The sequence below is a fragment of the Monodelphis domestica genome, chromosome 3 (genome assembly GCF_027887165.1).
Source record: "Monodelphis domestica isolate mMonDom1 chromosome 3, mMonDom1.pri, whole genome shotgun sequence".
NCBI classification, from domain to species: Eukaryota; Metazoa; Chordata; class Mammalia; order Didelphimorphia; family Didelphidae; genus Monodelphis; species Monodelphis domestica.
Window position 1 is genome coordinate 442,382,141 of NC_077229.1, and position 55,959 is coordinate 442,438,099.

General features: G+C 35.3%; 1 protein-coding gene across 4 annotated transcripts; it reads right to left on the bottom strand.

Annotated features, from left to right (window-relative positions):
- Positions 1–303: 303 nt before the first annotated feature.
- On the bottom strand, positions 304–55,676 carry NADK2 (NAD kinase 2, mitochondrial). Of its 4 annotated transcripts, XM_056824550.1 has the most exons (14): positions 55,170–55,304; positions 52,111–52,252; positions 40,574–40,662; positions 39,300–39,388; positions 37,652–37,733; positions 31,104–31,187; positions 29,455–29,591; positions 21,777–21,855; positions 20,184–20,249; positions 18,577–18,672; positions 6,954–7,009; positions 6,818–6,871; positions 2,406–2,529; positions 304–1,763 (listed from the first exon to the last, which is right to left on the bottom strand). In XM_056824550.1, exons 2-14 carry the CDS (start codon positions 52,162–52,164, stop codon positions 1,625–1,627), a joined length of 1,149 nt encoding a protein of 382 aa, XP_056680528.1. In that variant the 5' UTR covers positions 52,165–52,252; positions 55,170–55,304; the 3' UTR covers positions 304–1,624. The 4 variants fall into 4 exon arrangements, with proteins under 4 accessions (XP_056680528.1, XP_007487511.1, XP_007487512.1 ...); XM_007487449.3 differs by lacking the exon at positions 52,111–52,252 and having other exon boundaries at positions 55,170–55,676; XM_007487450.3 differs by lacking the exons at positions 20,184–20,249; positions 52,111–52,252 and having other exon boundaries at positions 18,577–18,720; positions 55,170–55,676.
- Positions 55,677–55,959: the final 283 nt, after the last annotated feature.

Here is a 55,959-nt window from a genome sequence, read left to right on the forward strand (position 1 = left end):
TCTCCAAGAAGCCATCTTAAATTCATAAAGGAGACTTTAAAATGTCATGGAAAGCTTTACAGTACAAAATATTATGTTAATCATTTATTAAAAAAAATTAAATGGAACAAACTAGGTCTTAAAAATCAATCTTAAACAAGTCAGGTCTAGCTCTAAAATAATGTTTTTCTTAGATGGACACTGATCATCTAATTCTGTTTTTATTATTCTGATTCTGTTTCTCCCTCTTAATGATTTAAAGTAATTTGTAACTTGGTGAGTTAAAAGAAACATTAAAAATTCAGTATACAGCACAGCAAAACATTTTAGTTTACTTACATTTTTAATTACTGTTCATGTCATTCACAATTTATTTTACTTCTAGTCTACCAAAAAATGTTTTCATTGAAACTTTTCATGTGAATACAGTGTTTGAGCAGTAGTGGGAGAAAATTATAAGACAATTCGGTAATGAACTGAAAACTATGTTTATTTACAAATTTTCATCTAATTCGTGTGAGGAAAGGGGAAGTGAAGTCATAACATGCACTCATCAATGCTGCTATGCACAATAAATTAGATGAAAACTCAAGAAAATAATAAAACCAACCAAAGCATTCAAAAGAGAATACAAATGTTTCACTGATTTTCATGTTGACTTTCTTTCAGATACTATACCCAAGAGTACATTCAAACAGTAAATGTTTTTCTTCTTAAGGTTAAAGTAAACTCAGATTATGTAGATATAATTCCATTTTATTATTACATCATCATCATGGAATTTTAGAATTGGAAGGAACCTTATAGATTACCTACTCCAATGTTAACATATTTAAAAGGCTTTGATTCATTTTCAAGATAATTCTTGAGCATTTAGAAAGTTTGTAATAAATAGCAGCATGATTTTCTCCAGATAAATGCATTTCAACCACAAGTGAACAGCACAACCTGAATCAAAATATAAATGAAAAAGTTCTTGTAAAGTTTTTAAAAGATGGGAGGAAATATGGGGCAGAAAAGGAAAAAGGTTTAAATTTCACATTGGCCTTAAATCATTGAAGATGGAAAAATAAGGCATATTATCATCATGTTCTGAAATTATAAAATTCTGAAAAATATATATAAAAACATTTACCTGTTTCAAATAGGTAAATGTCAGGGTTTATAAAAATTATCTATAATCATCATCAGAACAATAAATCTTAACATTCAAGTTGCTTTTCTGTATAAAAGAAATATTCATGAGTGATAAATGCATTTGGTTTGAACAATCCCTGGATGCTACTGGAGGGAGTGGGGGATTGGGGAAGAGGGGAAGGGACTCTATTACAGTTCAATCATATCCTCTATATTTCATCTTTTATTTGAACCTACCTCTTTAAATGTAAAGGCATTACCACTTTAAAAAACATCTGTAGGTTATATAGCTGGCACCAATTCTAAGATTTCCATGTAGTTTATATCAGTTTTCTTGGGAAATAAATAGTTTTCTCAACCACAAAGTTTCTCTCAAAATCTCCCAACTTTCAGGGCTGGCTTTGTACACAAACTGTTAAAGGAACAGCCTTCAACAATTTTGTTTTAATGCAGTGTTATGACAATGCAGTCTGTTTCTGCAATTAAAGTATTTTTCGTGGGGTGTTGATCACTGCTCTAGCAGCACAGTTCGAAGTTCATCATCTCTATTGATCATTATTGAAGCTATTGCTCCATCATTAAACTCAAAAGAAGTTCCTCCATCTACAACCATACAGGCATCCCAACAACGAGAACGAACACAAACCCTGCAAATTAAAGAAACAAATGATTGTTACCATTAGGAATAATTTTCCACAAAGCAATAAGTAAATTAAAAACTAGCATTTTAGCAGTTTAGCCATCTTTTTGTCAAGTAGTTGGATGTTTTTTCAACAATAAATATGGCTTCCTCCTTTCAATCTAAGCAAATTAAAGCAGAAACCATAGATTCATAAGCCATTAATTTCTCATTTGAACTCTAAAATAAATTTATAATAAACATCCAATTATTTTAGCAGTCTTTTTCACTGAAAGAAAAGTTGGAAGCATTGAACCCAACTATTTTAATATATCTTAAGTAGAATCAAATTTCTTTATAATAACAAATGAGAAGATATTAGCCTCTATTTGAAATTTTCTCAATACATTGAGCTGTTTTTACCTTCCATTACCATGTTGGATTAACAAAATAAAGCAAAACCCACCCAAGTGGAAGATCACAACTCCAAAATAATACAGCAATTGCAAAGCTCCTGAGACTTCTACTAGTTTTGAAGAGAATCTCTTTAAATCAGTCTCATTACACATTTGTTCAACAGGTTGTTTTTCCACTGTGTTAAATACAGGTGAGTGAATTTAATGAAAAGCCATTCACAGCAGTCCTTAAAAGGGAACTTTATAAAACTTACTTTGATGAAAAACAACGCTGACGACTACTTGAGAATATTCTATTTGTTATAGGTTCTCGAATGCTGAAAAGCATCTTTGGCTCTTCCGGACTATACAATAAAGATTCATTATACTCATTTGTAACTGAAAATAAGAGAAATAAAAGTAAGCATAACAAGTTTCAATGACATGTACAAAAACATGGTGGCTCTTTTTGTAATAGCTAAAAATTGGAAACTAAGGGAATGGTCTCATATGGGGGAATAAACATTGTGCTATATGATTATAATGATATTTTATTGTACCATAAGAAATGATGAAATGAGCAGTGTCAGAGAAAACTTAAGAAGGCTTCTATGAACTGATACAGAGAAAAGTGAGAAAAATGTACCCAATAACAAATATAAAGCAGTGGTTCTCAAAATGTAAGCCAGGCATCCTATAAGGCAGCCCATGAGGTCAAGTTTATTTTTATAACAATAGTACTTTCTAATATGGTAAATATTGATATAACCCACATAAACAAATGCTCTAGGGAGATGTTCAGTAATTTTTTTTTCCCTAAGGAGACAAACTTTTAATTACCCTGGATGAATGTTACATTTCAAGGGCGTATTCCCTAAGGAGGTCAGTGGGAAGTCTGTGACTGCTTGCTGGGGGCAGCACCCTGCCCCCAAAATATCTACCTTTGCTTATTTTCTCAGTTGCCATCTTTCTGGTCTCTAAAATAACCTCCATAAGCACCCTGTTTATGGCTGAAGACAGGCACACTGTTTTCCATCAAGCTACCAAGCTTTTCTGTTAGCTGCAGGACCAAATTCTCCTGGGATGTGGGCTCTATGGAGTATAGCATCACTGTTTGTGCTGCCTGGTCCAGAAAATCCAAAAGCCTCTCACTGATGGGCATTTTGCTCATGATGGAGTGAACGGGGGGCATATCCATCTGAAACAAATCAGACAGCATCTCCACGCTGAGCCATAGACACTGCTGTAGGAGAAAAGCTATGTATTGACTCTTCCTGTATCTTTCTAAACCATCACAATATAGACTGTTAGCTTCAGGAAACAAATCGTGGCCTTTCGCTTTAATGAGAAAGTTGTGGCAAGTCTTCCATTCATCTATCTTAATAGCTTTGGAAATTGCCACTACATGTTCCCTCATTGACTCAGATGGGCTAAGCAATAGCTGGGTGGAGCTATTTGTTGGTCATGTGCCTTCAGGCATCACTTTCATGGATTCCTTTATATGAAAAGCATGGCAGATACCAAAAAAATACATTCAAGTAGCTTCAGGTTGTTATGCAATTGGAAGGATACTTGGCAACAACATTCCACTTTTTTCCTGCTCTTAGTTCCTGCAGGTTCCTGAGCAGTAGAGCTTTCCCCAGTAGTTCCTTAGCATAACCACAATTCAGAGATGTATGGATATCCTTTGTTAGGCTCTGATGGAAGGCACATATGCCCAACTGCACCATGACATGGTTATAAAGGATCTGCACAGGAGGGTCTGCATACTGAATTTTGCCCTGCAGGAGACTTGTGAGCATAAGGTGCCAAGCCTAGTAGTAGTGAGAATAAAGGGCATGGTGGTAGGCAGATGTAGAAGATAGAGCATGTCCAAGTTCAGTCTCATCTTGGCCATAGATGTATTGGCACAGCTGAATCCTGCCCCTCATTTTCAACCTGATCTTGCTCTGATTTTGAAGACCCTTCACAGAGCAAACTGCTAGTGATAGGCCTTACCACCAGACTTGTAGTAGGTATGGAGCACACAAAATAAGGTAGATAAAGGTAGATAAATACTGAAGAAGCTCAATGATGCACCATATATACTTGGGAATGAGGATTTGCATTCTGTATGTTCTTGGTAAGCTCTTCATTTATCCTTTCCACTAGTTAGGATACAATTATGACTACAAATTGCTCAAAATTAGATAGGTCCTCCTTCTCTTCCAGGATGTTCTCTCCAAAAAAGATGCAGGAATCTGCAAGCAAAATGTCCATCAATTCACTGATGTAGCCTAATAAGTACTTGTGTCACATCTCTGGCTTCATGTATATAACCAGGTTGGTTTTGGAGTTGTATTGATCTCAACAATCACTTCTTTCTGCTCAGATCTGAACCAGCAGGAGCAGCAGCTCAATTTGGGTAACACAACCAGTTCCTTTCTTGCCAAGAGCTTGCAGGATCTCATTCAGCTTCCTGACCACAATTGCATGGGTAATCTGTATTCCTCTGGAAAATCTTTAGGCTTGACAAGTGATACCTCAACTTGAACTTCAATCCCTGAAGTCATTCTTACCTTGGTGCTCAGAAATGTGCTCTCTCATCCTCTCACTTCTTTTCGGCAGCCTTTTTGCAGGTGGTGCTCTTTTCTAAGGAATCTGGAAGCCAACAAGGTATATTTCTCATCATTCTCCTGAGTCAGAATCTAAGGAAGTGGAATCTGAAGCCCAGTATCCATCAGCCAAATCCTCAGAACCCTCATATTTATTCTCCATCTCCCTAAAGAACTTGTGACTTTCCCTGAATGGTGCCTTAGAGTTCTTCAGGAAACTTGTGGCAATGAAACCATCTTCATCCTCCTCTGAAGAGAAAGAATCTTCTGAAAAAAAATTTTTTTGTTCAGCATCCTCCTCTGCAGACTTTTCAGGGTTCTAGGTATAGTTGATGATCTGAACTTTGTAATACTGATTTTATTTATGATCTTCAGAGCCTTTGCATTTTTTAATCCTTACCTTCCATCTTAGAATCAATATGAAGTATTGGTTCCAAGGCAGAAGAGTGGTAAGGGCTAGGCAATGGGGGTTAAATGATTTTCCCAAGGTCACAGAGGAAGTGTCTGAGGCCACATTTGAAACCAGGACCTCTTGTCTCCAGGCCTGGTACTCTAACCATTAAACCACCTAGTTGCATGCCCATAGCTCATTGAGGCAGTCCTCCATATCAACCAGGATATGGATGTAGAATTAGGGGACACCCTCTTTGTCCACAATGCTCTTGGCCTATCCAAATGCCCTTCCCAAGAGCTTAAATTCCTCCAGACATTTAGTGACATCCCAAATTTTCATGGCATTCCAGATAGTCTGGATAAGGTTGGTCAGTAACTCCAAACTTTTATCTTTGGCAAAAGACAAAAGAGACTTTCAACAGCCTGCTTAGTGTTCTCATCTTCAGTCAGCAGCAATGGCTATTTGCTATAGTTACCTCTTACAGGCTTGGGAGCTGATGCTCCTTCTTGGATAGGACTAGGACTTGATATCTTAAGTTGGTGGTTAAAAATTGTGACATGACATGACAGTAGGCTGAATCAGGCACCATAGCAACCCAATAATTTCTGAACCAAAAAGTTTGAGTACTACTATATAAAACAACTTTGAAAGATTGTAGGATCCCGATCAATCCAATGATAAGTCACAAGTCCAAAAGAATAAAGGTCGAAACATGACATTTCCTGAAGAATTATGATGCACTTAAAATACAGAATAAGACATATTTTTAGGCACAGGCAATATATGAATTTGTTCTTCTGAAATATGCAGTTAATGTATTAAAGGCTTTATTTTTTGTTTTGTTTTTAATGTGCACAATAGAGAAGGGAAGGTATACTGGGAATGACAAAAGAATAATTTTTTTAAAACTAAGTTTTAATATTCATGTTTCCCACTGCTTCACTTTAAGCATATGACAATAACATAAGGTTAATAGAGGCAATTATGTGGTTCAGTAGATAGAACGTCAAGCCTAGAGACAAGAGGTCCTGGGTTCAAATTTGATCTCAGACATTTCCTAGCTGCATGACCCTGGGCAAGTCACTTAACCCCTATTGCCTTATCACTCTTATATCTTGGAACTGATATGAAGTATCAATCCTAAGACATAAGATAAGAGTTTTTAATATATGCATATGCATATATGGTTAACTCAATGCAAGGTTATAAATGATGGAACATATCATGATCTTAGAAGATTTAAAGTTACAAATAAGCCAAAAATCAATGGAAAACATGACAAGTGTGTATCTAGGCTATAGCAAGTTATGCTTAAGAAGTGTTGTAAAAACTATTTTTGAAGCTGTACATGAATGAAAAAGGAGTTGGGCTGTTCATAGATAGGAAAACAGAAACATAAAACTGATAGTCTGAGTTGTACTACAAGAAAAAGAGAAAGCCCTCTCTGAGGACTTGAGTATTGAATTACTGAGTAAATTTTTCACAGAGGACTTCTAAAGAACTGGACAAAAATGGCAAAGATAAAAGGGAGAGAGAACTGAAATGTCCATTAATGAAGAGTACAAACATTGGTGGATCCATGACTTCACTCAAGTAACATGTTAAAGTGTTGGCATTCTTAACTACTAAATAAAGTATTATTTAGAATTAACATCAAGCCAAACTAATGAATTAACAGTTGCCATTATTTTTCACTAACCTTTTTCAACTAATTCCTTTTTCAGTGGAAGATCCAAGTTTGCTTGGCGTTTAGCTGTTAGAGGAAAAGCACTGGAATTTAATAAAATTCTTTTTAAAAATACAACTAGCATAAAGTAGTCGATTATGGTACTTACCAATCTTTAAAACATCTTCTACAGCTTGGGTTGCAACCCTGTTTATATTATATGACCTAGAAATAAAATAATACAATTTTTTTGTTGCTTTTAAGACTAAGTTCATGAGTTTTTTTTAAACACATTTAAAGTTTTGTATCCCTAATTTATACTCTAATAATAAGCAATACAAGAAGGGGCATACTATGTATATATAATCCAGATTGAAATGCTAAATTGTACATAAATTTGATAATTAACTCAATATAAGACTATGCTAAATAAAAACAAATAATGAAGTTTAAGGTAAAATTTCCTCAAATATAAACTGTACTTTATCACCAACATCTTAACAGATTCAGAATCCAGAATCTTTCCTGAGATTGTGCTCACAAACCAAATTTGAGAAATAAAATAATGTGTTGATATCAATAGAAGTCCAACAACTAAAGGCTAAACAATATTTTTCTTTAAACAACTATGGTAAAAGGAAAAAGGATACTTTTAAATGATCCCTCAAAGCTAAATAGCAAAAAAATCTATACAAGGTATAATAGAACATTTTATAATGAATAAAAAATTATTTAACACATGGATATATTTTGTGAAACCATATTTAACCCAATATAAAATTCATTACACAAATTCAAAGAAAGAAATTCTATATTACACTATAGTATATATCTACATTGCTTAGAGTACTCTAGTCATTTAGCATCTCCTAATACTAAACCTTAAATCTATTCTTAAGATCAGTAATCTATGAACTTTAAAAAAAGATTTTATTTCAAGTTAATTGGTTTCCTCTGTAATCCTACATCATTTATTTCTTGCATTTAAATATATTATTCTAAAAAGAGATGCGAAGATTTCATGAGACTCCTTAAACAATTTTTAAAAAGCAGACTATAAGGTTCTCATGTTCTAGCCCTTCCATCAAAACCTTGTAAAAACTGTCAGGGAGTTGGGATAGTTGAGAACTTTAAATAATATGTGATTAAAGTATGTGATAGGGAATTTCACAGTTGGATGAGACCTCAGTGGTTGTATAATCCGAACTTATTCAACTCAAACCCCAAAGAAATTCTGACTACAATTACTTGAGAAGTGGTCAGATTCTGAGGCTGCTCGGCTTTAAAACCTCAAAGGAACAGGAACCCGCCATCTCCCAATGTGGCCCATTCTACTTACAGCTTTAAATGTTATGAAATAATTTTGCCTCTTCTACCTATTATTCCTAAACAGAAGTTTTAGCAATGCTCTTCCAGATGAAGGCCACTGAAATATTTGCTGATAGTTACCATGATTTCTTCAGGTCTTCATTCCCAATTTCCTCAATCAATTCACACCAGGAACTCAAAGCTCTTCACCTTAGTAAGAGATCACCACTGAATGATCTCCAACTTATCAATGTCCACCCAGAACTGAACATAATACTTTATATGTGGTCTGATAGGACAGAACACAGAGAGACTAGCATTCCATTATTCCTGAAAGTTGTTGCTTTCAATGCAGTCCAAGATCACATAAGCTTTTTCAGCTACCATATCATACTGCTGACTCACATACTAACCTTTTTAGTCCACCAAAAATCCCCAGATTTTCTATTCAAATCCAGTCTCAGATATGCCCTAGTTGTGCTATCCTGGGCAAGACATTTAACGCCCCCATTGCCCAGCCCTTATCACCTCTACCTTGGAACCCACACACAGTATTAGTTGTAAGATGGATGGCAAAGGTATCTAAAACAAAAAACAAAAACTTCTTATACTTGAGAACCTCTTTTTTTTTTTTTGGGGGGGGGGGTGTTAGGCCCAAATATAAGATCTTGCATTTATCCCTACTGAAATTCATTTCATTAGATACAAATCAATGTACTTTGCCTAAGGATATTTACATTTTTTAATGCCATAAAACTTTATTTAAAATTTTTTAAATCCTTTTTAATTTAGGGCCTTACAAAAACAGATGACAAATAGAATTTGGCCCATGGATAATTTATTGATCCCTTCTCTAAGTCTGTTAACAGATCCTGATAATGTTACCTAGTGTGTTAGTTATTTTTCCCAATTTTGAGTTGCCTGAAAATGTGATAAATGTTACTTTCATCTAGATCAGAACTAAAAGAAATATTAAACATACCAAGTACAGATTCCTGGAGCACAACACTGAAGACCTTCTGACCAGTTGACATATAGTATTAACAACTAGTCTAGAGTCTAATAACCCTTCAACCACTTCCCAATTTATATATTCATGCTGCCTATATTGTATCTCTCCATATTTTCCACAAGAATTTTATGAGAAAATTTGACAAAATCTAAGAAAACAAAATACATAACATTAATCTGATCTTCCAGTTTAGAAATACTATCAACAAAGGAAACGAGATAATTCTTATATGATCTATTTTTAAAATTTATCTTTGAACTGGTATTTTTTATTTTTATATCACCTGTATTTTCCAATACATTCCTTTCCCCTCTACTTCCGAAAGACTTATTCAGCAAAACTAGCCAACACATCAACTAAAGATTACCATTATATACAGTGTTCCCTCATGTCTAAGAAGAAGGGAGATATAGTCTCATAAATCTTTCTGGAAGCTAATCTTGGTCATTACTACTAGAAAATTCCATTTCAGTTTATTATCAGTTTTCTTTCCATTTCACCCAGCTGTCAGTTACATCTATTGTTTTCCTGGTTCTGCTTGATTCACTTTGCATCACTTCATAAGTCTTCCCACACGTTTCTTTATCCTTCCTATTAAACAGTTTTTCAGTGCTATCATATTCCTTTGCAATCCTGCACAATTTATTTGACCATGGCTTAACTTGGAAAAATTGAATATATATATACTTTGTTACTAGTACAAAAAGTACCATGACCTTTGGTCTTCCTATCTTACCCAGAGAAGTCCATTATATTTGATTGTACCATAGTATATCAGTCTCTGTGTACAATGTTCTCCTGGTTCTACTCCTTTCATTCTGCATCAATTCCTGAAGGTCATTCCAGTTCACATGGAATTCCAGCAGTTCATTATTCCTTTGAGCACAATAGTATTCCATCACCAACATATACCACAATTTGTTTAGCCATTCTCCAATTGAAGGGCATCCCCTCATTTTCCAATTTTTGCCACCACAAAGAGTGCAGCTATGAATATTCTTGTACAAGTCTTTTTCCTCATTATCTCTTTGGGGTATAAACCCGGCAGTGCTATGGCTGGATCAAAGAGCAGTCTTTTAGCACACTTTGGGCATAGTTCCAAAACGTGTCCAGAATGGTTGGATCAATTCACAACTACACCAGCAATGTGTTCATGTCCTAATTTTGCCACATCCCTTCCAACATTTATTACTTTCCTTTGATGTCATGTTAGTCACTCTGCGAGGTGGTATCTCAGAGTTGTTTTGACTTGCATTTCACTGATTATAAGAGATTTAGAATAATTTTTCATGTGCTTATTAATAGTTTTGATTTCTTTATCTGAAAATTAACTATTCATATCCCTTACCCATTTATCAACTAGGAAATGGCTTGATTTTTTGTACAACTGATTTATCTCCTTATAAATTTGAATAATTAGACCTTTGTCAGAGGTTTTTGTTAAAAAGTTTTTCCCAATTTGTTGCTTCCCTTCTAATTCCACTCACAGAATCAGCACATAAACTTTGTTTGACCTGTTGTTTCTGACATGAGTCACCTCACTCCTTCTTAGGGAAGCCTGGTGAAAGGTTCAACATGATAGTGCAAAACTTAGCATAGATGCCCAATTGGCTGTAAGCCTACTATAGCTCAGAATCCCTGAACTCCAAGGACCCACTAACCTTGGCCTTCCCAAGAGAAGAGCATGAATCCCCATGCTTAGCAGCATAAACTATTCTTTTTTTTTTAATTTTTTAAAACATTATTTTATTTGGTCATTTTCATACATTGTTCATTGGAAACAGATCATTTTCTTTTCCTCCCCCCAACCCCCCGCCACCCCTTCCCTAGCCGACGCGCGATTCGTCTGGGTATCACATGTGTCCTTGCTCTGAACCCATTTCCTTGTTGGTATTTGCATTAGGGCGCTCATTTAGCGTCTCTCCTCAATCATGTCCCCTCAACCTCTGTAGTCAAGCAGTTGCTTTTCCTCGGTGTTTTTACTCCCTCAGTTTGTCCTCTGCTTAAGGATAGTTTGTTTTGTTTTTTTTTTCTCGTAGATTGCTGCAAGTTGTTCAGAGACATTGTAAAGCCATTACTGGAGAAGTCCATTAAGTTCTCTTGTACCACAATGTGTCAGTCTCTGTGTACAATGTTCTCCTGGTTCTGCTCCTCTCACTTTGCATCACTTCCTGGAGGTTGTTCCAGTCTCCATGGAATTCCTCCACTTTATTATTCCTTTGAGCACAATAGTATTCCATCACCAACATATACCACAATTTGTTCAGCCATTCTCCAATTGAAGGGCATCCCCTCATTTTCCAATTTTTGGCCACCACAAAGAGCGCAGCTATAGCATAAACTATTCTTGATGATGCTGGCCTAGTTCTGCAATCACTATTTTTTTTTCCAACCATCTCTTTACTGACCTCTTAAAGAAACTCTATCTTCCTTTAAGACTCAGATTTGGGTCCTACACACCTCTTTTCTCTGTGAAATCTTCCTATACCAGAAACTCATTTTTAAAGTCCTCTCACTACTCCAATTGGCTTTATTTACTTATTTGTCCATATGTTATATTCTCCCAGAATATAAATTCTGTGAGAGTAAATACAGCTTTATTTTTATCTTTCCAACATGTAAGCAAAGTATCTTGTGCATTATAGTTGATTAATGGCTATTTGTTATATTAAACCTAAAACCATTTGCAACATTTTACAGTTTTATTGCATTATTTTACTACTCTCTGCCTAAATCTAAAACAGCTATGCCTAAAATAAAACTTAACCGAGAAGAAAGATAACTTCAGATTCTCATTGTTGATGATAAAAATGTGCGTTATTTCACCATGCTTAATTTAATTTAATAGAAACGAATATTAAAGCAATATTTATGATATACATTATTAATTTGTCATCTTCTACCATTGGGTTTATAAAATGTTATCTTCTATTCATCAACTCATAAGTCAGTCCTTATTTCCTGTAAAATTCTTACTTCTTTATTTCTTATGATGAAATTGTATTTCATTATATTCATGTACCACAATTTATTAAACTACTCTCCAATTATCAGATATCTTTGTAAGTCCCTCTGTAAATATTCTGGAATCTTTCTGACTAACTTTCTTCTGCTATTATGCTACTACTTTATTTAAGAGATATTTCTGAAGAACGTGCATAAATCAAATTTATGTTAATAAAATATCTTAATATGCTATACAAAAGCAAGGCATCCCCCATTGCAAATCATTTTTAAAAATTAAAAAAACTATTTCTCCCCTCATCCAATTTATCCTTGATTCCAGAATTTGATAACCTCCAACTATGTGCCAGGCACTTTGCTAAGGGTAATAGAAGAGTTTATATTATCCACACACACTCTTTCTCTCTCATACACACACATTATACAGTAAAAATGAAGCACTTTAAGGCAGAAGAATACTAGTAGCTATGGAGAATCAGAAACAAATTTTATGTTGAAGTGGAACATGAGTTGTGCTTTGAAGAAAGAGAGGGATTTTAATGAAGCAGAGGTGGAAAGGAATTTAATTCCAAACACCACCTATGCAAAGCTACAGAGGCAGGAGATGGAATGTTGTGTACAAAAACAGACAATTAGCAGGTAAGTTTGCTTCAAACAGAGAGGAAGAACAGAAAAGGAAGATAAATTGATCATGGAAAGGCAAGTGGGAGCCAGATTGGGAAAGATTTATATTTTATCCTAGAGTAGTGATGGCAAACCTTTTAGAGATGGGAGTGCCAGGACCCATCCCCATCCCCCTCTCCAAGACCCCACACAGTGGGAGAGAGAAAGTGCTCTCATTGGGCTGCTGGGCAAAGAGGCGGAGAATGTGAAAAAATGTCATCCAATACAATGGAGAGGGGAAAGGGAGCAGCTCCATCCAAGGCCCTCTGCCTTTTTAGTAAGAAACTCGGAGACCAGGGAGGAAGGAGGGGCAGCCACATGCCCACAGAAAGCACTCTCTGCATGCTAACTTTAGCACATATACCATAGGTTCGCCATCACTATTCTAGAGGATTGAATTGAAGGAGTGAAAATTTGAATAGATAACATGACTTGGTCAGATATATTTTCGTAATAAAATGTTGGCAATTATGTGGAAAATGGATTGGAAGGGAAAGATGGTAAATTAAGGTAATCAATTAGGAAGCTACTGTAATAGTTCAAAAGAGGCCTAAATTAGGATAGATACAATGGAAAAGAAATAGGCTCAAGATGCTGTAGAGGAGCTAAACAAGTCTTGGTTAACAAACATTAACTGAGAGAGACAGTTAAGAAATGACTCCAAGATTGTTAACAGAAGAAACTGATGGTGGCATCATCAAAATAAATGATAAGTTTGAAAAAAGGGATTTGGAGACATAAAGAATGGGTTCCAATTTGGATATGGTAAGTTTGAGATGGCAACATAACATGCAGATGGACAAGTCCAACAGACAGCTGGTAATCTGGCACTGAATTTCTTAACAGATATGGGTAAGATATATAGATCTGGGAGATAACAGGAGTTATAGGGGCCAATGAGTATATAGAAAGTCTATGAAGTACCTTATAGAATGCCCACACAGTGCATGGGACAAGCATTCAGCAAGGACAATGAGGAGTAATGAAGAAAATCAAAAGGGTAATGTCAGAGAAACTAAAGAAAAAGACTGTCCCCGAGAAGGATGTGGCTGACAGTATCAAAAGATGCAAGATCAATAAAAAAGTAGACTGAGAAAAAGACAGACCACTTTGTAATTAAGAGATCACCAGTAACCTTAGAGAGAGTAGTTTCACCATATTAGAAGGATCAAGAAATGAAGAATGGGATATCAGGAGATGGAGTCCAATGAATACAGAGACATTTTTAAGACTGTATAGTAAGAACCCTCTTCCTCCTTAGAACTACCACAGCACTTACTGTCTATATTTCTCACTTGGCAATTCTATACTTTGTGATATCTTTTGTATTATGTAGTAAATTGTTATTTATTTGATCTTATTCAGCTTTTCACAAATTTATATTTCATAATACCAATCTAAATATAAGAATCTTGAAAGCAGAAAGAAATAGACATTTTCCCCCTTATCCAAAATAGGCTCTCACCTCCCCAGAAGTAAATTTAAATTGTCCAAGCACAAAATAGACTATATCACCTCCTCTGGTATATAAACTCTGCTCTCCGATCCTTTGGTTCATAGAAGTAAGCCATGCTATATCTTTCTGTGGAGGGCCAGGACTCCACATCACTCTCCACTACAACATGCAAAACCTTCCCCTGAATTTGCCTATTCCCTTTTTCTGTTGTCTTCTCCACCGATACCTTTCCCTCCTTAGGATATAAAGTCTTTAAAAACAGATTGTCTTCTTTGCTTGCATTTGTGGCTCTAGAACTTAGTGTAGTGCCCAGCACATTGTAAGTGCTTCATAAAGAAGATAACTAGATATCTTAAAAATTTTTTGAATGACTACTATTGCTCAAATCAAAATTGCCCAAGACAAATAACAGAGAAAGATGCTGTATAGTATGTTCGGGGAAGACATTTTGCCTCCAATTCTTTCTGTCTTTAGCAGCTATTAGGGATAATTAATGATAATTCCAACACCATATGGGAAAGAGGGGGGAAGGAAAATAAGCCCGATCTAAGATAGCTGCTTGGTCTTTTCTGTGCTTCATATTACTGCTTTAATACTGTTTTTGCCTTTAATTTCTTTCACTGAAACCAACTCACTATTCCTTTTGAAGAAGCAATAAGGTTGTCTCTTTTGATTCCATGCTTTTAGAGCCAGATCCTTTCTGAGGAGAATTAATGGAACATCAGCATTAGAGGAAACACTCTCATTGCCCTAGGTCTTTTTCACAGAACTGTGAGTCTCAGAAAAGTAGCACAGGCTTAAAAGACAAGAGAGAATCTAGTTAAATCATCAGAGAGACTTGGTGGAAGACTGTACTAAGTTAACCTCAAAGGTCTTTTCCAATCCTAAGAGTCCATGAGTCTATGAATGTTATCACATATTTATAAATTAATTTCATATAATTGATTTTCACACTGAAATCTGGTAACTGTTGTAGTCAAAATTCTTTCGCAATGAGGATTGAGAAATAGTATACAAAGAAAGCAAAAACAAAAAGATCAAAAAAAGCATACATTCCCAATTAATTTATCTTCACAAGTTATTATTGATGATCAACAAGATCTAGGATAAAAAATATTCAAAGAAATACTAACCTGGAATTTAAAATTCAATATATTTTGCTATAAGTTTAAAATGTTAAAAGTAGAAATTACTCAACTCATATTCATCAAAAATCTATTAAACAATAGAGGGCTTAACTGTACCAACACCAATGCTGATTGTGCTAAGCTATATCAATTGAGATAATGAAAGTTTTTTTCTCAGAAATCAAAGAGCCAAGAACGAACATGCCAGTGAGTATACCTGCTAATGGTTCAAACAGACTTTTTTATTAGGAACAAATGTGCCATCTCTGTTTGCAGCTGCCATGGGGGCTTATCAGCCCTCCTGAAATCTGAAATATATGGCAACACAGATGTTACCAGAGTTTATACCTACTGAGAAATGGTCTAAGAACCACAAAGACCCAAGCCCTTAAGTTGTGATCATCCCTAAATACAGTTGTCACCATCATGCGTTTATTAGTCACAATGCTTGGAAAAGTTTGACAAGAATAGAACATTAAAAGGTAGATGAAAGTCCAGATTTCATCAGTTACCCCAGCATTAGGTAAGCAGTGTCAATTAAAAGACTCACAGACCAAGAGTTAGAAGCAACCTTGAGGGTCATCTGGCACAGACTAATAACAGAAATAATTTAAAAAGCTCTAATTAGCAGCAGTCTGTCAAATAGTTCACATAGAGCTTAAAGTCTATTAATGAAATCTTTTGTATCAACTCAAAATGAGTGGTCAATGTTATAATAAAATCCTGATATACTGTATTAAGGTGACCCTAATTTATTACAGTATGGACAAAAATTTCAAGAAGCCCAGTTTGTTCATTTATCCATGGTCCTTGAACCATAACCATTCAACCAACTCTATTTATCATCTCTCAACAAGTACTTTTTAAGCTGCTACTATAGGACAGGCACTGAATAAAAATGCTGGAGATACAAATACAAGGAATAAAACAATATCAATAGATATTAACTGGTAAGACAAGTACATATATAAGTATATACAGAAAAAATATAAAGAGAACAAATATAAAGCTAAATACTAGGAAGTGTGGATGAGAAAATTACAGACTGCATTGCAAGGACTTGGTTTGCAAAAAAAAAAAAAAGCAGATAGAAAGAGTATGGAATTCTGCTGTCAACAGGAGATGGGTCTAGAATCTCTAGCCAAGAAAAGCAAATCAGCAGTTGGAGACAGGGTTCTTTCTCTTTTTGAATAAGAAGAGAGAGGAGCATCTTGCTGAGGTGTCGTAGTCCCTCATTTATCTGAAGAAAATCAGATTAGCCATCAAATCTTCATTAGTGGATAGAGACTTTACCCTTTGGGGAACAGAAGAGACTATCCACCTAGAAGACTTATTTTCTATTTGTAATTTCTCTAGATCAGGAAAATCCAACAGTCTGACTCTACATCTCTCCAGGGACCTAGGTCCCCAAACCTGAGCCATCAACCCCTGAGGGGAAATGTAGGATTAACAGAAGCTATGGATACCTATTTTTCCTTCTACCCTAAATCCCACATTCCTGTAAACTCCAAAGAATAAACAGACCTTATTACTTTGAAGGGACTGAATATCTTGTTCATCTAATGTGCTTTCAAGGGAATCAGGATAATCTCTAAAGGGAAGAAACCAGAGACTGAATGGGGATTTCCTCCTTACCTCTCAGTTCTGGACCTTGGTCAAAACCTCTCCCCTTCCCTAAGAGAGGAAGTAGTGCTTTCTTTTATCTGTCCACTCTTTCTCTTAGACCTTTCTAACTTTGGTTCCTGACCCCTCTAGTATAGTTTTGGCACCCCAGTAATTTGGGATGGATTAGAAGTAAAAGAGAACCAGGAAATCCTTTTAGAAAGTAGTACTTGAACTGAGTTGTAAAGGGAGAGTGGTATTCTATGAGAAAATGCATTCCAAACATCTGCATGGTCAAATAAAGGCAGAGACAGGAGATATTGCATTTTGTGTAAGGAGGAGGGGGACAGTTGAGTTAGATTACAAAGTGCAGGAGAAGTAATGTACATCCATGATGGAAATATGGGTGGAGGTCAGATGAAGAAGAGTTTTCAAAGCTAAACCAAGAAATTTATATTTTATATTAGAAGCACTAGGGTTCCAAAGAATTTATTGAGTAGGGAAGTAACACAGTATGACTGTGCAACATCCTCATGAAGATGGGAAGGCACTCGTCCTCACATTTATGAACTCTTTGTTATCTGTCCTTCTTTATATTACATTTAATTGTTCTTCAGTATATTTTTATGTTTAAGTATTCCCAAAAGGTCATATGTCATTTCAGATATTCACAGAATCTTAACACTAGAAGGGACCTTGGAGGAAATTTATGTAATTCAAACCTGAACAACAATCTCCTCTACAACATATAGGTAGTCATCTATCTTTTTAAAGGCTTCCAATGAGAGGGAACATCCATTACCTAACTGAGGCAGCCCATTACACTTCACAATAATCTGTTATTACATTTTCCTTTTCATTATGCATAAATCTACCTTTCTCCACAAGTTCTGTAATCTAAGGATAAACAGAATGAATCATATCTCTCGCATACTTAAATATTTACCATTTCCTCTATAAGTTCTCTTTTTCTCAAACTTAATATTTTCAGTTCTTTTCTATTACTGTCATAAGGCATGATAGAATCCCTTCACCATCCTGGTTGCAAACCCCTGGAGCTCATCCCCACACCCACACCCCCATTTGTTAGTGTGCTAAACAACTTTCCCATTTCTCTTATATTTCCCTAAAACACTTGCTCTAGTATGAAACACACTTGGTAGAGACTGGCTCCCTCTGAGCTTCAACAGGATTGCAAGAAACAGAAAGATTCTTAATCTGGGGTCCATGAACTTATTATTTGATAACTTCATTTCAATATAATTGACTTCCTTTGTAATCTTATCTATCTTATTTTATGCATCTAAAAATATTCTCCTGGCAAGAGCTCCATAGGTTTCATCAGATTGCTCTAAGAGTCCATGACACAAAATATGTTAAGTACTCGTGCTTTATGGATAATATGGATTACAGGATTTAGACTAAAACAGACCTTAGAAATCACATAAGTCAACACCCATTTCAAAGACTAAGAAACTAAGACTCAAGGAAAGAAGGTGTCTTGCCCATGGTCACAGATCACTTCTTAGGAGGTGCTAAAATGTTAATACTAGGTTCTTTCCTTCTTAAAAGCTCCAGAATTTCTAATGTATGACAGCCAAATGAAATGAGGTGCTTACCATCACTAATAATTTAAAAATCAAAATGTCCACTTACTCACCAGGCTTTGGATCCTGTTCCAGTGCATAAATTGAGTCCTGAACTCTTCTGTTTTTCCCAGGGACCATCATCAATTGAGATTTCATAGTAGGAGGCCCTATGAATTGAAAATGTAAAACTGGGTTTGCAGGATTTATAGTTCACCCTGCGTAAAACAGAATATAGCCCTTTATTAGAACCAATGAATTCTAAATAATTAAATTTGAAATGAGGTAAAGGTACCTCATGGTGTTGACTGTAACACTGATTTAATTTTTATTTTAAAAAATAAAATCATCTCCCACCTTGTCTGATCATTGTTCCTTTACTGCCAACGATTTTTTCATTTCTAACAGAAGCGTCTTCAGATGATTTTTGGAGAGAATTTTAACTTGTCCTCATGGATCTAGTAAAGTGACTCACCTTATTACTCAAAAAGAACATAACTCTGAAGTGGGCTTCATTTCTCCAAGAAAATGAATATTTATTAAATTCTGCATCTAGCTGTACTTGAACCAAGTTAACTGAGAAAATTGCTTGCATCTTGAGTGATCTACTATGTATGCCTTTGAAATGGCCAACATAGCAATAACAATTATAATATTTGGTTAGAAACCAAAGCAAATCTCAACCACTTCTTACAAATTTAACAACACAGTACTAAATAAAGCAAGCAATAAAAAGAAAATAATGTTTTTATTCTTAAAAGTTTTTATTTTAATTTACAAATCTAGAATCAAATTTACTTTTGCCATCAAAAAATGCAAGTGAAAATTTTAAGCTAAAATGTAATTTTGAACAGTTTCCAACTGTTTGGGAGTTTCTGAAAGATGCCATTATAAGCTGCACTGGATATTAGCCCTGGCAAAGAAAATTAATCAATTTAGCAGTAGAAGTTAAGGAAAACTCTTTGTAGCTGTAGCCTTTTTACCAATTAAGCGTGTTTGTCACAATTATCCAAAGGAGAAAATTATCTTCCAACATAAACTTTCTTGTTATTTCTGAAAGGTCTCAGTTTGATCAATACCCTTCATATCTTTAATTCTCCTTATAAAATAAAAGGGTTTGCTCCCCTTTCTTATTTATATTTTCTCTTTAATCAAAGCCCTGTTTGGTGTGTGGAGAAAATGGACAAGTAACAGCAGCATATTTACGGCACACATCCAGACAAATAAGGCCAGCATAAGCAGTAATAATGGCTGTCACTATACCAGAAGCAAATAGAGGAATGTGATTAAAAGCCTGTGGGAATATAAGAGATACCAAAAGGAGAAGAGAAAATGATGCCAAACACCAAAAGTATATGAAGCAAAAAAAGAGAAGACCAGCACAAGCCAAAATGTGCTAAAATCAAAACCATAGAGATATGGTGATAGCAAGATAGAAAACTTAGGGGAATAGGAAAGTAGAATTAATTAAAGAGTGATGAAAAAGGATTTCTTAAAGTGAGGAAGAAAGTAAGGCTAGTGCAGGGAAAAAAAGATGAAGAATAAAAGAAAAAAGTACAAGAGACAATACAGATTATGCTGGGCAACATTAGTATTATTATGACATGCAGGTTTATAAAAGATTAGCCAATCCTCAGAATTTTTGTTCCAGAAAAACGATTGTTTTTTTAAAGAAACTCACAGTCCCTTTAGAGTGGCTATACCTCTTCTTACACTGTCCACAGCAACAACCAAAGAATGGGGCATTCTAGGTTGGGACAAATGGGAAAAAAAATGGGCTTGAGGGGTTAGGTGTACCTAACCTTTAATATACCTCGTGCCTATCAATAAGGCAGAATTATTAGGAATACACAACACTTTGAAAATATAAAATACATAGAAACCACACTATAAACATTATCCACATTCTGTGCCAATCAGACATTGTAAAATAAGAATTCTTTGGGTATAACAACCAAAGCCTCTTGCAAGAACTATAGACTGAACCAACATATACCAATTCTTACTCTAATGAATGACATCACAAATAGGCTTCAAGCTTACAAAGCACAGTACATAGAATGCCTATAATGACAATCTTTTTCTTAATAATGCAAATAATAGTGTAAGAAGCAAAGGGACCCAAAGAAGCAACACAAGTCCTATCAGTTCAAAGGTCAGGAGTAAGACTAGCTGATCCCAATGATACATGTAAAACCCAGTTAAATTGCTCATTGGCTATGGGAGGGGGGAGAGAGGAAGAGTGGGAAAGAATATGAATCATGTAACCATGGAAAAATATTTGAAATTAAAAATATAATTTTTTAAAAGACTAGCTGATCCCTTCTAGAACTAATATCCTATAACCCTATAAGAGGTCAGGATAGCACAAAAATACTTGAAGAAGGAACTTTCTTCAATTTCCTTCAAATTTTTCTCCTCTATTATAGTTAGATAGAAAAAAGAATGTTCTTTTTCTACTGCTACCACACATAAATACCTATTACCAATTTTATTTCCCTTTAAACTTGCTAAGATTATCAATATATCATGAATACTTGTCTTTATGCAATAATTTCTATACTATATTGAAAATCATATACAGATGAAACCTATTACAACACAGAAGATGACATCCAAATTTTATTGTGTTAGCATTTTGTGGTATACTATACTGCCTAACATGAGGGGACATATAGTTTAGGGAATTTTATGATTTTTTTGCATTTTAAGTTATTGTGACAAGATTTGGTCTGTAGCTAATTATAGATTTGTTATTACTAGAGAATTCAGGAATGTACCAAGAAGGAGGAAGATGATTATAACATGGAGTTCCCAACAACTGCTTACGAAGGCAGATAATCATGCAAAGAGAGTTATGAAAGTCTCTATCTCCAACTTTCAACAATAAAATTAGCAAAAGGAAGAGAAATTATAAGAAGTACTATTCATAGCTAATTCAGCTTTATACTGTCTTATGTACCCATTTGAGCTCCTCAGAACAATAATGTTTCCCTGGTATTTTCTATATCCATGATGCCGTGATGTACCCTGAAGAATGAAAGTCTGATTAAGGAACCAAAATAGAGGAATGAATTTAAAAGAAAAGGGAGGATGAAAAAATACAGAATTAAAATACAATTAAAATTTATATTCCATGCAAAGCATTCATTTATCAACTAAAGCAAAGATTTTAAAATATTTCAAATTCATGCTTAAAAAATTCAATAAATTTCCAAAGAACTATGTAACAAACATGAAAGTGACAAAATTAAGAGCCTAAGTTTTAACATACCTGGATGACAGACTCTCCCCAATGAAGACTTCATTTAGTGCCCTTACTGGCAAAAGTTGTGGCCCAGAAATCTCAGATCCTGCAGGTAATTAAATATAAATGACCAAGATATTTGCTAATATTAACTATATTCATATGTATGTAGATATATACACATACATACACATTGTATATTGAAAAAGAAATGTTTTAACATGAAGAAATTATATTTGTAATATTACCTTCTGTTTGAAAATGCGAACACAGGCATATAAAATATATACCAATTTCTCCTGAGACAAAATTCAAAATGCCATCCTTTCTCCAAAAACATAAGTCACCCCACCTGATAACCACATCCTTTGTCTTTAACAGTTTACTCAAATACTTCTTTAAAAGCTTTTTAATACTGATATCTGACTCACAAGTCCTACAGAACATACTTCTTTTTTAGGCATTTTACTGCAGTATTTGAAAAGTGAAAGCATTTTTTCTTTCACAAGCAAAGTAAGCATAACTCTCTCAAAAAACATATTTGAAAGTTCAGACTTCTAGAACAGACAAAATAAGGGTGGTCATTTTTAGGTAATGCAAGTATAGCATATATCAAGAGTCCCTATATATCTAACACTAATCAATATCCTACACATATGATAAGTCCCTCATGGCTAGAAAAAAAAATCTTTAAAAGATGTACAAAAATTTTACCAGATAATTTTTGTATTAAAAAGCCTTTTCCAGAAAAAGAGCAAACCACTTTGAATTTTGAAAAATCCTGTCAAAATCTGTGTTTTTCAGACCAAAGGAATGGCTCTACTTATCTCTTACTATATTTAATATGAACAAGTCACTAAGATATTTTAGCCTCCAGAAAATTCAAGAATTTTCACAGATTTAGAACAGGAGCTTTAACGGTCATGTAGTCCAATCTTCTCCTTTTAGATATTTTGGGGAAAGTGAGGCTCATGAGGTTAAGTGACCCATTCAAGGTCACACAAGTAATAAGAAGCAAAGCCATAATTCAATCCCAGTTCCTATACAAAGAAATACTACACTATTCCACTTACAGTTGGTCATTCATCAAACCACTCTCCTCTATTAAAAATTGCACAAAAGGTAAAAACAAGATAACAAAAAGTAATATTATATCCTAAACAATTTCCCCCCAAAAGCATCATTAAAAGAAAAATGAAGCAACAAATTCCACCAATCAATAAAAAGATCCTAAATTCAACATTCTGTAAAAAGTCAATTCAAATGACACCTGAAAGATCAATATCCAATTCACCTGGATATGAACAAGTTTGCTTACATATTTCTAATACACTTATTTATTATTACTGTTCTGTAAAATAATTAATTGCATATATAAGATGTCTTCAATATAAGTACTCGTGTCACAGAGTTCTGAGTTAAAAGTATACATACATATTTTGGGACAGCGTGTGTGTGTGTGTGTGTGTGTGTGTGTGTGTGTGTGTGTGTGTGTGTGTGTGTCTGTCTTTCTATTAAAATTTAAGTTCTATGATAGGTAAGAACTACATCTTATTCAAACTTTATCTTACCCTGCATTTGGCAAAGAATTAAGAACTTTTGACAAAAAAAAAAAAAGGGGGATTTAATTCATATTCTAAGTACTAGGCTAGGTACTGGAGTTTTGAAGACAAAATGAACAACAGTCCTTATGTTCAAGGACCTAACATTCAATGTGTATTGAACTGACTCAATCTAGAAGCACTTCTTTACTACCAAGCTTAGAATGCTTTTAGACTGCCATAATTATATTTAAGAGTATTGACCCTTCAAAGATCCATTCACCTTATTTATACTACCTTCTTGTTACAAGTATCTACTGACTCCCAGATATATTCTCAAAGTTTAACATTTGGTTTGGGCTTCCACTCTATCCCAATTTCATGCTACTAACCTCAAAGACTTCAATGTTCACATTAGTGACCCATCTTAACAAACCAACCTCTCAACTCTTCAATGTCATCTACTCCAACAACCTTCTTCATCTCATTACATACATAAAAACCATAACCACCAGAACTCTATCACTTCTAAGTGCATGATCTCCCGTAAACTGCCTATTCCACTTTCTGAGTTAGTGACCTATTATTTGTTCTTATTGTAGTCTTTTGTCCCTCAATACTTCTTTACTAGGCTTCTTATCACTATACCCCAAAGCTGATTTATCTCCTTGGCTGTAACATAATAACATAAAATAAATAAAGTGAAAAGGTTTATTAAATAACAACAAGGACCTGGCATGAATTTGTAGTGGATGAGATCAATTTAATTTTATGACTTTCTCTGTTGAAGTTGAGCAGCCCTGGAGCAGGAACACAGAAATTTGATGGTGGGGGTTGCTCAGGAATGAGGATTTGTATCTCAGGGACAGTGGAAGGTCAGTGGAACAAGGGATTCTAGGGAGTAATTAGTGAGACACTAAAGAGAAAAACATGGGGTAAAAGCTTGGAAGAGTTTGGAGACAAGGGGAGTTGGGATGGAGTAATAGAAATGTTTATGACCTAAAAGTCAACAAACATCAGGAAATTTATAAAACAGGGAGATAAATTTTCAACAAAGGTACTTTCCTCTTTGATAGAGGAGTTCCACCCAAGTGCAAGTTTAAGAAGAAATCTCTATGGATGGTAAGAAGTCATCTCATTCAGTTTTTCCTATTTGTGAATGGCATTGCATTGGTTCATCAAGCTCCAGAACTACTAGTAAACCTACTGAAAGACATTCATAATGATTCAAGAGTTTGACCTGATAATCAACAAAGCAAAAACCAAGTGGTTGAAGAAAGTCTACTGCCCAAATTATGACATGAAGAGTTTTTCACACATGGATAGCTAGAACAGATAATATGAAGAGACAATGAGTTGGGCTCAAAATTAAATAAGAAGAGAACAGGCTAGATTGCCCCTAAGAAATTTAATAATTATTTTAATAATCCCAACCTTCTTCCAGAAACAAACACTCCTTTTTTCCTAATACCAAATTTTAATGGTGTTGCTACATTGTCATTAAACATGAAACAGTATCAAAAAACTGAATATGAACACCACACATAGTGAAATAGAGCAGAAAATTGTGGATATTATTAGAAGATTACAATATCCAAAAAATAGAAGTAAAAGCATCAGGGAAAATATACAATTGTAAAATAAGATGGTTTGATCATATGGTATGGGTGAACAGGTAGAAAGCCTAAGTGTTTCCACTAGTATTCTTCAGAAGTCAACAGAAAGAGGTCTGGATCAACACCTCACACCCTACACCAAGATAAATTCAGAATGGGTGAATGACTTGAACATAAAGAAGGAAACTATAAGTAAATTAGGTGAACACAGAATAGTATACCTGTTAGACCTTTGGGAAGGGAAAGGTTTTAAAACCAAGCAAGACTTAGAAAGAGTCACAAAATGTAAAATAAATAATTTTGACTACATCAAATTAAAAAGGTTTTGTACAAACAAAACCAATGTAACTAAAATCAGAAGGGTAGCAACAAATTGGGAAAAAATCTTCATAAAAATCTCTGACAAAGGTTTAATTACTCAAATTTACAAAGAGCTAAATCAATTGTACAAAAAACCAAGCCATTCTCCAATTGATAAATGGGCAAGGGACATGAACAGGCAGTTCTCAGCCAAAGAAATCAAAACTATTAATAAGCACATGAAAAAGTGTTCTACATCTCTTATAATCAGAGAGATGCAAATCAAAACAACTCTGAGGTATCACCTCATACCTAGCAGATTGGCTAACATAACAGCTATGGAAAGTAGTGAATGTTGGAGGGGATGTGGCAAAGTAGGGACACTAATTCATTGCTGGTGGAGTTGTGAATTGATCCAGCCATTCTGGAGGGCAATTTGGAACTATGCCCAAAGGGCGATAAAAGACTGTCTGCCCTTTGATCCAGTCATAGCACTACTGAGCTTGTACCCCAAAGAGATAATAAGGAAAAAAAGACTTGTACAAGAATATTCACAGCTGCGCTCTTTGTGGTGGCCAAAAATTGGAAAATGAGGGGATGCCCTTAATTGGGGAATGGCTGAACAAATTGTGGTATATGTTGGTAATGGAATACTATTGTGCTAAAAGGAATAATAAAGTAGAAGAATTCCATGGAGACTGGAACAACCTCCAGGAAGTGATGCAGAGCGAAAGGAGCAGAACCAGGAAAACATTGTACACAGAGACTGATACACTGTGGTACAATCGAAGGTAATGGACTTCTCCATTAGTGGCAATGCAGTGATCCTGAATAATCTGCAGGGATCTAAAAAACACTATCCACAAGCAGAAGATAAACTGTGGGAGTAAAAATACCGATGAAAAGCAACTGTTTGACTACAGGGGTGGAGGGGATATGACTGAGGAGAGACTCTAAACGAACACTCTAATGCAAATACCAACAACATGGAAATGGGTTTGAATCAAGAACACATGTGATACCCAGTGGAATTGCGCGTTGGCTGTGGGAGAGGTGGTGGGAGGGGGGGAGGGAAGAAAAGAAAATGATCTTTGTTTCCAATGAATAATGTTTGTAAATGACCAAATAAAAATTAAAAAAAAAATTTTTTAATTAAAAAAAAAAGTCAACAGAAAGAAAGGTCTGAGATGGTTCAATCTTTTAAAATGACTCAGTTAAGATTTATACCTGTCAAATATTGCTACCCTCCCTCCCCTTACTCCCAGTATATGCCTTTTAGCAGTTATTTTACCTCCTTTTAATAAAATACTAGAGATGATACTATTCAACTGGAAAACATTGTTGCTGTGAAGCCTGACATCAAACAGAGATCCATTGTTCCAAAGAATTTTCCCCCAGAACAGTGATTAAGCAGGCTTATTTTCTCCAAATTTGTTCTTACCACATACCAGAGATAAAATTTTGGAGGAAACATTTTAAGTATAAAACTACTTGTCACAATATATAATTGAAGTCATATAAACCTATGTTTCTACTAATGTTAGTTTTCTCTGACTGAAGAAAGAAAACAAATTTGAGAATGAGACACCTCAAACCCTTTGTAATAATATGGATTAAAACATATAACCTAGAAGTTGTTTATATATACCCACTAAGGCTTTTATTTCAAAGGAATTACATATCATGTGGATGGTAGAGATAAAGAGATATATATTTAAGAGATTATATATTTAAGTCTATCAGCTAAAATTCAACTTCAGTGCTTTTTGAGGGTAAATAAGTGTTTCTATATCACAATGTGGGCTCCAGTAGATCCTTCTTAACTATAAAGGTCTCAAATCAAGCCCAGCAACAGCTTTGCTAAATTCAGTGAAGGAAGTCAAGTATATGACTTTATATGGTGTGAATCTTAAAAACTGCTCAGACTGTACCTTAGAAGATTTGGTTAAGCTATTCCCCTATTGTAACAAATGGAGGTACTTGATCAGGAATGTATTGGGAATTTTAAAATTACTCCACCCTACTCATGACAGTGCCTTAGGGGAAGATAAAGTTGTAAACTCCTTACTGCACAATGAAAAGTCCCCAACTCATACTTATAGTGAAGCAAAAACCCTAAGCTAGGTCTATTTTTAGATCTAATACAAAAGGGTGCTAAGTACCTATAAAGGTTAAATTAATCACTAAAAAGGTCAAGCAACTCACAAAAGGCAAGAGGTGTGAAGTTGTAGTCTACTTAGAGAAGGTGATAACAAAAAAAAGATGTGAACTAAGAATGGTCAGTCCTGGGGAAAACTTATACTATGATTGGTAGATGTGAAAATTTAGGGGAGGTAACATAAAAGAAATTTCTCTTTAAAAGGAGCTGGCTCTCTGAACTTAGTGAGAGTTTGGAGTTAGTTTGGAGGAGAGCTGGCTCTCTGAACTCAGTTCAGGAGTTGAAGATTTCAGTGAAAGATTGGAGTTTTGCTTGGGATAGATCTTGTGGTAAGTGATTAAAGACTGATTATTCTCTCTTAAGGCTCAGGCCTAGGCCATTTGGCCTAGGCCCTTCATACTACTCTCTACTCTCTCTCTCCCTTTCCTTAATTCCTTCATTTGTATTAATTAAAATCTCCATAAAACCCAGCTGACTTGGGTATTTTCATATTTGGGAATTTTTCCCATGGCAACCACTTATTTTTTATTTAAATCAAGACACTAAAATTTATCTTTACAATTTTGGCAATTCACAGTCTTGGAAAACCACATTTTTGCGGTCACAATAGTAAAATCAATTCATTCAATTCATTATTAAATGTCTATGATGTGTCAGGCACTATGCTAGTTACTAGGAATATGAAGTCAGAATTAAAATAGGCCCTCTCTTGAAACGGCAAACATTCTCCTGCAGGTGCTTACATTCGTCTAGAATGTAAGTAGAATGCTAAATTACATGCTGCCTCCAAATCATCACTCAAACATTTATGAAACATTTGGAAAGTAGAAGACATTTGTACTAGGCAGTGGAGATATAGGACAAAAACAAAATCACCCCCAAGTTCAACTTATTTTCTACTGAAGAGATATTGACCATACACAGACAAAATTTCAAAAGGGAAAGAATACTAAAAAACAGGAAAACTTCAGAGAAAATTTAGCATCTGAACTTATTCTTGAAGGAGATTGACTTGAAGACATACTGCAATTCAAACATAAAAAAATGGTGTTGGTGCAAATGTAAGGAAATAAAATAGAGAACTAGTTTGAGGTACAGTTAAGTGGTGGAGGCATGCTGCAGAATGTATCAAGTGGAGCAAAGAAATATTGCTAGAAAAAGAAGTTGGGGCTAGAATGTAGAGGATTATAAATGCTATGCTTAAAGTTTTATGTTTTACCCTAAAGTCAACAGGCAACTCTGAACAAAGGAAAAATAGTCAGTTTTGTACTTAAGAAAAAACTTTGGTAGTAGTGCTCCAGACTGAGTAGTGAGATGGAGTGATAGCTGTAAGAAAGAGTAAAAAGTCTAGAATGATTCTGAAGTTATGAACTAAACTGTCATTGGCAAACCTTTTAGAAACTGTGTGCCCAAACTGTACCTTTAAGCTGCCTGTGAAGCCCACGCATTACCCCAGACAGAGGAGGAAGGAAGTGCTTGCATTGGGCTGCTGGGCAGAGCACGTGAAAAATGTCATCAGGCATGGTGAAGAGGGGTAACAGAGAAGCCCCTCCAGCACATCAGGGCACATGTGTCAAGCCTTCACCAACATGAAACTAGACTGAGGATGGGTGTACCCTTAATAGAAATAGGAAAGTCTAGAGAGACAAGATAAAAGAGTAGGAGTGAGGGAGCTGATATTTGTAAAAGTCAAAAGTATATGGTGCAATGAAATGGTAAAGCTGGAAAGAAATATATGTGAAGGTAGCATCTATGGCTGAAAAACCTATATTTTTTTATCATCTGCTAAAAAAAAAATCTCAATGTTTTCTGATACATCCAAATCTCATTATTTATGGTAATGGGAAAAAAGAGAAATCATAATTGAAAGAAAAATCTTTCACCTGAAAGACATTCATAATGAAAAATCCTCCAATAGGGAAGGTTCTCTAAGTTTTTAAGTACTTTATTAAAGTACTAAGTTATAAAGCACAGAATAGACTAATACTCAAAATACTACTAGTGCCATTATCTCAAAACTGAAAATAAAAAGGCAACATAACCTTAAATGAAGTATAATGTGGACAACAATTCTAATTCCATTAACCTACTATGATCATGGATTCTTGTACTATTGAGGGCTCTGCTGTGTTGATCCAAACTCAGCTGCTGTTCATGGAGATCTACAGGAATTGGGTTTATTCCAGTCCCTTCAAGGTATAACCTGATTCGTTGTCTCCATAGCCACCTTAGAGAGGGAGGGAGGGAAAGAGACTAATTTCAGGGTGGAATAAATGAGTACAACAAAGATTATACACTGAAACAATTATATCAAATGTACAAACCAATCATTCTATATAAATTATTTACACCTTAAAAAAACAAAGCAAAGAAAGTCTAGAGATGCCTTAAGGCAAGGTATCTCTTAAAAGCAGAACTGTTTATTTGTTTCCCTCTAAAAACACTACATTCATTTATGGAGGGAATATGTATGCAGTTTGTTCAAAAATCTATTGTTACTACATTAACATAACCAGACAATGTTTTCCCGAACTCCAATTCTAATATTGACGACAATTCAGTTCATACCCAGTAATTTAAATGAAATTTCTACATAATTAACCTTCCTCGAGTTTTCATTCTTAACTCTTTAGTGCAATTTCAAGAACATAAAAAAGCACAAACACAAAACCAAGTAAAATTTAAAGATACAGATAATTCTAAGAGGGCTTGTGCTTAGATATAAACTAATTATTTCAGAAAGGCACCGAAAATCTCTGGCAGGACAAGAATATCACTTGACGTACCAGAGCAGTAATTAAACTTGTACCAAATAGTCAAATTGGATTTAGTGTGGCTTTATAAATACTCCAGGGAATAGTTACCTAGTGTGTAATAGCTATCCCAGAAGAATTTAAAACTATAAGACTAACCTGGTCACCTTCAAATAAGCTTATACCCTATTCTTGACACATCTGAATCATTAGTTCTTTATAAGTATAATGTACTGTCATTACTACCACTACTTACTACAGTGGAAAGAAGGGTATGATTTAATCCTCCTAGAAGGATTTTACAAATTAAGGAAAGACATAAAAAGTAGCAGTAGAGTTAAAATGAAAAAACTCAATTATCCTTACTTAAGAGTAAAAGAAAATGAAAACACAAAATAAAATGAAAAAATCAATAATTTCAAATATATGACCTACCTAACTGCTATAAACATGTAGCAAAGTGAAGTAAAGAATCAGCCTTTTCTGGGGGAGGGTGGGGGGGCCTGGGTAGCTCTGTGGACCAAGAGCCAGGCCTAGAGACAGGAGGTCCTAGGTTCAAATCTGGCCTCAGACACTTCCCAACTATGTGACTCTGGCAAGTCACTTAACCCCCATTGCCTAGCCCTTACCATGCTTCTGCCCTGACGGTAAGGGTTTAAAAAAAAAAATCATCAGGCTCTTTAAATGTATGGAAATTATTACTAACAGCTATATAAAAATTGCATACCACATATTTGTCATGGATGCAACTTAAATTAGTCCTAAGTAAGGCTGTGGGAAGGCAAATATACACACTTTACTGTGGTGACAGTTCACCAATTACTTTTATAGTAGTCTATTTTTAACTACAATTAGTATCTCATCAAATTACCCATTGATGTTCAATAGTTTTAAGACATACTTATCTATGAAATAATTTCTACTTATAATATTTTATCAAGAATGTGTTTATATCAATATAAAAAAGAACAGCAAGATAATCCTACCTGAACTCACCACGATAAAGCTTCTGTAGTGCTTCTGGGAAGGAGTGTGTATATCTCACAGGCAGACATAAATGACCTTCAGACCTTCATTTCATAGATTCAGTTGATTAAAGGAGAAGAGAGATCTTTCATTTATATGAATATTAACATCAAGAACTAGGTAGAACATTTTAATACATTTATATTAAGCTTCATTTTACCCTGTAAAATAAATTCAGGTTTTTCATTATAAAACAATACCAAACCAATATAAAATTAAAATCTATACTCAACACAATGTATAAATAGCATAGTAATATTTAATATATAATATTTAATGTCCACAATGAATTAAAATTGAAGAGGAAAATTAAGTTATTAAAAGGCTATACCCTTGAAGAACTTATATTTAAAATTAATGGAGAACTAAATTAAGAATTTTATTTTTTTAAAAGACTGGATCTCTGGGGGCAGCTGGGTAGCTCAAGTGGATTGAGAGCCAGGCCTAGAGACGGGAGGTCCTGGGTTCAAATCTGACCTCATACACTTCCCAGCTCTGTGACCCTAGGCAAGTCACTTGACCCCCATTGCCTAGCCCTTACCACTCTTCTGCCTTGGAGCCAATACACATTATTAACTCCAAGATGGAAGGTAAGGGTTTAAAAAAAAAAAAGACTGGATCACCCTATTTCACCCAGACTGGAAGTGCAAAGGCCTCTGATATACCTGGCCCTATTGCTGATTGGCAGAGAAAATTTAACTCATTCCATTTTCAACCTGGACTGTTTTTCCTTTATGTAGTTCATTTCATGGCCCTCCATTCTCAGGGTCTCACTCTACTGGTGCTGGACATAGTACAGATTTCCATTTGGCTCTAACCCTATTGCATTTCAGACTTTGATAGACCAGTCCCCCTGTAGCAATGATTACAGGCATGCAACACCTTGCCGAACTTCAAAATGAGTATTCTGTAAAGAGTTAAATATGAATCGGTTCAAAAGTGGTGTTAATATGTAACAAATAGAAGCTAAACTGAGAAATAATCCTGACAACTTTAGAACAAATTTAAAAGTTAACTCCGGATTATACTTGTGGGCAAAGATAAGTCCCATGAAAAAAACAAAGGCATAAAACTTTATAGAATTTATCCCTACTATTCCAAATGAAAAATACTATTAAGGTAAACAGAAAACTATTCTCTATATGTGTTTTGTCAGATTATATTGGTGATGCTATCAACCTCTTCTTTCTAAATAACTAAGAAAATTTTCAGATAATGAATCATGTTAGCGAGAAAAAACAGGTTCTCCACTATTTGACAAAAACTGCTAGGAAAACTGGAAAATAGTATGGGAGTGATTAGGGTTAGATCAACATTTCACACCCTATACCAAGACAAATTCAGAATGGGTAAATGACTTAAATATAAAGAGGGAAATTATAAGTAAATTAGGTGAACATAGAATAGTATACCTGTCAGATCTATGGGAAAGTTAACAATTTAAAGACCAAGCAAGAGATAGAGAATATTACAAAATGTAAAATGAATAATTTTGACTACATTAAATTAAAAAGGTTTTGTACAAAGAAAACCAATGCAACCAAAATTAGAAGGGAAGTAACAAATTTGGAAATAAATTTTATAACAAAAACTTCTGACAAAGGTCTAATTTCTCAAATTTATAAGGAGTTAAGTCAATTGTACAAAAAAAAGGGAATATACATTCTTCTCAGCAGTACATGGTACATATACAAAGATCAACCTTGTACTAGGGCTCAAAAATATTGCAAACAAATGCAGAAAAGCAAAAATGCCTCTTTTTCAGATCATAATGTGGTAAAAATTATGTTCAACAAGGGTCCATGGAAAGGCAATTTAAAGTTAATTGGATGTTAAATAATCTAATTCTTCAAAACAGGTGGGTCAAAGAAGAAATTATAGAAACAATTACAGACTTCATTAAAGAAAATGACAATGAGGAGACATATCAAAACCTATGGGATACAGCCAAAGCAGTACTCAGGGAAAATTTTTATCACTGAGTGTCTATACCAATAAAATAAAGAGGGTGGAGAACAATGAATTGGGCATGCAACTTAAAAAAATTAGAAAAAGAACGAATTAAAAACCCCCAGGTAAAAATTAAATGGAAATCCCGGAAATGCTAGACCAATTCACCTGCTTAATCTTCTTCATAGTTTGAATGAATAGTTTTATAGTCTTTGATTTACTGAATACTATCCTTCCTTTCTCTATTCTATCTCTAATTACCTTCTCTCTCCTTCCTGTTTTCCTGTTGAATTAAATGTATTTTTATACTGATGGGGGGTGGGGTGGGGGGAAGTGTTCTATCCTTCTTTGATAATTTTGGCTTAAAATAAGGTTCAAGTGATATCAGCCCCACCCCCCAGCCTCTTCTACTATATGTGTATGATTTTTCTTATGAACTTCAATTATAGCAGGACCTCATTTTACTCATACTCAACACATGTGAATTCAGGTAATATGACTGGCAATCAAAAAAAAGTTGGGAAAACCTGTAAAATAAAAATTTTTAGTTATACGCTAAATCCATGCTATTTCTCCAAGCACAGTAGTCTTATAGCAGTTTGGCCAATCATGCTCATTCTGGCTCTGTCATTACATTATTTTGCACCAAACATTAGCTCCCACATCAGTCTTTGTCCAGTCCTCCCTTGTACCAAGTCATGTCTTCATCAGAACAGTGCTTTTCCTTGTTTCATTAATAACATTTAGTTATTAATAATGGGACCTAAGTACAACAGTAGTGATGCTGGGAGCTCTGGTAAGTCTGATAAATTATAAAGTTGTATCTTCATATAAGAAATAGTTAATAATAAGAATCACTATCATGCATGATTTTCAACTAAAAAAGGGTCTTGGAATGTATGAGTCATGTAAAATAAGGTCCTCCTAATCAATTCCTTCCATCTTCCTCCTCTCTACTATATTTTTTTCTTCTCCCTTTTCTTCTTTTTCTTTCATAAAAATATTGCAAAACCACTCCCAGGCCTTTTCTTTAATACCCTCTAAGATTATTGATGACCAGGACTCTAAAGCAGCTATTTCTTTCTTCTCAGCTAGTAGAATATTTTATTTTCATACTCCAATTAATCAAATATATTTAACCATGTTTTTCTTAACTCCTGTATTGCCATTTCAAAGTTTCTAATCAGCTCTGATTCTCTCATTAAAGATTGCATTAAATATCCATTTTTGTCCTATATAGGATTATACTCAATTTTTCTGAGTAGCCTTCTCTCAGTAATAAATCTGTATATTTATTTTTGGTCTTTTGAAATATACTATTCTAAGTAAACTTACTTAGGAAAAATACTCCTTAAGAAAATTCCAAAACCTGTTTGAGGCTAATTATTGCTCCTCAACACAGACTTTCTTTATGGCTATTTGCAGTATTTTTCTTTGATCATAAAGTTCTGGATTTTAATTGAAATTCCTAACAATTTTCATTTTGGGATTTCTTTATTGAGGGAACTAACAGATTTACTTAATATTCATATTGTTCTCTGTTTCTAAAAAATCTGTGCACTTTTCATTTATGATTTCTTAAAAGACTGGGCTCTTTTTTTAAATCGTTACTTTCAGGTAATCCAATGATTCATAGTTTGTTTTTTACCTTCTCAACCTATCTTCTGGATTAGTTATTTTTAATATGAGACTATATTTCTATTATTTAAGTCTTTTATCTTTCATATTTCCTTGTCTCAACTTTTTTCATTCATTCTAATTTTTCAGAAAGATAGTTTGTTACTTGAGTAAGGTTTTGCGCTTTTTATACGAAGTTGCTAATTCTCCTTTTATGTTTTTCCTAAAAAACTCTCATCCTCTCCCCACCCCCAATCTCTTCCTCTATACCTCCCATTTAATTTATAATATTTTAAATTCTTATTTCATTTCTTACAGAAACTCTAGTTGACTCTGTTGCAAAACAGTTTTCCTGCGAGGCTTTTTCATAAATGCTATACAATTAATGTCTGCTTCTGAATTTGTTCATTGTGTAACCCTGGCTCCTTAATAGTTCTTTTTCATCAGTGCCTTTTTTAGTTATTTATTCTTTCAGCTCTACTTCCAGAATTTATATTTTATGTTAGGGCAAAGCTCTATTTAATTCTGGAGGGAATATTGGGACCTTGGTTTGTTACTGATCTGTTATATGGAGTTCTACTTTCTCCTAAGATTGAGTGCTATCTTCTTCAAGGACCTCATGGATGAAATGTAATTTCTCAGCACTCCCTACCTAGTCTGATCTAGGACATAATCTCATCACTGTCTTCCATCCCGAGCTCTGTAAGTTTCCCATCTCTGACAGGAGCATAAAAAGACAGCTACTGGATCTAGGCTCAGTCAGCTAGTTAAAAGACTGCAGTTTCAGAGCAACACAACTACATTCTCACTCCCACTCCTGGCTCCGTGCCCTGCTTACTCAACTGTACAGAACCCAAGCCCCAGTTTGTGGATCAAAGCTGGATCCTTCTCTATAGTCAAAACAACAGCTATCAACTCATCTCCATTCTACAATCCTTGTCCTAATACACAGCTGCAGGCCCCAATCTCTATTCTTCCTCAATCCTGCTCCAGGATAACAGCAATATAGCTATAGGCTCATTGTTAGCCTATGTATGTTGCTACATAGCTAAAGGCTACAACCCTTGCCTGTGCTGAAGGGCTTCAGAACTCCACTACTCCAGGGTCAGAGCAATGAGCAATAAAGCTTACAGTTTATCTCTACTCCTGTTCTCTACCAGAGTCCCACAATCAGTAGGGAAAAGTGACCAGCCAGGAAAGCTTCTGCAGAGCCTTTCAGTAAGCTGAGAAAGGATGCAGCCAGTGACAGGAACACTGAGCTGAATTATTAGATTAATTAGACTTGACTGACCTATGTCAGACAACCCATGTCTGAATTTGATTACAAAATTCAGTTATGTGTTAGGACAAAAATCATAGAAGTGATATCTGAATTTCATAGATTTTATATTTATACTATACTGCAAGCCTCAGTCTTCCTTTCATTAAAAGCAATAATAAATGAAGCTTTTGTTAAACAAGTGATCAAGCAACAACAGTAACAGCTCAACTCATCTATTTGTGTAGAACTGAACTGGTTACTTTAGATGTACAAAATACTTTCCATATTTGATGATATCCTTAAAATATCCAGAACATAAAGACACATCTATAAATACATATACCTTTGTTTCATGGCCATTTGTTTTTATTGAAATGAACTATGGGTTTTGTAAGTTCCAGTATGTATTTTTCTCTATCCTTTGCCACATTCTATTGAGCCTATATGGCTGCCTGAAAGCAAGGAGATAGAATGCATGATCTCTTATGAGTCCTTCTGAATTATTAACCAGATAAAAAGGGTTGCCATCATGGTTATGTTATATTGCTTCTGGATATCTCATGAGTTTATACAAATTAGTAATAGCTAGTTTTCTTATTGAGAAAAGATTTTCATAAACCGTGGGGGGAAATTACCAATTAAAAATTACTTCAAGAATTATTTTTATGCTATAAATATATACACAAATCTAAACTGCCTCTACAGGTATTAACAGCAGGCACTAAAATTACCTGCTGAATAAGCAAATCAATTCATTCCAAAGAAGCTGGGTTATGGTATACCCAAAGAAACTCCATTAAAAATTAACAGGATCAGCTTGATCAAGGTTATAGCATTGTTCTCTCTATCTGGGTTAAAAAGGTGTCTTGCCAAAGAGATGGGTATCCACAAATTCACCACAACAGGATTCTCCCAAACTCAGCTAAATCAAGGACTAAGCCTACTCTGTAAAGTAATCACTAATATAAACAGGCTCTCACCCTCCAAAGTAACTTGCCAAAAGAGATTCTCACTATGGAAACTAGCTCTTCCCTTAGTAAAGATTCTCCACCACTCAAACCAGCTAGAATAATACCTTTCTTACCATGAATGAATTATTACTCTCAGCCAGAATAATGAAAGTGAACCATACTAAAGGGAATGCCCAACTCTCTATGCAGAAGTTCCCACTCCCAGGGAAAAGACAATTCAAATGATTTTGGAACCCTGTTCTTTCCCTTGTTCAGCAGCTTAAGAAACAAGAATAGTGCTAAGCTTCCACAAAAAAATTTCTCACTTTCAGATTGCTACTTACATGTTGCAACCAAACTTTAAGTAGTATAGTAGCTTAGAGCAGGGAGTAAAAGATGAACTCATGATATACAAGAATGACCAAAGAGGATAGTGTGTGAAACAGAATTTTCTTATGTAGGGGGCAGCTGGATGGTTCAGTGGATTGAGAGCCAGGCCTAGAGACAAGGTCCTAGGTTCAAATCTGACCTCAGACACTTCCCAGCTGTATGACCCTAGGCAAGTCACTTAACCCCCATTGCCTAGCCCTTACCACTCTTCTGCCTTAGAGCCAATACACAGTATTGATTCAAAGATAGAAGGTAAGGGCTTAAAAAAGATTTTTTTTCTTATGTAGTAATTTTCATTCACTTTTTAAAAATGAATTGATTTTCATATGTTTTTCCTTACCGTTCTGGATCAGTGTTTACTCCAATAACTGGTTTAAGCCTGTCTAAGACCTTACTGGCTGCCAGTAGCATTGTACCATCACCTAGGAAAAATTAGGAAAAAAATAAGACAAAATTAACCTTACCCATTTGTGATAAAACCAGTTGCTGACATCAAAACCCAGATACTTATCTCCTCTTTTGCCATCTCTCACCCACTCCTCCCCAACACATACATTTTATCTCCTTATCTTTCATCCTATTCCCATACCTTTATTACCAAAACCCTACCCTACTCATCACTCAAAGTAATGGGGAAATACAGTACAATAACCAATAACAATCTGTAGCAGGTCTCTCAGACAATGTCATTCATAAGCTGTCTCTGCATCTATACCCACAGTGATCAATAACCAACTTAAGGATCACCTAACAAGCATTTATTAAGCACTTCCTATGTGGCAGGGACCATGCTAAAGCACTGGGGATACAAAGAAAGGCAAAACTACTATCCTTTCCCTCTAAGAGTTCACATTCTAAAGGAGAGGAAGCATCCAATAACTGTATAGAAACAAAATCTATTCAGTGCAAAGGAAAAGTAATCTTAGGAAAGAAGGCATTATGGAGTGGGAAAGGGAGGAGAGGAGGCTAGAAAGACTTTTCTGCTAACCATAGACTAAGAAAGGAAGTAAGCTAGAAGGCAGAGATGAAGAGGTAGAAAGCAAAGATGAGGGACAGTGAAAAGGCACAAATAACAACAGCAAAAATCACATTTATAAAGCACTTTAAGGTTTGCAAAATAAATTTACAACTATTTTCTCATTTTCCTCACAACCACCATAGGAGATAAATGCTATTATTATCTCCATTTTACAGAGAAGGAAACTGAGGCCAACAGTGATTAAGCAATTTGCCCAATGTCACATAGCTAGTGAATGTCTCGACTAGAAATGAACTCAAATCTTCCTGTTTCCAGGTCAAGCATTCTATTCTCTGCACCACTTAGTTGATGGTACTGCCTTGTGTAAGGAACAATAGGAAGGCCAATGTTACTTGAAAATAGAGTACATGGAAAGGAATAAAGTATCCTAAGACTGGAAAGGGAATAAAGGACCAAGATGTGAAGGGCTTTAAAAGCCAAACAAGAGGACTTTATATTTGATCCTGGAGGAGAGAGAAAATCACTGAAGTTTACTTATTATGGGGGAGGGTGATAGTGACACAGTCAGACCTGGGTTTAGGAAGTTTACTTTGGCAACTAAGTAAAAGTATGGAGTGCAGCTGGATATGTGTGTGGCCTTTTGTTTTTGTTCTGTTTGGGGTGGATAAGGAGAGAGGTGTACAATTTTTCCACATTAATTTTACGAAACAAATTTTATTTGTTTTTCAAAGAAAAAGCTAATATTATATGCAAATCTTAATTATTCCAGCAGACCATCTGATTCACATTACATGTGAAATACCTTCATACTTTGAAATATACATACTGCAACATAATAACACAAAATTTCCATAAGGCACTTAGGCTTTGGATCTTGAATTAAGAAGTCAATAATGATCTCCTATGGCCCTGACAGCTCTACTATGCAAGCCTAGGATATATTTGCAAATAAGCTTATCAAATAAATGTTTCTATAACCCCCACCATGCTTATCCCTTAAGAATATTACCTCCTGCAGCTATAACAGCATCTGCCCATCGAACAGTCTCTTCATCATATTCCCGCCTCTTCACTAAACGAACTTCAATTCCTTCATTCCTAAGAGGTACAAGAAAGTTTAATGAGGAACACCATCTTAACTACAATTATCATGTATTTGTTGCTCCAAATTTTCCTGAATAAAACACTAAATAGCAAGGAAGTCAATTTTTAATAAAGGTTTTTGGAGGTTTTGTCAAAACCCTCTGCCAACAACAAAATTTTTAAATATCAAAAATGAACAGCTTGATTTCACTTTACTTTTGACCACTCTGACTGAATTACTAAGGAAGAGGGACCAAAAAAAAAAGCACAATCAGAGAAAGAAAGAAGTATAAAATTGGATTATAAGTCTCTGAATTTCAGGATAGAATACTATTATGCTGCTCTTTCAAACAACAAAGCTACAACCTCATTTAGCCATGTTGCTAAATTCCAAATTACCTGTTATTTAGATATCAGTTATATCCATACTCAACATATTATTGAGGATACTATCAAAAGAATAATTATTTTCTTCTTTCTTAGTTTACAGATTATTTTTAGAAGGAAAAATATCTGAGTTATTCCTTTTTAATATTTTTGAAGGGCAGCATTAATACTACTAACTTTTTAAAAAGCTCATAGATTTAGTCTTTGAATTTCCAACTGCCATCTGTATTAGAATTCCTCTAGCTGTTGACCTTAAAGGACTGGTCTAGAGTTAACATTATACAATAGAAGGAGTACTATATATATAAAGTCAGAGGACTTGGGTTCAAATTTTATTTCTATAATTTTCTACCTATGCCCCTTAACTTCTCAGGGACTCTTTCTTCATCTGTAAAATGAAATGGTCAAACTAGATGATCTCTGAGGTCCCTCTTCCAGTTCTAAATGTATAATCCTATAATCCTAGAAAATCTCATCACATAACACCATTATTAGGCTAAGTAGTTAAAAGATAAAGCAATACTAAAAACTTTTTATTCTCTTAATGAAAGATGGGAATACTACCCCTTACTCAGTTATCTATATAGATATGCAAAATCTAACTATAATATCTTAACAAATTTTCCTCTATTCCTCACCTTTTTTTAAGCTCAGGGATATATCTTCCCAAAAAATATTACATGTGTTATTATCTCTTCTCACATGCTCTAGCCTTCAATGCTATAAAACCCATGTTTAGCAACTTAATGTACAAAAGGTTGGAAGTCCATGAGCCAAAAGGTTATCCCAGGCCTCAGTTTTCAAAAGTCTTACCGTAAACTATCCAGAATATGCTCCACATTTTTGGTATGAATATGATGTCGCTCAAGAAGTCCATTATAACTAGATCCTCTTAATGCGAGCTATAAAAAAAAAATTATCCATTATAATAATAGAAGAAAAATGTTTTTAAAAATCCAGGTGCAATATAAAACTTTTTATTCATTGCAATAAAACCAAATTCATTTGGGGGGGTAGTGGATGTGTAATTTATGACTGCCCATAAAGCTGGATTTAATCAATTAAAATTTGGCATTAATACAAAGTTGACATTTACTTCCATTTATAGATCTAAACAACAGTAACACCAAAATCTCATAACTAAGATAAGCATAGATAACTTAACTCTAGAACTCCACTTTTGCTGTTGCCACTAGGTTCCTAAAGTTATTATCAAGTATACATTATAAAAGGTACATGAAACTGGCTAACTGATAAATTTCCCAAGCAATATTTAAGGGCCTTTGTTTCATGTCATTATTTCTCACCCATGTGTCAATTTCTCAATTTGATAAGCCCCCAAAATAACTTATGAACCTGAAAAAATTCAAACCAAAACATGACTAAGTCTATCTCAACTAAAGGATACACAAAAGGTATTTAATTTCAATAATGTTTGTCCCATTTTCTACTAATTTATGAAAAATCCAACTACTAGCTTTTTTGATGACAACTAAATGGAGTAATGCGTATAAGCCTCCTTTGAAGTTATAAGGTATGTTATGGCAGGCAGTATTATCTATATGTTTATATTAATTTGCATTATACATTAATAATTATTCAGACCCATAGTATAGCACTATTCTTGGGAGTATTTTAAGTGAAATATTACTTCTTAAGAAAGATTAAAAGAATAATGGTAACACTAAAAGATGATAGCACTTAAAGTTAAAAGGGACCTCAAAGATCACTTTATTCAGTCCCTTGATTTTTTTCATTAGGAAATTGAAACTGAAAAGTTAAAAGACAGCTATAGTTATACAAACAGTAAATAGCAAAGTCTAATGCATTATTTTCTTTCAAATTTACAGATATTCCCCAAAATCTAAGAATTGAAGATATCTTTTAATGTATATTAATCATGGTTTTAAAAAAAAACTTGATTTTATTAATATGTTTACCTAGGACTATGAACACCAGCTGAATTTTCAAACACTGCCCTAATTCCTACTTCCTGCTTTCAAATTCCTGTCACAATTTACTTAATTGCACAATGTCATTTTTTCCAGTCATTTGACTGATATGCCAGTAAGCTTTTTTTTAAGTCATCAGAATTAGATGTCTTTAATACTCTCTTGCAAATGAAGATCGATTTTTTAAACGGAAAATGGGTGCTTCTTAGAAGTATAGAGGCCATGACTTATCAGATGAGCCATAAAAATTAATAATAAACAGGTATTACTTGACATTTATATAGTGCTTTTAAACAATGTTACATACATTATCTCATTTGACTGTTCCAACAGCCCTATTTTGCAGATAAAGAAAATGGCATTTAGAGATGTTGAGACTTCTTAGCATAGTTATTCAACAAGTAATTATAATAATTGTAGTATTATTTAAACCCAAGATCCTTCAAATATAGTGGTCTTGCCATTACATCACTGTATCTTAGAATAGTTTTTTTAGTCAGATTGTATGTAGACAGAGAACAAATACCAACTGAGTAAGACTGGACTTATTAATGACCCCTAAGTTTCTCTCAAATGATGAATTTTTTGCTGACACCAAGAACAGTTTGGTAGGGGAAATCTTGTAACTAATGAATCATTTTCCTTCATATTTAATGTAGAATAAAAATAAATCATCTAGAATTAAAAATTACCAAATTATTTCTAAATGGTGGAACCTCAGCACAGACAACACAATAATGGCCAGACTGTTACCTATGCCTACTTATAAATTAACTGAATTAGGTATTAACTACCTGACCTAGATATCTCCTGAACCTTTCATCTTTGGTGGTTCAATGAACATTTATTAAGCACCTACTGTATGTCAGGCATCATACTAAACATTGAATAAAAATCCTTCAAAAAGCAATTACAAACACTGAAGGATATAATTAAAGTGACAGCAAACTACCATCTTACATTATGCGAGTTAATGTCTCCTTAACATAAATAATAAAGTGAGTACATATCTTTGTATCATAATCCTTCCCTTAACACTACCTCAGTATGAAGTTGCTTTTTTTTTTTTAATCACAAAATTACCAGTAGGATAATTAAACAAAGTTCTATTTAGGGCAATAAATACTGAATGTAGGCAAGAGAAATATAGGAATATGCTGAAAACCAAATATTAGTAAATTTAAACAAATCTATCCTGACTTCCCACCATCTGACCATTTTATAATAAAATCTACTTCCTACCTGCATAAGGAAAGAGACTAAAGAATAGTTAACTGTAGAATTCTGAAAAAGTTAACTTAGATTCTGTCTTATTTTCTCCATCTATAAAAACAAGGAAAAAAAAAACCTGTCCTATCTACTTCTCGGACTTATGAAGAGAAAGTAGATCACACAAGGTCAAAAGCGCAAAAAAAGTAAATACCTAATTTAGGAATCGCATGATAAGTATATGTTCACTGAGAGAAAAGAATAAGACCTAGCTATCCACTATCCTATCAAAACTTTGGTTGTCCAAAACTCTTAGACAAAAAAATTGTAGGACAAAATGTTCTAGATACCTAATAAAAGATTGCTTCTCTAAGAATCAAGACTTTTTAAAAAATTAAACTGATTTTTTACTAGAATTTTTCTTTTTTTAAGTGTAATTAAATTTCCCCCAATTACATGTAAAAAGTTTCCAACATTTTAAAATGAATTTTGAATCTAAAATTATCTTCCTCTTTCCTACCACTCCTACAATTTCCCTGAGATGGTACAATCTAATATAAATTTTTCTTTTTTTTTTTTTTATTCTTTCCATGGTTACATGTGTGGAAAGGAAAACTGAAGCAATTTTTGGACTTTCTGCCACTCAGGTGGAACAAACAGCAGTTGGAATGTTAGAGAAGAAGAATGGCATTTGGTGGGGGGCAGGGAACTTGGAGAGTGACAGTTGGTCTCAAAGTCTCTCCTGGCCCTTAGACTGGAAGAAGTGCCTTCTTCCTATCTCTGAATAGAAGTACCTCTATTCCGGGATTTTCCTAACTGTGTGCTCTACTTGGATTCCTGTGATCCTGTCATCTAACAAAAGGATTTAAGGGGAGTGGTTTAAACTATAAGGCTAGTCTTTAGGGGCATCAGCCCAAGAGACAGGCCCAACCAGCTCTGAAAGTCAGAACATTTTCTTCCTCTTGCTGTCTACTGCTAAAGACTTTGAAATTAAGAAAGCTAGCATAGATTAGCATAGACAGAAATAAACGAAACCCTCCACCAGCCGGTGTGGCCTGGCCTGGCTCAAAAGTTGAGAGAGACTCAAACCCAATCTAAGAAAATTCTGATTCCCTTTTCCCTGATACCTCCCCAACCCAAACTTGTTATTAAAATTCATCTTTATTTAAATAAACCACAGTCATATAAGAGGACTATCATTTCAGGGGGACATAGAGGGAGCTGAACCTAAGAACAGCCATTTCAACCATAAACAGTCCTTATGGGACCCCTGCTGGGCGACCTTGGGAGGGGGGAGGCTTGTCCCTCAGGGGGGTCAGAGCTAACCTGCTCTAGAGTATCTTCAACATCAATCAATAGAGAAGACATCCCCTCAGGCTATCATAGTTGGCCCATTTCTGGGAACCTCATTTTTCAGATAGCCTCTAGGCAGGGGGCATCTCTCTCCTTTTACCTCACCAGCAGCTATATTCCCTCTCTCCCTTCAACCCCTCCATTCCCTGTTACAAAACCTTCCTTATCCCCTGTACCTCTCCAATCCCTACTATCCCTTTAATTCTTACACATGATTCATGTTTTCCCCCTCCCCCATCCTCCTGGGATTGACAAGCAATTCCACTGGGTTATATATAAATATATTCTGATAAAGATTTTCACAGAAAATCACATAAAATATTTTTTAATATTAATCCTTTTGTAGAAGAAAACACAAATAAAAAAATTAAGGAAGTAAAAAAAATTGCCTGGCCTAGATTCAGAATCCATCAGTTCTTTCTCTGGAAGTATCTGGCATTTTTTTTTATCATAATTGGAATTTTTCTTAAAGAAAGAGTATTATAAACTTACTAAATATAATTTGATTTGGATTTTTTAATTCCAAGTCAGAGTAGAGAATATGCAGCTTGGGCAAGACACTGTACTTCTCTAATAAGTCTCAGCTTCTCTTTCTTCATCTAGAAAATAGAATGAAATATACTTGCACTACTCACCTCAAAGGACAAAGAATCATCCACCTTAATGATTATACTATGCTATCATAGGAGACTATGCCTTTTTAAAGTCCATGTATCTACGTTGTAATATTTTTTGTTGTCATTGGACTAGAAGCCATTAATTCTTGTTTTTGTCTGTGAATACTGTGTGTATACCACATAAGTAAATGTATGTATGAAGAACACACATACATACAAAAATATCTCCACCCCCTAACCGCAAATAGAACTGTTCCAATTTCACTTTATTTCTAGCTCCTAATCTGCCCTGAGCTTGGAACTAGCACAAACTTTTTAGAATTGTGCATGAATTAAAAGTAAACACATTGATGAAGGATTAACTAGTTCCCCTAGGAAGAAAATATACAACCTTTAAAAGCACAAACCTTGACATCTTTATTGTTAGGCCTTTTTTGCTGACTTCTCTGTTCTTAGTTCTATTTCAGATAGGATAGCTGAGTTGCCCATATAGGTAAGATATTACTATTCTGATAATGAAAAATATTCTGGGGAACCAATGTAAATAAACAAATCAAATATATGAATTATAAATTAAACAGGGGAATAAAGCAGTGATAATAAGGTTTCCTATTACTCATAAACTTACTATATTTCCATATAACCTCTAAATAAAGTTAATTCAGCAAAATAAGCTTTACCCTTATAAGACACCAGTATAATTTCAAAAATTCTTATTTCCTACCCAGTTTTCCGCCTAGCTTGAATTGAATAATTTTCACAAGGTTATCTGAATGAAAGGTCTTTGATTAGCCACTTACTTTCTTTTTAAATGATTTATAACTATCTAAGGCCTGCTATCTGGAAATAGGCTAAACAAGATATTTTAAGATATGAAAGTTCTCAAGGCAATATTCTAGGGTTTGGGTTTTTTTTAATAAGGAAAGAAAACCATCATCTGATAGAAAGTGCTCTTAGTTTTACAAGGTCTTCAATCATAATATTGGCTGTTGAAATGGATCTCAAAACTAAAAGTGATTGGTCAAGAAAATGGAAAAATACAATTTTATTTCAAGAGTATGAAAACTTATAGCTAAACTATTCAATGAAAATAACTTAAAATTTCAGTAGCCCCAACAAAAGACCTTCATGTTTTTTAAATTTGTATAGTTGTAGAATTAAGTAAACAAACAAAAAAGTGATTCTGAATGGACTGGGCAAATTTATGATATTAACACTGAAATTAAGTCCTAAATACTTTAAAATCCATTATTTTCCTGTAATAAATTCTTTTGTTCTTGAAGAAAACATAGTATCTACTTTATTACTCAAATCATAACACAGAATTAAAAAGTAGTATTTTTATAAATGTTGTAAAGTGTTATAAAAAATAAAAATAGAGGTGGAGCCAAGATGGGGGCTTAGTAGCAGTAAAAGTCTGAAACTGCTCTATCGTTCCAAACCAATCTCTAAAAGGACAAGTGAGGGGGGGTTCTCCCACTGAACACAAAATGAAAAGTAAGTAGAGAGAGTAGATTTCCACAAAATAAAGGGGAGTCAGAAGCAAAAATGCAAACAGAAAAGTGTAGGCCAACCATCCCATCATGACCACCTACCACACCAGAATCAGAGCCAGGGCATAGATAACTTAAGGATCCCAGGTTGTAGGCTACACCAACAAAAGAGTATCTCAGATCCACCCTCAAAGACCTAGGCCCTGGCAGTGAGGTCTGAAGGTCTATAGTACCAGGTGCACTCAAGCCTCCTCTGCAGCAGTGAAGAGAGCCCCAGGGCAAAACTCTGTGAGCCAGAAGCTAAGACAGAAATGGCAAACAACATGCAGATTTCCTAGTTCGCTGGAGGGAAAATGAGCAAGCAGGAAAAAAACAAACTCTTGAGCCTAGAAAATTTCTAGGGGAAAAAGAGCAAAGAACAGAAGCAACAGGAGACAGTAGGAAACAAGCAATCTCCAAAAAAAAAAAAAGGAACTGGTGGAAAGCTCTATAAGTACTCAAAAAGGAATTAAAAGTGGGAAAAAGAAATTAAAGTAACATCTTAAAAAGCAAAATTGGTCAAATGGATGAGACACAAAAAGTCAATGAAGAAATAAGCATCTAAAAATCAGAATTGACCTACTCAAAAGAGAGGCAAAAAAATCCAATGAAGAAAAAAGTTCCATAAAAAGTAGAATTGACAAACTGTAAAAGGAGGATCATAAGGTCATGGAAAAAAATTCAGTCTTTAAAAATTAGAACTGGGCAAATAGAAGCTAGTGATTTCACGAGACATCAAAAACAAATAAAACAAAATCAAAAGAAAGAAAAAATAGAAGAAAATATGAACTATCTCATTGAAAAAACAACTGACCTGGAAAATGGATCCAGGAGAGACAATTTGAGTACTGGATGACCTGAAAGTCATGACAAAAAATTCCTAGACACCATATTACAAGAAATTATCCAAGAAAACTGCTCTGATATTCTTGAACAGGAGGGCAAAATATGACATTGAAAGTATCCACAGATCACCTCCTGAAATAAGTCCCCAGGAATGTGATAGCCAAGTTCAAGAGCTCCCAGGCCATGAAGAAAATATTGCAAATAGCCAGAAAGAAAGAATTCAAATATTATGGGGCCCCTGGTCAGTATTACACAGGATATGGTAGATTCCACATTGAAGGACTACAAGGGTTGGAATATATTACAGAAAGCAACTGAACAGAACTGGTTACAACCAAGAATCATCTACCCATCAAAACTGATTATAGCAGCTGGGTGGCTCAGTGAACTGAGAGCCAGGTCTAGAATCGAGAGGTCCTAGGTTCAAATTTGGCCTCAGACACTTCCTAGCTGTATGACCCTGGGCAAGTCACTTGACCACCATTGCCTAGCCCTTACTACTCTTCTGCCTTAGAACCAACACACAGTATTGATTCTAAGATGGAAGGTAAGGGTCATGAAAAAAAAAAACTGACAATACTTAGGAGACATAATGCTCTCCACATCCAGAGAAAGAACTGTGAAACCAGAAATGCATTAAAAAAAAATATGATCGATCACATAGTATACTAGGGATGTGATTAGGTTTTTGATGTTAAAGAATCGCTCTACTGCAAATATGAATAACATGGAAATAGGTTTTGATTAATGATATATGTATAACCCAGTGGAACTGCTTGTCAGCTTTGGGAGGGGGGAGAGAGTGAGGAGGGATCATGAATCATGTAACCACGGAAAAATATTCTAAATAAAAATTAAAAAAAAAAAAACAAACACTTTCAGGGAAAAGTATGGTCATTTAATAAAATTGAAAGTTTCCAAGCATTCCAGTATTATAAAAATAGCAATAGATATACTGAGGATGTAAGATGACAAGTTAACTTAGTCCCCAATACATTTTTTAAAAAAAGCAAGTATTTTATGGATAATGTAAAAAGGTCATGGAGTTTTCTGGACTAACATATTACCTTAGTTGAAATTAGATATTTAGAGGATCATTATAAATTTGATAAATTCCCAAATGATATAATAAATGGTATTTTTCTAAGTAGTAAGTTACCAGCCAGAATGATCAAGCTTAATGCACATTCAATTCTAAAACTATCTATTTATATTTTATTTTCCAGTTGTCATTCCTTTTAATTGGACCTACTTGGAAAAGGTAAAGAGAGGGAAAGGAAGAAAACATTATAATGGGTAATGCTCTAAGAAGTTTTTTTTTAGTCATAGCAATTTAAATTTTTAAATCTGTACTTTCCTACTTTATGCCCAATGGAATTCAAGCATTATTCTTGGCTGCCATGGCATTCAAAGAATGTAAAAAGTTCTTAAAGGAAAACCTCCAAGTAATGAGATAAGTCAGGAAAGCACAGACAAGATGATAAACTAAGATGAGAAGCCAAGAGGGCTGTGCTCTGCACTGAAGGAGGAAATACCTTCAGAGATGAGACCTTGGATTCCCTAAAGTTAAATCACTTTTGTAAATGAGAAGTTTCCAGGTCAAGACTTATTCATTCAATCATCTAGAACGGAGTACAATTTTTCCTCTAACTTTGGAGAACTTTAGTGGGAATGGAGAATGGAAACTTAGTTGGCACCAAGGCTGCTAAGTTGGCTGGGTGAATTTAAAAAAAGGAGAAAAAAATGCAAAGACACAGATGGTTCATAAAATCATTTTTCAAAAGTTTTTCATCTTTCCGAGTTAAAAATGTTATTTTCCAACTATTTTCCTTTAATTTTTAGTAGAGAAGTAAGGCTTCTAGTTTGAAGTAGTTGGCCTTACCTATCTATAATATAATTTAAGAGGCTCCCAAACCTCCTTCACACTATTGGCATTAAACAGGCAATCCTTCACATCCTAGAGGTTATAATGATCTTCAAGAATCACCTAATAAAATTCAGATAGATTCCTGTAGGAGGTGACAATTTCCTAAATCTAAGTCAACTAATATATTGGTAAGGATTATTTTAGTGCAAGGTTATGAGAGATACAAAAACACAATATTAAACAAACCAGAAGGCAAAAAAAGATACTTGAGATTAGAAAGAATGTTGATGAAGAGGTACAACACTGATGGTGAATATTGCCTACTATTAGCTGAGTCTATATGGAAGATAAACACAAACACACTCACTGTACATCATAGTTAGAAAGTATGGGGAAATCCAGAAATGAAGCCACAAAAAATCCATTCTGTTGAACCAGAAACAGAAGACAACAAATAATGGACTTTGACCTGGATCCAAAGAATACAAGCTTCCAGGTTACCCAAGGGGAAGGCAACAGTCATTGTGTCTAATCAATGGGAGTACTCTACTAATACAACAACTGCTAAATGATTGTTAGTCACTTAATCTCTAAATTCACTTTAGGAATACATAATCAAATATTCTAATTCTGAAAATGAGGCTCTCCAGCTTCCCAAAAATTGAAATCAGGCTAATATGGAAAGAGCTTGACCACATGAAATGTGTGATGTGTGTACATTTATGGTTTCTAAATGCCAAGTACCTTGATTAAAAGACTTATTTATATTATACCTATAATCATAACAACTTATGTGTATGTAACCACAGGTCCAAGATCATAATAGAGGAGGTTTGATCTACTAAGCTGCTTCAAATAAGTCATTCATTTCGGCTTATTATACTCCTACACTGTTTACCCTGAGAAATAATATCTTAATATGCTCTAATCAAATATTCTACAAATGTAGTTAACAAGGTCCCCAGTTCCAGTACTACATTCAAGGTAACAATGCATATCAAATAACTTTTTTTCAGGCTACAGACAATATAGAAGGCAAAGAAGGAACTTACTAGAACTCCTAAATAAATATAGAAAAAAAAAATAAAAAGCCTTCACAGTTAGCCAAACAATACAATTCTCCTTCCTTCTAAGACCTCTAGTCTTTTCAGACTCTATCTGAAAAGACCACCATCCTATGGGTTGGGATACCAGGACAATTTGGTGAAACTCCTGTCTCTCAAAGGATCTTTAGAATCCCTTCCTAAAACTCACAGTGCCATCCTGTGGTTTAGACACTGCCTCACCACCACATCTGTGTACTCCCCTCCCAAGATTAGCACACTTATGGGATGCTAAACAAGTAAAATCCCTCCTATCACTAGATCGACATTGTCTGAATCACTCATAGGAATATTAAACAGCACAATACTAGTCTTCCAATAACCATGATATGGCTTTAGTCCCTTACTTCTCCTCCAGCTACAAGGTGGTTTTGTTTAGGGAAGGAGGAAAATTGTTTAGGGAGGATATAGGCTTATAAGAGGTGTCAAAGATCATCCAGTGCTCTCCCAAAGAGGTATGTACTCTTTACATACATTCAGTCTTGAAGAATCCTTCAGAAAAGGAAAATCAGCCTCGCAGAAATTTGTAGTTTGAAAAGGAAAGAGTACTTCAATAGGCAAATAATATTTTAGTAATATTATGAAAATAGTCTTTACCTCCAGGACTCCCTAAAAGAATCTTAGGGACCCCGGAGGTCCACAGAACATACACTTCAAGAACCACTGGTATAAAGAAAGGCTTATCTCCCATTAATCTCAAATTGATCAAGAGAACTCCCCTAATCAACTACCCTTTAACAAACAAATTACAATAATAGTTTCATTAGGCATGATTTCCATCTTTATTTGAATGTCCTTTGTCCCATATTCCCACTACACAAAAGTCACTAAGGATTCTGAAAAAAAAGCAGACATTAAAACAGGAGAACCTGGCTAAGGAAGTAAAAAGATGAATAGAATAGAAATTCAGAGAGGAAAGAATAATCTCACAATTACATGGTCTTTGTTTACAAAACATTTTCCTCACAATAATACTTTAAGGTAGGCAATGGATTATTGTTGCCATTTTACAGATGGAGAAACAGACTGAGATTATACAATTTGCTCATTAGTAAAGTATCTGATCCAGGCCTCCAACCTTCATCTTCTAAGCCTTTTGCTAGGAATGAAAAACCCTGGCTCATAATTATCTATGAGAAATCTGTTAACTTAATCTTTTTATTCTTTAACCTCATTTTATTTTCATGTAATTCCTAGGAGTAAAAATTCTTAGGATTTTAAAAACAGGCTTTATTTCAAAAACAGCAGAGTAGGAGAGGCTTTCAGGAAAGCTTTTCATTGGGTCTCAAAGTTCCCAGGTGGGATGAGTGTACAAAAAATAAAAAGTTCATCTTGGTGATCTCAAGGGAAAAAAAATTCAGTCTATAGGAAGCCACCCTATCTCTAGGGACATAACACCCACAGAACACACTAACCCCCAAAAAACAAGGAAGGGATCTCAGAATGCAGTCTTGTACTTTCCCTCCTCAGATTCATATTATTCAAAGTGATCTAATGGAAAGAATATGTCTTTTGAAAAATATCATATTGGGCTCTGGACTGAGAGTCAGGCCTAGAGGCAGGAGGTTCTAGGTTCAAATTGCCTCAGACACTTCCTAGCTGAGTGACCCCTGAGCAAGGCACTTAACCCCCACTGCCTAGCCCTTACCACTTTTCTGCTTTAGAACCAATACACAGTATAGATTCTGTGACTGAAGATAAGGGTTTAAAAAAAAAAAACCTTATTAGGGATTTATTTCTAAGAGTTACTTAAGTTCCATACCCAAAGCAGTAATAAGACAAAGCCAATTAGTTGGCCATTAGCTTTAGCTACAAAAGACAATCCAAAGCTAGGAGTAGATCCAATACTGTTCATTTCCCTGTGCCTTTACCCTAATTTGCCAGCAAATTTTCTTTAACAGCAACATAATTATTTTTCTTCTCATGCAACAACATATACTTTGTCCAGTCCTGATCTCCAGTTAGGAATCATTCCAGTCCAGATGAATGGTAGTATTGATCTTATTAGGCATTCTACAATAAAGAAGACAGAGACAGAGAACTAGTAGTTTAATATGAACTAAAAAAGACTACCTGTAGGTTACATATAAGATTTATTTTATAGCCCAGAATTACTTATAGATCTTTTGACACAAACCTTTGTCTATTAAAGCAGTTTCTTCAGGTCTCTTTTTATATAATCTCTCCCTTATTAAAGGGGCTAGTAGGTAGTCATATTTTTTAAGAAAGTTTCTCTACATTTTAAAAGTTTTCTTAGAGGCTCAGATGATTCTCCCTCAGAAGACTACAGATATACATATGACCTTTAAGTCAAAACAATTTAGTAAAGAATGATTTCTTTGGATCATTCAGAGGGCAACAAAAGACAACTTAAGCAAAAGCTGAGTTTAACAATTTAGGAAGAAATTCCATATATATCCCTAGTTCAAAAACAAAATCACAGATACTGTAGAATATTTGTATTCAGAGGGTCTTTGGTGAAATACCTATTGTTTCCATGTAAGTAACCTTGGGCAAATCATTTAACCTCAATGGCATTTTCCTTCTCTGGAAAATGAAAGAGTTGAATTAGCTGCCCTCTGAGAACTGTTGTAGTTCTAAATATAACATTAAGATTCAAAATCACTTCTTTGGGGTCTCTTTGCTTTCTTAAAAGGCACAAATAGAAATTCATCGAATTCTATTTTGGCAGTACCCTCTTTTTACTCTTCAAACAATTCATTTTCCTGAACTATTTCCTTTAAGTAATGAGAAAGTGAAAATGTGTTTGAATCGTTAATATTTGGAAAAAATATGAATTACTGAAACATAATTCCCCTCACTGTACTTTCCCTAAGATACCATGCCTTAGTATCATACAGCACTAAAGTGACAATAAAAATGCAAATAGGGAAAGCTAAATAGGAAGCTGAATAATGAAAGAAATATTTAGGTATTATCAAAACAAAATTCCATCTACTTCATCCAAGGTAGCAATAAAAACAAAAAGGTCAAAGAGTAAGTGGGTACTTAATTACTAATGTTGCAAATTAATTGATAAAATGCATATTTTACTTGACACAAAAAAAAGTCGTACATTAAAGGTGATTATATTAAAATATTTCTGTAAAAATAACTTTCCATAGAAGGATCACAAAAAAGCCAAAAAACCTTACAACTACAAATCTGGTAGTATATCATTTAACAATAATGACAGTGAGATAGTATAGGAGCCTATACAGTACTCAGTTGTAGTTTTAGTTACATTGCTTAATACTGGTAAACTTCAATTACATAGTCAACAAACATTTACTAAGTGCTTTTATAAGTGTCAGGCACTATGCTAAGTGCAGGGCACAAAGAAAGGCAAAAACATAATCTGTCCTTAAGGAAATGAGATTCTGATGGGAAAGGTAACAGCCAATCATCCATAAAAGAAATATATGGAGTAAATGGGATGTAATTTCTGAGGGAAAGCACTACCAGTAAGAGTGAGGTAGACCTAGAAAAGCTCCTTCCTATAGGTGGAATTTGAGGGAGTTGGGAATAATAACTTTCAATATCTCTTAGCACTTAGTAATGTTTTCAAACAAAATATTTTATTGAATTTAAATTTTTAAACAATATTTTTGTATTTTTTTAGTAGAATTTAATCCCAAGTAGCTGAATCCCTCCTTTTTTCACTGCACTTGACATCACCAGACAAGAGGATAGAAGGCATCACCTGACAAAAAGATCTGTATATATCAATTATGTCTTTTGTACTTCTATTGATCAGTTCTTTCTCTGGAGGTGGACATTTATAAGTCATTCTTTAAACAGTCTGTTACTCATTTTTCTCTTCATTATTTGATGTAGGTCTTTCCAATTAAAAAAAAATTTAATCTGTTCATTTCTAATAGCACCATCATAATCATGTACAATTTGTTTAGCCATTCCCCAAGTGATGGGTGTAACCCCTCTCTTAGCATTTCTTTAACAGCTTAGTTCTAGTTTACAGTTTCTTAATGCATGTAGAATTTTTTTTCCCCTCTGTATTTGAAGGCCTCACAATTCTTCTTAACCTTATCGAACTTTTTGTACTTTGGACCTCCCTTTTTGAATGTATTAATGAAAAATTCAAAATAAGTCTTTTTTTTTCCTTTGGCAATTCAAAAAGATTATGTCGGGTGCCTTACAGATCTTGTTTGGCATTAAAGACCCAATTCCAGCAAGAAAAAGCACCCACTCTGGCCAATACCAGGCCTCTAATATGATCAGCAGAAGGGGGTGTGTCTGGTGCACAATCTACACCTACAGAGCCACAAGAGGCGCCCTGGGGGCCAATTTTCACAAGACCAGAGCAAAAAACTAGATAACCCGCGGCCACCCTCACCCCCAGCTCTAGTCTTTCTCTTTGGAACTGGAATTTGGGTGCATTTTCTGTGTTCCTCCCAAGCTCACTGCCCCCAAGTGAAACAGGAGAAAAAATAAGTAATAAGGCTTTGAAATTTGCAAACCACTTTGCTGACAGTCTCATCGGATCCACACAGACATAGGGGAAAAAAATTCTATCAGTAGAAAGACCCAAAAGAGTTAAGAGATTTCAGAAGCGAAGATTGAGCCCCTCTCCAGCACACACACACCGAGTATCACATACAGAATGAACAATGAGCCTCTTTCCAACACATACGCACACATACACACATAGAATGAGCTATATGCTTCTCTCTACACACACAATGCACACACAGCCTGTGCCTCTCTCCAATACACGCATACACCCAACCTCTCTACTCTACACACTTTTCAGACTCAAAAGGGTCTGCGTAGGTGCAGTGGCGGAGCGGAACCGGGGGCCGAGGGGTAGAGGCCAATCGGGCTTAACCGCGTGGGCGCGAGGTCAGGTTGGGTCTGGGGTCTGAGGGCTTGAGGCCGGGTTCGCCTCTCGGGGACTGTTCCAGGAGCTCACCAGCTGCTTCAGATCCTCCTCCGAGAGCTCTGCGTAGCGGTATAGCTGCTGCTCAAACTCATAGCGGGTGGTCTTGGCCACTACCACAACCCGGGCCGGGCGGAAGCCGCCTGCAGGGCCGCCCTCGTTGCCCCTGCTGCCCTCCAGCTCGCGGGCTTCGCCGTGCCGCCCGTGCCCCCCGTGCCCACGGCCCCCACTTCCAGCGCTGCCAAGCCGGGGCAACGCGCTCCCCGCCGCCGCCGGAATGGCCCCCAACGGACACCTCCGCGCAGTTGCGGCGACCCGGCCCCCTGCCACACAACGGCAACTGCACAGCAGGAAGCCTCGGTAGCAAGTCATCGTCAGTCCACTCTCCCGTAGCAAGGGAGCCGTTGGCGTAACCTCCCACTACGCCAGGATACAAGCCGGGGCGTGCGCTTATCCGCGAAGCCCCAGCCGCTACCACCACAGCCGCCGCCAGCTTCGCTAAGGGCGAGGAGGAGTTAAATGCGGGAGGCGGGCGCGGGGGCGGAGGGGGGCGTGCGCGGCCCTGAGCGCCTGGGGGGAGGGGGAACGTGCCGCGACGTGACCGGGGGCGGGGCGCCGGGATTAGGGAAAGGTAGAGGAAGTTGGAAGGGAACCCGGGGCACTCAAGCTTCGGCCGGCCTAGGGTAGGTTTATTTGTAGGGGCCCCGGCTACGCCTGCGCCGAGTCCTCCTTATCGCAGCACCCTCTGGACACACCAGGCTACCACACCCCTACCCCCTCCTCCTCCCGGCCAATCTAATCTCGCTGCGGCTCGCCCCCACCC

Coding starts and splice junctions, on each gene's coding strand:
- NADK2 (XM_007487449.3), bottom strand. CDS start 55,508: ATGACTTGCTACCGAGGCTTCCTGCTGTGCAGTTGCCGTTGTGTGGCA. Junction 39,389..40,573: donor CATATTCTGGATAGTTTACG/GTAAGACTTTTG, acceptor TGTACCTCTTAG/GAATGAAGGAATTGAAGTTC. Junction 37,734..39,299: donor TGCTGTTATAGCTGCAGGAG/GTAATATTCTTA, acceptor AATTTTTCCTAG/GTGATGGTACAATGCTACTG.